The following is a 60,948-nucleotide window of genomic DNA, read 5'->3' on the forward strand; positions in this document are numbered from 1 at the left end:
TGGGAAAATGACTACGTCGCTGAGGTTCATGTGGCTGATGAGGGATGGCGGTTAAATCTAACTTGATTAGAGTGTGTACTTCTTGTGGACTCCTTAGATATCATTAAAAGCTTTGAGTTAATATCCATTAAAAGCATTCAGATTTCCATCACCACTAATGGGCTTTGGTGTAGATTCTACATCATATAGCTTGCCTTGTAAATGTTGTATTAGAGAGAAGACTTGTGGTCTGCTTTTTCTAAAACAAGTTGTTTGTTTTCTTTTTTTAATCTGTTTTTCTTTGTTGAAACAGCATGTAATTTCACCCCCTAAGAAGACTTGTGTGCTTTCATTTTGAGTCCACACATTATTAAGCACAGATTCATTTTAGTTTCATAAAACATTAAATAGCCTTCCAGATAAAACTGGTTTTGTTTCCCACATGTACAGAGCTGTTTGGTTGTCATAACAATGAAAACCAAATAAAATATGTGAAGTATAATGAAATCACTCAATTTATTTGTAGTGCTAATGTCATTATTCAGTTCAAAGGATTTCATTAAATCATAGAAAATTCAGGAACAAATGTTGAATGATCTAGGAAGATCTGTTAAGTAGCAGATGTGGCTGAAAGATTGACACACATGATGTCAATTAATACACAATACCACAGCTCACTGGGGAAAGCTGAGATAATGATACAGCCCAAACCTAGATTTACTCAATTCTACTTTCAGCGTAAATACTTGTTGAGCCAATGTGAGTTTTAACTGTGTTAGGAACATAAGATCCATCCCAGAATGACTTGCATGGTCCCAAGCAAACAACAAACTTGTTGGAAATAAGACCTCTGATCAATACTTTACGCACTGTGACAAACTAATATTTTTCAGTTTATTAGTGTTTTGTCCCACTAAAGTCAATGAGATTTTTGTCATTTGGTTTAATTGTAGCAGGCCAAAGCTCTGTTTCTGCAGCCCATATACTGAGCAGGCTGGTCCCAAATCGCCAAAGGGTATGAGTTTTTGAATAGACCCATTGACTTCATTGACATTGTTCATCTGCCAAAAAAGAAGGGGAACAATTCCTTCTTGAAACCAACTTTGCCCACTCATGCATTTCTCAGCTCCCAGTGAGCTCGCAGCTTATTCTCCAACATGCTCTGGTGCACTCAAGCAAACCAGGCTATTATTTTCTCCTAAACATTCACAACTTAATTGAAAAATAAGTTTTCTTATAAGCTGGAATGAAAATGTGCCTGCTGCCAGGTGCTAATTGTATTCAGTGAAATAACAAGAGGTGCCAGACTGCAGTGGCCCTTCCTGAATGTTAGGCATGGACAGGAGTGGCATGTAAGGAGCCTCCTCAGCTGGTAAACTTACTCAGGGATGCCCTGAAACAAGATTTACATTCTTCTTCCCAAATAAAGTTTGCACTATTTCTACAAAGGGCAGTCTATGACTGGAAATAGAAGACCAAAGACGGAAGTTGCAAGAGAATGTGATAACCAAAGGACTAGCTATTTTATTCGTTATTTAAACCTCAACAAATTTCCACTTGTGTGTTAATGGTCTGATATAAAGCTTAAAGAAATCCATAATAGTCTTTCCATGACTTCTGCAGCTTTGAATGAAGCTTTTCTCACTCTTTTTAAACTCATTTTCCTGTATTCGTTCCTCATCAGCTGTAAGATCACATATATTACAAGTAGCATGAATCCAAAAGTATAATTGCCCTACTGTGGAAAATAGTGAGGAGAGTTTAATTAATATCTTCATACCTCATCTTTTATGTAATGACTTAATCATAACCAAAATTGTTCTTCTCTTATCACATTGCAATTTTCTCCTGGTTTTAACTGTGTGTTACACTAGAAAAGGTCAATTATGGTAAGTTTAAAAAAATACAAGTTCGAAGATGAACAACTGACATCTAACCTAAGTGATGATGCTCTGCTTTTTAACTGTGAGTCTGATTAATTTAAAACCAATTTGGATCTATTCTTTGCTTCACCTCCTGTGCAGTAAAAATCCAAAAATTTGACCCAAGAGAGTATAATTCAAGATGGAATAGATGCTTAGTAGATATATATGTCTCACTCTCATAAATTCTCTGAAGTGCTAGAGCAAATGCAATTACATTAAGGGAGTCTTTTTTTAAAAGTTAGTTCTTTTGCTATTCTGTGATACTTATAGGTAGAAAGCAAAACCGAGGTCTGTCTCCTGGAGAGCATCTCCCTTTGATTTAATGCCTCTCTTTAGTCAGGTTTTTTTGTTTGTTTGTTTGTTTGTTTTTTTGTGACAATTCACTGTTGTAAGTGCTAGTACTAAATAAACTCCTTCTAGTAAAACTATAACATGTTCTAATTGGGTCTTATCTGGAATGATAGCACTATCACACAGTTTTATCTATGGATGATCTATTTAAGGTTTTACTCTGACATCATTGACTGGAAATAGTATCCTTGCTGAAGTCAACAGAGTTATTTGCAAAATAAGGGAGTATTTGGATTGAGGGGACACTGTGGGATCCATTGCTTAAGTATTTGTTTCTTTCTCACCTACCTTCCTGTAAAGTACAACAATCTGTACTTTGTTAACTGTAAACATTTGGAAAATAAGTGGGAAAAACAAACAATGTTTTTTGTTTGTTTTTGTTTTCAGTGTTGGCTGGTTTTATGCAATGTACATGTCATATGCATCATGGTCATATAGGCCTCCAGTTATTATTCTTCTTAACTCTCTGGACCTACTTAGCTGCCTCCTCACTGGCTGCTAGTCCTACACCTGCAAATGAAATTCCTTCCAGCTTCTCTTCAGTGTCTTCCTGCATCTTTCTCAAATGCAATGGTTCTCTTCCAGATAATATGCATCCACAATCAGCTTGAACCAGCACAATTTCTCTTTGGGTCTCTCCTCCTCCAGCTACGGAGCACTCAGTCATGACCGCTGGTCAGGGAACCTGCTCTGGTAGTCTCACCAGCTAGCTTCAGCCTGTCCTCTTTCCTGTTTATAGCATGATAAGGCATAGCACACACACCTATCAGCAGCAAACTGATAGCTTTGAACACTAGCCTGTGTCAGGTGACAGCACAGCTGAATACTGGGTTATAACACAGTACTATACTGAATAACACAACTTGAGATGTGTGAATTTTCTTAATAACAAATTTATTACCTGCAATTTACAAACAGACAGGATATCCAGCCATGTTTTCACAGGGGAAAACAAAACAAAACAAAACAAAACAAACAAACAAACAAAACACAAACAAAAAAAACTTCTTTTTACATAAATACAAAAAGACCAACATGATATTCAGCTTTTGTTCAGAGAAATGTGCAGGTTCTTCCTGTCTCCCCAGCTCCCTTAGTCATTCCCCTCAATGTGAAAATGACCAGGGAAAACATAGATAATGGCACACCTCAGTTCAGTTCAGTTCTAGGGTACTACATGGAATGTTTTTATTTATTTGTTTATTCCTTCATCCATGTCTCCTAAATATATCCCAGAAGTGAGCTGCATACATTTCATTTTAAAATTTCTCACAATGGCAAAAAAGTACATATCGCTCAGAACTGTAGGTGTCCCAGCTGTCTTTTACTGAATGACCTGCACTCTCGCCTGTGATAGATTTATGGTGTGCATGCAAGTTCAAGCTCTCTATCACATGAAAATTATGTAGAAAATCTGACTTGGATGAAGTTGCTCCAGCTCCTCTGTGCAGCGTTTCTGTCCAGATATTTTTGAAGAATTTCAAGCTTACTCTCTTTTCCCAGCATATTTTTTTTTTTCAGTGTCCCATTTTCCTTTCTGTTTATCTGTGTACTAATGTACTCCAGGATCCCAGACCCAACTCATATCTGTCTCAAAGGACCACTATTTAAGTCTACAGTGTCACAGAGCAGCTGGTAGTATTTAGTGACCTCCTGCTCTATTAGATGGAAATTGATTTTCCTCTTCCAGGCAAGTGAAAAATCCATAATGTGCTTCATCAACTTCGTTTGTGCGTCAGCACTAGTAACTGAAGCGACAGAAGTTCTCTAGCAGGAAAAAAAAAAAAAAAAACTGTCAGAGATTTCTTTAGTTTGTTGAATTCCCCTGATAATATTTTGGCATTGTGAGGCCATATATAATTAGTTATATCATGTGGACACAAATAATATAAATCTGCAAGTACTTGCAATCCATAGCCCCCAAACTTAACTGGAGAAATACTACCCAGATAACAGTGCATAGGTGTGCTTCTCTGGGTAGAAAGCACAGTTAGAGATTTTTCTTTTGGTTGAAGCAATTTACCTATTCTGCTAAACAGGAAAATCATTGAAATAGGAAAATCATAGAAAACTCAGTATTTATGGCAAATATTTGTGCAAATAATCTTCCAATGCAATAACATCAGGAAGTGCCGCATCTTTCCAGACTTCCAATTACTATCATTCTGGACATCAGTACTTCTTGAGCACTTTCTCACCCCAAAGGTGTTGTTCATGCTCTCAGGATGCATATTTTAATCTCTGTTTTCATCTCTGGATCCAAAATTTTGAAATTAATTCCTGTTAGATATAGGAATGACCAAAGATATCTTCAAATCTCCAGCAAATCTTGTTTCCTTGACCTTACTTTTCCCCACAGCAGCTCAAAACCAATTAGCAGCTGAGGAATATGTGCTCCAAAATCCAATATAACATACTTTGATGTGAGGAGAGGAAATGGAGAGGAAACTTGGTCAACATAGCTCATCTTGATGGGTGCTTAGCTGTTGTCCTTTTTGTTTCTATAGTAAGCTGGGTGGAAATTTCCAGGTAGATACACTCATTGAAAAAGAAATTAAAACAGACATTCACGTAATAACTGCTGAGGACAATCACAAGATAGCCAGACTGCAGACATAAAACAGTTAGGAGTATTGTTTAAGCATAAGCAGTTCCTTATTTTATCATAATTGCCAGAGAAAACACCACACACCAGGGGACAGAAAAGAATAGGGAACTGGTAAACGGAATTCCCAGCTCATACACACACCTCTTGTGCAATCTAGATATATGGTATAGCCTCAAGGCTGTTAGTGGTAGTATATTTGCATGTAAAATGAGAATATGAGTATCCCACTTCTTTATCTCACAGAATAGTTATAAAACATTGCATAAGCTGTAACTTTCAGGAAGGATGATAAGAACAAAATGTTATTAAGGTAGTTATCACTGGCTTTACTGTATTTTCATTTTATCTATTAATGGCAATGTTCTTTTGAAATAGAGACAGATTGTGACATTGTGCAAGTCAGGCTTTCTCTAGAAGCAGGGCACAATAAAAGAGGACTGTAGCCATTGCTTCCTTTAAGTGTTATATCTTTGACACTCAAGTTTTCTGAGGAGGCAGAACCCATGCGGGTACTCTGCAGAGTCAATAGTGCCTACAAGGGAGATCCAGCTCTGCAGTTTTGGAGTTGCACAGAGGTAACTACACAGGCATGAGTGGGGTGTTCAAGACCAGACATAAACAGGGGAGGCAGCTGTGACAGACATGAAATACACAGGCTCTCCTGCTTTTTAGTGCCCGCTGTATCACCTTCAAAGTAACTTTTTAAATATATTTGTGTTTATTAATCTATTCATGTGTATAGAGATGAGTGTGCATATGAGATAAAGTACGCACAGACTAAGTCCTGTGGAGAGGCATATCTACTGTTTTTAAAAAAAAAAAAAAAGTAAAAGTGTGCCCATTACTATCTGAATTAGCTAAAAGATTAGTAATGAAAAATGAAAGATTATTAGGATTTTGAAATAGGTTAACATTTCAAGTTCATGCCTGAAGAAATTACTTGAGTTAGACACCAGTATATCACTAACTTTATAGTCTACCTGTGAAAGACAGAAATAAAATCCATACTGGATGGTACTACAGTGATTCACCTTGCCCAATGTTCTGCCTTCATGGTAGCAAAAAGAGCTGCTAGTCAGCAGGGAGATACATATGAATCTGGTAAGCTTTTTAAAACTGTTTCTCCCTATTCCTCCCAACAATAACAGTCATTGTATTAGACACGTCAGAGAGAACATGCATGCATGTTCCCTTTAATGTGTTTATAGACTTGTTCATGAATTTATTGATTTGCCCCTTTCACAACCACTTGCACTTCTGCCTCCACAGTCTTCTGTGGAAACAATTCCTAAACTTCATCAACTGCTCTTTAAAGACATATTTTATTTATCTGTTTTCAGGTGCAAGTTGGCATGAATAACATCTGCAGTCACCCAGTCCACCACTTTCATCATCTTGCAAACCTCAATCCACTTGCTTACACACCTACTCCTCTAGTAGAAGACCCCTGACTGTTCAACCTCTCCACATATGTTGGCTGCTTCATCCCCTTGTGTTTGTTGCCCTTCTCTGCTTCCACCTCTGCCAAGTCTTTCTTGGGATATGGAGTCCAGAAGTGCCTAAATTATTCAAGACTTGGGTGCCAAAGCTATTTGCAAGTGGCAAAACATGACCCTCTGTCCCATTCTGACAATGCTCAGCATTTTGTTGTCTTCTTTAGGTTGCTGCTGCACATGGACAGGCTTGTCTCAGAGAATAATCCATGATGACTCCTCAATCTCTTTCCTGAGTTGTAAGTCCCAGTTCTAAATTCAGCAGCAAGTAAGCATGTTTTAGATTATTTAGCTCTAGTCTAACATGGACACATTTGTTTTTACAGCTGAGACCAGAACTTCTACTGTGTCTTCTGCTCCTCCCACCTAGCTTAGACCTATGCAGAGAGTTTTCCCTCTCTGCTAGTTTTCTCTGCCTTGCAGTTCATCAATTCCTAGTACTTGCACAGAGGGGGAGAGGATTAAGCCTTATTGTTATCGTTGCATACAGCTGCATTTGGGAGCTAAAACTGACCTTTCTTTTCATTGGCCTTTTCCCCTCTCTATTTACTCCTCTTCCCTTCAAGCACAAATCTGGAGTACGTAGAAGAGAAAATATTGTCTCCTCCAGAGTAAAAGCTGGGGGATAAGTGCTCTCATCTCCCCTCCTGTCATCAAGGCAGAAGTCGTCTGTTATGGTTTGTGTTTTACATTTGCTTGACGTGCACTGAACATTGAACTTCCCTGAAGTGCACTCTCTCTTTCATTCACTCTTGGGAGAGTGATGCTTTCCTAATGGAGGGTGAGACATTAAGGGTCCTCCCTACCCATTTAAAGCTACCTGTATTTTTGTTTTTAATAAGGTCAAACACATTACTTCTGTATTGCAGGAAGGTGATGTGAGGATTCTTTAGAGTTAGCTCCAGGGCCAGTAAAAACAAAAGTTGTGTATTACAGCTCTCTTAAGGTTAAGGTGCGTATTCCAGAAATCTAGTTTTGAAATGTCACAATGTTTTGTTACTTGCAACAGTACAATACAAATCCACATTGCCTTTTAAGGGAGTAAGACAAGTATTATTAAAAAAAATAATAAATCCTGCCCCTTGGGTCACAAGAACCTCATACACTCCACACAATTCATGACACCTAAGTAATGGAATTTTCAGAAAACAAACCTCATTGGGAGGAATTTTAAGTTGCAGACAGTGTTTGACTGTACTTTGTACTTCTCCGTGTGTGTGTGTGTGTGTGTGTGTGTGTTAAAGGTTTGTTCTGTAACAATATTATTTCTTGGAATAGCCCCCCATGCAAATTAGATCAATTGAAGCAATGCGGGAAAGTCTCATATTAAATAGACTTATTTCTACTAATTTATAATGTGTCAATCCAGCCTATCTCCACAGGAGACAAATGGCCATTGCATTTCCTTGTCTAACCGCCACGTCTTTCATTTCAATTTTCTGATTCCTATTCCTTCATTCCCTGCCTCTTCTGAGAATAGTATTAATTTTAATATAGCCTATTATGACTTTGAAGTAAATCATGGTCTCTAATTGAAGAAATCACGGTTTTGTAGCCATATGATGTTTAACAGTTGGAATGGGTACTCATTGCATGAGCTGAAACAAACTTGCAACAGCAACTACACACACTGTAGGTAAATTCACACTTTGTCCCACAAAACCAGTAGTAACTGTAGAAATTAACCATAGTGTTACAACGATTATCCATATATAAATACTTTGTAAAAATGATTATTAAGTTGATCAGGTTATTTAGATAAAATACAGGTGATTCAATGTCACCTGCCATCTGAACTTATGCCTTTTGTTTTCCATTTTGCAAGCTGGGAATGACTGCATCACAACCCCAAAATGCCTGGACTTTTGTAGAGCTGCACAGTCAGGCAATATACTTGCACAATTGTTTTGTAGTGGAAATTGTATCATTTTGTGATATGATCTGCAATGAAATGAACAAAAATCAACTTGGCTTATCATCTGGGATGTGTCATCATGCCCCAGTTAGAAAATATGTGACCAACTTTCTAAATCACTAAGAGTCTTAGCACATGTCTCAAAGTGCTGTTGTCTCTCTCACAGTCAACAGCTACACAGCTCTGTTTTCACACACAGGGTGTTCTGCATCTCTTAGGAGGAAGGGAGAAGTTTCCTAGAATCACAAGAAGTTTATATTGAGTTGCACACCATCTACATAAACAGCTCATTTCTAGAGGTCAGGGCACATCCATGCATTGATATATAGATGTTGTGTTCCAAAAGAAATACCAAACACATTTATGACGTCTGGTAATGACACGTGTAATGATGCATTTCAAGGGAAAGATAGATAGACAGACAGTTAGAGAGACAGACAGAATGAACTAACAAGACCCAGCAAATATATGGAATACTGGAGCACTTGCCATGACTTATTCTGCAAAGTAGAATAGATTAAATAACAAGGGGCATGACCTGGAACAACAGACTGAATTCCTGTACCTGGTAAAATCAGTCTAAGACTACAACAGGGAACATGGCTTCACAGCTCCAAGACTTTTTGAACTAGATTTGAATGTACCTTAATTCTGAAATTCATGAGCTGAACCTATTTCTTTAAATTATTTGATGTGATCAGAAAAAAATCAAACACACTCTTCTTCCTTCCTGCCTTCATAAAGAAATCACAGAATTTTATTTTATTTTAAATAAAAATGTTTTTGTAGATGTACTTGGGAGAGTTGGAAACCTCATCCATCAACCCAAAAGTCATTTCCAAACTGTTTTATTTGGAGAGAAAAAGTATATTTTCACAGTATTCAGCTTCTAATTACTATTTAAGCACCCAAGCTTGATTTTAATACAACATTAGCTTAATGAACAGGATGTTCAAAAACTTACTCTGAAAAAAACTAACACCCACTGTTTCTTTTTATTAATGTTCTAGATGTGCTAATATTCCCATTTAATGTAAATATGATATTTAATGAAATCAATAACTTATTGTTTTTTGTTTATTGGTTTTTACTGTTAAGTACTGTTGTGGCTTATCCCAGCAGGCCACTAAGCACCACACGCCACACAGCCGTTCGTTCACTTCCCCCCACCATCCAGTGAAATGAGGAAGAGAACTGGAAAAAAAGGCAAACCTCGTGGGTTGAGATAAAGGCAGTTTAATAGGACAGAAAAAGAAGGGAAAGTAATGATGATAATGATAATAATGAAAAAAGAATGTACAAAGCAAGTGATGCCCAATGCAATTGCACACCACCTGCTGACTGATGCCCAGCCAGACCCTGAGCAGCGATCCCCCAGTCCCTGGCCAACATGCCATAGTTTTCATTGTTCAGTATGGCATGGGACATCCCTTTGGCCAGTTTAGGTCTACTGTCCTGGATGTGACAGGACAGCATATTTATTGATAAAATGTCACTACAGTGTTACTTGAATTATAAGCAAGATGAAGAGAAGATTAACAAGAAATAAGAACCTAGAACTAATAAATATGCTTGTACCTCCTTTTCAAAACAATTTCATAGTTATAAGATGCAGGTAAACATCTCAGGAGAAAATCCAACATCTTTAAATGAAAACAAATAATGAAGTATGTCAGAGTCTAATGTTTGGTATGAAGTTCTGAAAATACTGGTATTGGAACACATATTTTTTTTCTGTTTCATTCAGTTCATATTTCAGGTTGCTGTATGAGTCTGGGGATTTGCTTATATGGATGTTTAGGTAACAGAAGGATGAAGTGAAAAGTTTAAAATGTTATGTCCACCTTTATTACTAGGAAATGTGAAGTGGAATCCCATTTTCCCACTGAAAAAAAGAATAAATAAATAAAAATTGGACTCATGTAGAAAAATCTTTTTTTTTTATTTTATTTTTTTTCTGAGTACTGTGAATATTCTTACTCCTGTGGGATGAGAGAGTGAGAAAAAGTTTACTAACAAGAATTTAAATAATGTCTTTCAGTGAAAAGCCACCCACACTTCACATTTTTATAGAAACAAAAATTATAATTTGAATGTGGCACACTATTATTTCTTCAGTATCTTTTTTTCCTAGCATTTTCAGTGGAAGAGAGCAGGAGAATCATTTTGCTAATGGAAGAAGATGAGGGCAGTTTAAAAAATGAGAGAAAGTAAGATTTTTTTTTCATTACTTTTTAATGAAAACAGCTTGGCAGCAGGTTTTTATAGCTGTATTAACTAGAATATCTGTATAAAAATATTTTCTCAAGTGATTCTCATCATTTTTAAATCTGTATTGTGCTACTCATGGTGTGTTAACTGTAATGTTCACTGGTATTACAAGAAGGAATCTTAAAATTATTGAAAAAAACTACAGCTAAAATAGATTTATGCACTCAGCTGAAGGCAGTGCTTTTTAGATGCAAAAATGAAATTGGGAAGGGCTAAGTAGTTTCTGAAGGAGAGACACATTTTTTTATGAAGGCTGTGTATGTATTTTGCAATGTTGGTACACAGTCTTTGCCAATCAGATCTCAGAAAGAGTCGTACATGATTTTCTCAGGCACACAGTAATTCCAGCGCATATCAGAAAGAAAAAAAAAAAACCAAACCTTTAAAAAGTCTGTATTGAAAGACTTCTGCTCTGCATAGCAGAGCATACGTTTTTCAGAGCTGCACAAGATTCGCCACACCATTTCCATTCCAGCCAAAGGGGCGTGCATGTCTAACTCCCAGAAAGCTTACAGAAAAAATATTCTAGGGACAGATTGTACACTACATCTTAACAGCACCAATAAAACCATAGTCATTAAAATCTAAACTCATAGTTTCGCATCAGTTTTTCATTTACCACAATACGTGGTATGTCTCTCACTATTTTTGTTGGAAATAATTATCCTTTGGTCATGGTAAAAAGCTTGAGCATGATGTATTTCCTGTCTTCTACAACATGAGCTTGTTAATGCTTGTCACTGCTCTATGTAAGACTTATGAGACTTTTTTTTTTAACTGCTTGGATTCAAAGGCCACAGCTTAACATTGTCATTTTACTTGCTTCTAATGGATTATCTTTACCAGTCCTCCTCCTGCAGGCACTGACAAGCTGTTATTAGCACAGGTGGGTTATGGTCTGTTTGAAAGACTCTAAGGTTCTTTGCAGCTGAGGAAAAGAACAACTTCTCCTTGTATCAGCTATGAATAGGCATTGCGTTAACAGCAAATATCTGCTTGCAAAGTATAGTCTGTTCTCTATAGTCCTCTTTGGCACCTTAATTTATGTAACAAGGCCCTGACAAATAAAAACACTGGTGAGAGGTTTAGGATATTGTAGAGGTAACTGATGTGTTGCTGTTTTCTTGGCTATCCTAGTAAAGATGGGGGGTGCTTGGTGAAAGCAGGTAGGTTGCCTGTGGTAACTGGAATGCTTAATTTTTCACTGTTTTTTTTTTTGGGGGGGGGGGGGGCGGGGGGGAATGCTTTATGTAATGCATTATTCATGGTACTGTCTTTCAGAAGACACATTCTTTCAATTATTTGTGCATTTTTTGGAGAAACAAGTAACACATGGTAGAGTGGGTGCCAGTGTACCATGATCCTTAATGAACAGGATAGCTCACCTTTAGTGGTGTTCATGAGGTGTGGTATTTTTTATTTGTTTTTGTTCTGTTTAAACTCTACTTTCTCTGCATTGACTTTCTCCTTGATTCCATCTTTGTCTCTTTCACGTGTGGATAAGACTTGGTTTCCTGTTTGTTTTTTCTTTTCACCTTAACCTTGTGGCTGTATAGACACCCTATTTCACCCTTTTCCTTGAACACTTTTGACCTCACCCTTCTCCCCCATGCTCTTACTTCTCAGAACTCTTCCTGCCTTTTCTCTTTTTACCATTCTACTGTTTTCCCATATCTTCTGTCCAATCTGAGCTTACTTGCTTATTTACTTATCTATCCCCTTCATATTAACACTATCTCTTTAAATGCAACGAAAACTAATTTTAACGATTTAAAGGACAGAGGCAAAGTAGGGTCCATAGCACACTTTAGATTTAGTGTAATCTCCTTGTAAAATATGTGGGGAAAACTATGGATTAGATTTAGGGGATTTTTAAATTTTTTTTTTTGATATCATACTGTGTGTTTGGTTTGGAAAGTGGACACTGGGGGTTACAACAGCTATTCCAGGCCCAGAACAGAAACATGCCTAAGCATGTTTACAAGCTCTTCAGGAAGATGGAACCCTTTCTTGAAGGCTTTGAAATGGAAGGCCCCAGAGAGCTTCTTCAGCTGCTGGTTCTACAAAGACTGAGCCTCATTCCATCTCCCAGTAGGTTTCCTGAGGAAAAGGCTATGTACTACCTTATACTCCAGAGGAAACATGGAGTCTATTTATTGCACATGAAGCATTTTAGTCAGGTATCACTCCTTCAGCTGATACTAGCTATTTCATTTGTCTTGGTGTTTATGATGTAGCTGTAGTTCAGTTATGTATGCAAAATGGATTATATTGCTAATATTTATAATATATATAGTATAGTGCTTAGGTAAAGCATTCTATAGTAAGTAATTTACTGTGGAATGGTTTCTCTTTCAAAGTTTGCCAGCAGCACCAGAACCATTCTGCTCCCTTGCCCTGCCTAGGGCACTTTGCTCTCCAGCAGCTACAGGACCAGAGGTATAGAGAATGCATAGCTGCTACATGAAGATCGCTGGAGGACTGACAGCTCTCTTGTTCTCGCTGCTGAAGAAATGAGAGGAGAAGGCACAAGTCTGTGTCTTTACAGAAGCAATGCCACAGACTGCTAAAGCACTCATTTACAGCATTGTGGGGTTCTCTGGAATATGTTTTCCATGAACCAGAGAGGTATGGAGAGATAATAAAGGAAAAAAGACAACATGTGTCTCCTTGATCTTGCTTCTGCCACTGTCAGAAAATCCCCCTGCCAACTTCAAACATGACAGAAAAAGGGAGTGCAGAAATGCAAGTGAGAGGAGGCAGTTTACTTATTGAAATAAAGAGAGTAGGGAAAGCAGGAAAATGTTAAAAAGCATAGAATGAACTAGAGAATTCTTAGTTTATTTAAGATTTCTTAATGGAAAAGACATAATTTTTGTCACTATTTCTGTAAGGTTTTCTGGATTCTCTGAGGGAAATACTGTTATTCAGTTAAACAAGTAAAACTGGGTTTTCATGCATATGGTCTTTGAATTATTATTAGCAGACCTGACGTGTGTAAGGATTAGAGAATGAAACTAAAAAAGAGCCCAATCTTGAAAACACTAATTTATTTAGTTACTTACAAGGATTCTTCTTAAAATACTGAATTTACAAAGCAACTGGTGATTTCTGTGTAACCAGCTTCATAACCTTTCTGAAACCATTGAGTACCTATAGTGAAAATCAGGCCCACTGGGGGCCTGAACATTGTTTTACACAAAATGATTATTTATCCCTGTAACTTTAAGACTGTTTTCATCCCACAATCACAGCATGCTGAGTGTATTAACTTGCTTCTGAATCTGCGCTTGATGGGAGGGGTCATATCTTGTTTGACCTTCCTTTGAATGGTTGAACCACCAGTCCTGATAGAGTAGTAACTAAAAAAACACAAAAATGAATTTAGATGCTGTTTTCAGAGATCTGAATCTCCAGTCTTATCATTTCTTCCCTGAAGAAGGCAACATTTGGTGGCTTAGGGTGTTAAAACATGGTCTGTTTTCGATGAGCCCATTGTCAGATCATGAGAGGCTTACAGATTTCTGGGAATCACTTCTTCAGTATTTTGTGTGTGTCATTCCTGCTTCATTGTTCTTTCAGTGTAAAGTTATAGCTAGAGGGGAAGGAGGAGGTTGCACTCTACTTGTAAAAAAATGATGACACTTTAAAGGACACAAAACTTTTTTTTTTTTAAAAACAAATGACCCTGATTTCTCCACTGTTTCATGATTGTATCTGTTGCCTAAAGTGTGTTCTAATTTACTCTGTACAAGAAATGCTTTCCATGCAGCTCAGAACATGTGGTCTCTACTCCAAGTGATTGTACTCTGCATAGGCAATGAGCTCAATGTATCCTGTAAATTTGATTAACGGTACCCACAGTGGTTCTCCTAGGAGCCAGGGAGAAAAGCAACCAATAAGAGTGGTGAACAGGAGTAGAATGATAGGTAGCATCTGGTAGGAAGACAATTAAATGATCACAGCTAATAGTGTTGTTTTAAATCATCAATCAGTGTTTCAGGTAGTTCCATGTGAGTCTGTTGGACACCATCAGCAAGCTGTTAGCTACTCTAAGATGGAGATCCTATTTCTTACTCTGAGTTGAAGCTCCTGAAAGCTGATTGCCACTGGTCTACTTCCATGAAGAAAGCTAGGTTCATAGTAGTCAAGTCTTAACTCTTAACAAAACCTTTTTTTTTTTTTCTCTCCAAACTCCACAATTAAATAAGTTGTGGCATATATCACTCTACTATGTGGCAGATAATAAAACTGACTATTGTAGTGAAAATATGTATATGGGGATTGACTAAACACAGAAATGTTAGTGAGAGTTGGGTTTAGTACTACAAAATTACATGACTTATGGAAAATTGATAATCTCAACTCAGAAGCCAAACAAACAGCTTTTGGGTTTGGTATGTTTCACCTCTGCCCAGACCCGCAGCATGTCCAGTATAACTCTGCTACACCTGAAAATCTAACTTCTAATAAGTCTAAACTTACTTCAGTCCATACGGGATATTCACTCTGGCTCTGTGTTTTTTTCCTTTTTGTACACTTTCATGTCATTATGCTAACAACATTACACAACAAAACAGTTGTAGGTTCTCAATACATCCTGTATTAGTTACAAAATACTTTGAATTTCCAAAGTCTTGAATGTACGTGGAATTTCACAGGATAAAGGGTCCAGTGAAATGGAGCAAATAGAGGTAAATCTATTTTTATACAAGTTGAGCTACCTAAAAAGCACAGCTGCCTGAAACTTTCATAGTGTGGCTCAGTAAATACTGAGCTACGGTTTTCTCTACAACCAATACCACATGATCCAAGTGTTATATGCTGATCTTTGTTCCTTGAGCTGTCCAACCCAGTAATTCCACAGCAGATCTTGGAATGTTACTTCTAGCTAGAGGAAAGAAAGCAACAATAGCAAGTACAGATACCAAAAGGATTGGCAGAACCACATTTCTTAGAATGACACATCTTGCCTGAAGTCTAAAGACTCAGACTTCACAGGATTCACGAGCTACTTTCTTAAGTCTTTGAGCTTTAGGTTCCTCAAGAGGATGAGCAACTCCAAGCAATATCCAACTTCCAAAGCAATAGTACAGTACTCTCCTGGTGGTAGAATTTTATTTTCCTTGCTGTAGGATCTGAAGAAAGGCACTTCCTGCATGCTAGAGTGTTTTTTTTTGTTTGTTTTCAAATGCTATGAGGGACGGTCCTTTTCCCCAAATAACTTAAATCTACCCTTAATATAGTTCCCTCTATACTTTTATTTGCCTAAGGTAGACTAAAAGAATCAACCTAAATAATGTAGTCGATCAATATTTCTGTAGGAAATGACTGAGCTTGACTGAATCTTAATGTATTGACTTATGTGTCTGATTATTGCGATTTAGCTGTAAACACCCCTTTAATGGTGGTGAAGCAGAACATGCAAGCTTAGTTTTCTTTAAGAGACAAGCTTGAAATCATTTTTCAAGTGTTCATAAAATAAATATTTTTGAAAATGGCTGTAACTAATAATATAAAATATATTCACAAATATTTGTGTTCAAGAAAAAAATCTATGAGATGAAAGTGTTTATTTATATATATATATATATATATATAAAAATATATCAAAGCCCTAAAGAAACCAAACTCTTCTTTCAATTTCATCTGTCGTTGCTTAGTTATACTGTCATTATTCAGTCTGGGGCATTTTTGACCTAAAAAGGAGAAGATTGAAAGACACATACACTTTTGAAAGGTTGCTGCACAGAGGAAAAATCAGCATCTTTTTTGTACATTTTGGATAAAACGAGAATTAATGGGCTTTGGCCACATGGGGGATGAATGTTAGACAATGGGTGGGGTGAGTTCCTTTAATGAGTGGATGGTGAAGCACTGGGATTGATTCCCTGGGAGGTTAGACACCTTCAGTGGCAGAGCTTCTGCTGTTGAAGGTCTCTAACAACAGGTTGTGCAAAAGTCTCTCAGAAATGCTGCAGCCCTAGAATGGACTTGCTGACCGGTTGAGATACCTTGAACCTGATTTTTCTTTCCTCCCTATCCTTTTTTTTACACTTGTCTTTGTACATGGTAGACACTATTGCAAGCTACAACCTTACCTCTGCCTTACAGAAGAAGCCAATCTTCTAAGTTTTGTGTAAAAAATCTGGGACGTTACGGATCACAATTGTCCCTTAAGTGTTTTATTTCATGACTACAATGAAGCAACTTCAAAAGTTATTACTTATGTGTTAAGAACATACTGATTCTCCATTCTCATAGTTATCAACTCCCGATCAGCAGGTCCCTGATACTTACCTAATAACTTCTTTTTTTTTTTCCTTTACTGTTTCAGTAGCACGTTTAGATATATTTCCCATTCCCTGAAACCTGCCAAACAAGTTAATGACCACTGAAGAACAAAGTTAACCAGAATTTATCCCGATCTGGTCTACTGAATTGAACAGATCCCATTTTTCAGAACCAAGGCACGAGACAGGTAAGTGAAAATGCTATTTCCACACTAATGTGTGTCCTGTATTCCTGCACAATTGCATGAGATTCCTGTTGAGGAGAGGTTGGGGGGATATTATCTTTTATTTCACAGACCCCTTGAAATTCAGTCATACGGAACATCTTTTTTATTTCTGGAAATAAGTTAAAATCCTCACCTAAACCCTTCTAAAAGTAAAGATTATAGAACTACAGCCCACAGCCATTCTGGCAGGCATTGAAAGCTAATGGAATTGGCAATGCTTTTATCCAAAGAATATAAAAAATTGTCTTTAAAAGGTCATAAGTGTTTGTCAAGGGCACCCTGTGTTTGAAAAACATTTCCTTTGTCTAGTGTGAACAAATCTGGCGGCTTGGAAGGCTTGAAAACACATGGGTCAAAACAAACCCTTCGCTAGGGGCTCAGCTATTATCGTGAGGGACATAGTATTAAGTTGCAGGTGCAATAAAACACTGACGCAAAGCAAGTAGAATTTGGTCACTAAGAAAGTAGCTGGTCTTGCACTGGATGTATTTTTCTGAAAAGTAAGAGAATTTTTATCACTTTGTTTCATCATGGAACGGGGTTAACGTTTCATGAAGGAGATAGTGAAAATCACCCAGAGACTCATTAAACAAAGAAACTTCTAGAAGCTGCATTACAAAAAATTTCCTTCTCTGCTTGCCTCTTAAACATCTGAGTCACATTTTAACCACATCTTTTTGGAGAAATGACAGATTCAATATGTGCTTGATCTAAACAACTGAGGTGTATGTAATGCAGAAAAGTGTGGGGAGGATTTCTTTGAAATAAAACTGCTCTGTAGAACAAAACTATTTGAACATAAATTTCAAAGGAAATTTTGCAGATAATGGTGTCAGACTTTGCAGGTACAGCCTACTAGTAATCCTTATTGTTAACTGACATGATATGATGTAGGTATATGGAACAGAAAATAGATACATTTACAGTTCAGACACTGATTCAGTAAAAGTAGGCTAAGATTCTCCTTTACATCATTCTCTTCTTGAAGTTGCACAGATATTGGTAGATTGTTTTAAATACTGTTGGAATCTGAGAAATGCAAAAGTTGGTTCCCAAATAATATCTAACATTTCTAAATGAAAAGCATAACTTTTTAAGACAACCAAATTTACTAAATTTTGCAAGTTTCTGTATCCGCAAAAATTTTAATGTTCTAGCCTCTAACTTCTAGTATCTCTGAAATAATAAATGCTGATATTAAACTCTAATCATCAGCCTAATAAACCACATTATTTCAAACTTCATCTCCAGTTTTCAGGCTAAGTGTCTACTATAGGCAAACAACTAGTCAGTTTTTGATTTAATGAGAAAGACACTTAGCATGCCTGATGTTACAGTTCCTAAAGCAAGTATTTGGATTTAGAAGCCTGAAATTGTGGGAAACTGAACAGAAGTGTTCAGTGTTCCAGGTATGTTAAAGTATGCACCAAGCTTGCTGTAATTGATATGACAGTGCTATTTCTACAGCAATCTTAATTTGCAAAATAAAAAATTTCACATGCTACAAAGGTTGAGGCCTGAACTGTCTTCCCTAGAAGAAAAGTTAGGAAGCTATAGGAAAATTCACAGTGGAGAAACTGTTATCTAACATAAGTTTTCAAACCGAAGTAGAGCGGTCACACAAATAATGTTGCTATTCACTTCTGAAATGTTTAACTGCAACTCTAGTCTATTAAGGAGCTTTTTTCCTCCCCTAAATTTAAATGGTAGGTGTAGCTAATCCATTTGGGATCAAATAATGCTTTGATTTCATATATTATCCAGTTACCTCAAAGAACAAATTTCAAAGTTGAAAAGAGGGGAACAGTCACATTTCTTGTGAAGCCTTTTCTTTAGAAAGCTTGTAATGAGTAAGGCTTAAGCAAATCCACCGTAGAGTTATGGCCAGCACAGAAGCCTGTCATAACTACAAAACTCAATACAGTTTTATGAAGAGATAAGGGTTTGGTGACTTTCATACTTTAGGGGAGTGTGTTTGACTTGGATAACAACTTGTGTTCCTACTTCACAAAATTACATAGCTTACACTGGTGTCTATATATCACTGTGGGCAGGATACTTCCAGCTTGATCAGTATAATGTGGATTCATACATATTTGCAGTCCTCTTCTAAACAGATACTGTACATTTTGCCCATGCCTACACAGATGAAGCCTAAAAATAGTATCTATTTTCAGGATGTTGAGAAGGCTTTTTTTACCTCTCAAATCTGCCTAAGGTTTGCGGATGAAAATACGCTGTTTTCTGTTATAATGCCTAGAGTTATGAATCACATGAAGCCGCACAGTGTTGAACGTTGGAGTAAAGTTTACTTGACGGTCAGCTGCAAGGGAAAACACTGCTTTCCAAACACTATACTGGCAAACACAAGGATGTTTGCATTGTGTTTACTTTTACTTTGGGGGAGGGGGGGGGGGGGAGTTTTTTTGTTTTGTTTTCCTCTAACAATCAATGATACCCACTCTTTAGGGTCTTATTCACCAGAACTAACATTTAATTGAAACCACCCACTTGCACTGTGGGTACTCTTAGTTCTCTGTGTATTCATGTGGTAAAGAATAAAACAGTTCATCAATTCAGTCTTGTTATTGCTCATTATGCCACTTCCCTTTGAAACTGTACCTGTAGAATGCTGCATTTCAAATTAATGTTCAGAATTTTCCACAGAGATCCCCCAAAGCGTTTCTCTAATCTGCATGTGTCTGGAGATGAATTATTTTTCTTGCTGTACAGATAATTGTCCATGACAAGCACTGAAAGTACTTTAATTATATTTAAGCCTAATTCCTATAATTCTTCCCTCTATACTGCAATATACACCCTGTTGCTTTTGGTGCCATTTACAAACCATATAGACCTCTATACCATATAGATATAGAGGAAGTACCAGTCAGTGCTGTGGTCTCTGCATTGCTTTGTATAATCAAGTTCCTGCAAATACATCTCAACTCATGCAGTAAACTGAGAAGAAGGGTGTTCCTGGACACTAGGATGACTGCATCTTCATCTAAGCAGATGTTCTTCCATGGGTATCCTGGAGTGGCATCACTTATAAACTGCTGTTTTGGTGCTCTACCAAACAGCATCTATTGGAGGGGGCTAAAAGCATTGCAGGTCTGACAGCAGAGACAGTCATAAAGCCACTTGCCTAGTCCTCTCCTCCAACATTTGCCAGTGGACCTACCCTGAATAAGGAGACAGGCACTGCCAGCTCTGTCCAGGAGATTGTTACCAGCTGTGGTTAGTAGTTACTACTGCTGAAACACAGAACAGCTTAGGTTAGCAAGCACTCCTAGAAATCTAGTGTATGTACAGCTTTGGCTAGAGCACCCAGGGCCATGTCCAGTTAAGTGTCTGTCTATCTCTAAGGGTGGAAATGTCACAACATCCCTTGCTAACCTGTTCCAACATTTGACTACCCCTGTTATACAGAAACATTTTCTTATGTTCGGATGGAAAATAGTTGTTTTTTTTTTCTTTGTTTTAAATCCATGCCTTTTGTTCTGTCACTGGACATGACTGAGATGACTCTGACTCCCCCTTCTTCTCTCCCAACCATCAGATATTTGTATACATCAATAAGATCCCTACTGAATCTGCTCTTCTTCAGGCCAAACAATCCCAACTCTCTCAGCCTTTCCTAACGTGAAAGATGCTCCAGTCCCTAAGTCTACTTTGTGGTTCTTTACTGGACTTGCTCCACATCTTTCTTGTACTGGGGAGCTCAGAACTGGACCCAGCGTTCCAGGTCTCCAGCTGAGAGTTCAACGTAGGTATCAGCTCCCTTGACCTACTAGTAATGTGTTTACTAATGCAACCCAGGATGCTGTTGGCCTTCTTTGCTATAAGGATCAGACCCAGTTTGAGACTAACAGACTGAATGTAATGAATGTGCTGGAGATCAGAGGTTCCACAAAAATGCTAATTTTCACAGTTACAAAGCTAGATTAAATTACCAGAACATGTATCGTTAAAAGCCCACTTGCATCTATGTTTTCCTGCCTCTTCCCTGCATACCTTAGGCTTTCAGATGGAGCATAAAGTGTGATGCGCTGTGGTGTTGAAAACCCTCACTGCTTAGAATGGAATATTCCCTCTTGTGGGTTGCTACAGTTTCCTTGAACTGGGTGGGAAGGAGTTAAAAATTTCACTGGCTTTCTGGCTAGATGGGCTCTTGTAGTGGGTTTATGTGGCAAGGTTTTGGTAGCAGGGGGCCATAGGAGTGGCTTCTGTGAGAAGGATCTAGAAGCTGCCCCATGTTTGGTAAGGGCCCCACTGCTGACCAGAGCTGAGCCAGTAAGTGATGTTGTTTGCGCCTCTGTGAGAGCATATTTAAGACGGGGAAAAAAAAAAAACGCTGCGCCACACAGCAGCTGGGAGAGGGAGAGGAGTGAGGAACAGCCTTGCAGGCGCCAAGGTCAGTGAAGAAGGAGGGGGAGAGGTGCTCCAGGCGCCGGAGCAGAAGTCCCCTGCGGCCTGTGGTGAGGACCATGGTGAAGCAGGCTGTCGCCCTGCAGCCCATGGAGTACCACGGTGGAGCAGGGTTCCACGCTGCAGCCCGTGGAGGAGACCACAGTGGAGCAGGTGGACCTGCACCGACGGAGGCTGCAGCCTGTGGAAGACCCCTGCCGGAGCAGATTCCGGGCCGGACCTGTAGCCCGTGGAGAGGAGACCACGCAGGAGCAGGTGACCTGGCAGGAGCTGCTGCCCGTGGGGGATCCAGGTTGGAGCAGTTTGCTCCTGGGGGATGGACCCCGTGGTATGGACCCATATCTGGAGTAGTTCTTGAAGAGCTGCTGCCTGTGGGAAGCCCACGCCGGATCAGTTCAGCAAGGACTGCATCCTGTAGGAGGGACCCCACAGCACAGGGGACGAGAGTGACCAAGAAGGAGCGCTGGAGACGAAGCGCTATAGACTGACCATAACCCCCATTCCCCTGTTCCCCTGCGCCACTTGGGGGGGAGGAGGTGGAAGAGGGTGGATGGGCGGGAAGGTGCTTTTGGTTTCTTTCCTTTGTTTCTCGCTTCTCCAGCTTGTTAGTAATAGGTAATAAATCTTACTGTCTCCCTATACTGAGTCTGTTTTGCCCGTCACAATAATTACTGCGTGATCTCCCTGTCCTTATCTCAACCCTTGAGCCCTTTTCATTGTATTTTCTCACCGTTCCTCTTTGAACGAGGGGGAGTGAGAGAGTGGTTGTGGTGGAACTCGGCTGCCCACCTGAGTAAAACCACCACAGCTCTCAAGAAACATCAGGTCCTCTCTTCTGCTGTTCTTCATAGCTGTGTCATTCCTGCTGTGCTTTTCTAAACTTTTGTAAAGAGCTCCAGGGATGGGGACAGGAACATTTCCACAGGCAAACTTTGGTGCTTCAAAACTGTTACTGTTTCTAAGGTCCAACCTCTAATGAAAATCTTCTTTGGCACCTCTTGGGTCCATTATCATCTGTCATACCAATACACCTACCCTGACACCAGACATGGTAATGTGTTTGTTTATTTGGAGTCCATATGTTTGACATTTTCTCCTTTGGTCCTTCGTTTAATCAAAACCAGCAGGCAGAATCATAACTGGCATTGAACTGATAGCCCCAGACCTCCACCAAGCTCATAGTACTCACTAAGGCAATTGCATTTGTTTTCTAATAACATACAGTCCTTCCATCTGATAGACATGTCAAAGCATGTTTCCATGTAAAGTAAGTAAGAATAAAGTTGCCTGTAGTCTGTGAAAAAGGAAACAAAGGTAAAAGAATGCATAGTGTTTCAAATAAAACATTGAATGAAAACATGAATGAAGAGCTGAAATAAATGAGGTATAGACTTGAATGTGAAGGTTTGTAGATAAGACTACTATGTGACTTATGGAAATGAGAAATGGCATGGAAAACGTGAACTATCAGCTGAGCATTCCAAAGTACTACAAAGAACATGGGGGCAAGAGACTTCAGGCTACAGAAGCTGGAAGAAAAACCATGCAATGGGAAGGAACAGAAGAGAAAAGGCAAGCAAGAAGTGAAAATATATGTGTCATAACAGGGAATGATAATATTGGAAGGTTCTCCAGTTTTAAACGGTATTTATTTCTAAAGGGAGGGATGGTGAGATAGAAGAGGTTGTCTGAGCCTGTGGGGAGGGAGTCAAGGTCAACATTGGTATCACTCAGGATGTTTAAACTATCTTTTAGCTTAAGATGAGACCAGTCAAACAATGTAGGGAAATATCTGAAAATTTGATAGAGATATTAAACACTTTTTTTTTTCTTTTTACCTATTTGCAAATACTGCATTTGCTCTAGGCTGAGCTATACATGAATGTATACTTAATTTTATTATCCAGATTTCTAAATGGCAACTACTGTAAGGAAGGGTTGCCTTTCTGCAGAGTTGCTATTGGTATGATGACTGTATTTCCATATTTGTAAATATCTACGTGTGTTCTGTAGGATATATCATATGGGAAATGGTCTTGTAGATTTACAAATGTACCTAATTCTATTTCAAGAGAAGTTATGCTGAAGTAAAGACTGCAGCTTATTTTGTGACTATTAGTTTTAAAGTCCAGACTAAAGTGTCAGTATTATTTCAAATACTCAGAAAGTCTCCTTTGTATGAAAGCTTGTATTTGTGGGAATTTGCCTCGAGAGAAGCAAAGAGAACAGATGTGTAGAATGAATGTAAACAGAGTGTAAATTTAAGGGAAAAGACTGTATCCCAAATTCTGAAACTAAAGCAACCCTCAAATACTTCTAATTCCATGAATTACTCTTACCTTAGAAGTTTCCGCGTCTCAAAACTAGTGCTTTATCTATCATGAAGTACATTTTGTAAAGGAAAAATCACTTGTGCTAAACCATATATAATAAAAAGGAAAGTTCTGATCCTTATGAAGAGATGCAGAAGGACTCAACTAGGCAGTATGAGAACGGCACTAACAGGGCAGGTATTGCTATTTGCAGATACCAGCCCCTAACGTTACTGTTGCCTCTGTTGATTTTGTACTTGACAGCAGAAGAACAGCATGTGATGAGCAAAATTGCTCCTGGCTTTTTGAAACCTGTGTTTGGAAAGCAGGAACATCACAAAAGAAGTAGAACTGTTTCACATTATGCATACATGAATTCAGATAATGCAACTAGAGCAATTACAAGACATAATCCAGCCAGCTGAAAAGCTATATCTTAACTATGCAGTTCTAGCTGAGATGTTCCAGTCAACAAGCGTTTAGCTAGAGGCAACTGTGCCTCAAAACAAAACATTTTCCAAAATTAGTTTTTAAAAATAGGCCCTTGGGAACTACTTTTTTTAGATACTTGGTGATAAGGCAGTTTGTAAAGGAACATCTATTGCCCTAAGTTTTGCCTATACTTGCAAAAAGACAGAGCTGCCCTATTTAGAAGATCGGAGCCTTTGGCATATTATATGGGTTATACATAATTTAATCTTTTAACAGAATATTTTAAATCATCCCCAGAAAAAAATCTGTAGAGTCATTGCAGAGCAATCATATTACTTCTAAAGTCATCTTCAGACCTGTTTTCCTTTTATCCTGTTTTCTGTAGACACTAATCTTGGTTTAAATTAGTTTCAAAACACCCCATTTAAAATCTCTGGGAACATTGTTTTTGCTGAATCACTTAACCTTTCTTAGTAATTTTTGTTTTCCATAAGATAGAAAGGTTTCAACCTTATTTCTGATACATTTAGCAGAGACCTCAATAAGAAGCATGGAAGACAGGTGTAAACAAAGAGAAGAGAAAAATAATCTCTTATCTATTTTAAAATTCCATGAAATGTTGACCTTGGTAAATTTTTATACCTAGTGAAATGCTGGGAGTACAGACCATCCTCTACTTGCTCTCTGTCTGTGGGTCATAATCTGCTTTATATGTTCTGACAGTTTGGTGATTTTTTCTTCTTTGCTTACAGTTGGTTCCTGCAAGCCACAGGATATATTAACATTTTGGTTCAGATGAGGAGCTTACTTTTTCCAACAGTTTGCCAACTATCCCTTCTTGCTGTGCTTTGCTACAACATACACTGTATTCCTTTAAAACGTGTCTAAAAGAGAAGATTCACACCTAATTCATACCAACTACTAAGACTAGTCCACATCTGTACCATACTAGAGCCAGTCTAAAATAAAATCCCTTGACATGACACACTTTATATGTAACATATGAAGTAGATGTTTGCACTGTCTGCTTTGCTCTACAGATCTGCTCTCATTGGGCTACAATGATCAGACCACGTAGTTACTGCAGATATAGACAGAGTTTGTCTAAATAAATAAATTCCTTCCCATGGAATGTCTATACCTGTGAGCACTTAACCTTTATATCACTATGAAATTTTTACTTGCTCTAGGAAGAATTTACTTGATAGGGATATAAAGCAATTCTTCTCCATGAAAGAAAAACATAAGCACAGATAATACTATTTTGCTTTTAAACGAGCTTCACACACAAAATAACACCAGCCTGTACTAGGCTTAAAGATAGGAGCTGAAAGTGTTCTCAATGGTGTTTATTGAAGATAAAAGTAATAGTACTATGTTTTCTTCTCAAAATTCAAAGAAAGAAAGAAATTTAAGGAATGAAAAATATGAGTGATCCAGTCACTTCTTGATGTGTGTTTTTTGTTGGTTTTTGTTGGTTTTGTTGTTGTTGTTTTTTACATCCCTCATTGACCACAGAACTCTCTGATTTCATTTCAAATTCCATACACATTTCTATGGTTTTGTCCTGTATAACAGTGGATGGTAAAATTTGTAGTTCTCTATAAAAGAGTTAACTCACCAGCAAAAGCATTTAGAATTCATTAAATGATATAGTGTTTTAGCTTAAAAGAGAAAGTGGATTAGGTATTAATTTGCAGAAGTCAGTCTCTGCCTTAGTCATGATCTAATTACTTATGCAACTTGTATGATCTTGTCTGAGTTAACCTAACTTTACATGTTTTTACCTCTTCCAGATGAAATATGAAAATTGATTAGTTAATGCCTTACAGCACCTTGAAAAATATGTGAGATTTACTATCTTACATTATTAGAAATTGTAACTACTGAAGATTGTGTGATTCTGTGGGTTTTGTATGTATCTAATGAAACTGAAGGGCTTAATTCTTATTACTATTCTGTCATACCCCCCAGATCTACTAGCAATATTGGATTGCAATAACATCTCAACCATATGAAAAGATCTTTACTAAAGGTGTAAAGTAGTTTTCTCCTTAATGCTTGAGTCTTCCTCAAAGATCCTGCTTCAGGTTCACTGTCATTGCTGGCTGATCACTGCATGGATCAAGCTTCTCTGGCTGCTCCAGCTGGCAGTGTGCAGGGGGTCAGCAGCTGTTCCCCTCATTTGATGCTCTGGGCTGGGTGTTTACTGAAGCAGTAATGACCAGTTTTAGAAAAAAAATCATTGCTGAGGGGGAGCTTCCCCAGCATATCATGATGAAATGTGGTCAGAAGGAAACTGAAGTACCTGATAGAATGAAGTCAAGAATTTTGGATAGAGAACAGAACTGCAGAGCACCAGGTGGCTTTTGGAGCAAAAGTTGACCCAGGTATTAAAGAAATGACTGAAATCAATCATATTGCACTACATGTAAAACACACTGGATGTGTTAGAGAAAATTATAACTTTGACCCAAGAGGTAGAAAAACATTAGAAAGCAGGATTTAGACAGAGCTTTTCACTTGGATTTGGTCTCTTTCAGTACTGTTTATGTCATAAAGCTTGTCGGTAAGTGCACGAAGTGACAATGGCAGGAGGGAGAGCCCAAAGCAAAACCTGGCAACAGCCCCTCACCACAAGCCCAGAGGGACACAGAAGAGCAGGTGGGAACCCAAATGAAGGACTCTTGAGGAACAGCCACCTTGTCCCAGCTGAGCCATCAGCCCCAGTGTCCAGGCATGGAACGGGTCCCAGTGAGCCACAGGGAGCAGCTCTCCAGACCGCCTTTCAGACTAAGGGCGTTGCTGCCTGGGTGTGGGACATATTATGGGGTTCAGGGGAAAGCAGTTTACGGTCACATAGGACTTATTGTGGGATGTTTAGGGGAGAAAAAAAAAAGTGGGACAAAGGAGGGATCCAGGTGATTTAAGGAGGAACAAGAGGGAGAAGATGGAGAGATAAGGGGATAAAAAGGACCAGTGATATGTAACTATTTGGCTGGTCAGTATGCCTGTCTAGTGAGAATATATGTATATACACACATGTATAAGGCAGGGCGTATCACCACAGCAGCTGGGCTCAGACACACAGTCTACCCAGTTGCTGGAATCTGAACATGAGCCCCCAGCGCTAGAGATCATGAATATAGTTAGACTGTACTTTAAATTATTGTTGATGCAAAATATTCATTACAAGTTAAATTCTGATACCTTTAGTTAATCTTAGATAATTTTTCAATTGAAAAATTATCTAAGATTGAAAATGGCCAGGGGAAGGAGATACTGGGTAAAGATTGAAGGTGTTAAAATTCATTTAAGTAAATCAATATTTAGCAGATAGTTTTTAAACATCACAATGCTTGTTTGTTTATTTGTTTTAACAGCCTAATATCAAATTCATTAAATGACCTATATGCTCTAGTGGTGAAATCACATCTCTGTCATAGACAAGGAGAGTCTGTAAGGAAGTAATAGATTTTAAGATATTAAAGTTTACTTTCTTTCCGTCATCCTATTAGCAGAGGAGATAAAGTAGAGGCATCATGAGTGTGTTAAGAAAACAGCCATTCATATTTGGAAGTTTATTTTAGCTTGAACTTCATCAATAAATTCACTTCTCGAGCTTTGCTGGTTTTATTTTTAATCATCAAAAAAAAATTCTCTGCACTTACAGAAATTAAGCATAATTTTGTGGTAAAGGTTAAACATGGGTTTACATGGGGATAACAAGTGTTATCAGGAGAGGCACCCAAGTCACTTCTGAACTCCTTAGCATGGCTCCACTGTTTACAAGAGTCTATAATAACACGATCTTAAAGTAATTTTACCGTTTGGAATCAGACAACTAAGCAGAGGCCTGGGGCATGGTATTTTATCAGTGCTGCAAGGAACAGATCCCTCACTTCAAGCTGGCAATAACATTTAGCTACAACTAATTACCCATATTAAGAGATTTCCAGTTTTTTAAAAAGTGCAACCAGGGAAAAATAAGCCCTGAGGATTTTACCTTTACTGAAGTATATAATGTGTGAATATGCTGATATAAAAGAGCTCCTTCCCAACAGTAACTTTGTATTTAACATGGGAAGAGAGAATGTGATAGTTCTTTAAGCTACTAGGTGGAAACTGTATACTAACTTTTTTTCAAAATTTGATTTCTGCAAGGTAGCAATTATATTTTTATTACAGTGTAACCTACGATTGATTTCACTTAAGTCAAATGAATAATATGATTGATGTAAAATATGATGGTAATCTAAATGTGTGCACAATTATTACTAAATACACTTGATAAAATGCATGGAAGATGAGTATGTAAAGGAGGAAGATATATTTAAGCATACTTCCCCCAAATATTTTTTCACAGGCTGGTGTTCACTAGGTCTGCTTACTGTGTTCTGCTTAACCAAAGCAGTAGACAGTCTAGGAAAATGGAAACCGTTAAAATCTACTGGTTGTTCTGGTATGGTTTTCTGTGCTTTTCTCCTGTGCTGTTAACAGCGGAATGCTAAGCCATGGTTTGGCTTGACAGGGTTCTCCTGGTTATCTCTACTGCAATTCACGTGCTCCACAGAGCTAGAAAGGAAAGGGTAATAATACAACTATAAAAAGTAAATATATAAAATAGAAGCAAAATGAATGCTATAGTGAAGTGGTCTGGAGATGGAGGAACAGAAGAAATTCTGCTATTAGTCCTCAAAGAGACTAAACAGCATTTTTATATTGCATACATACATGCCCATTCATAGTCTTACCTGTTTTCCATGTGTGGTTTCAAATTCCTTCTATGCATAGGTTTGCATCCTAATTCCTAACAGAAATTTCATGATAAGAAAGTGTATAGTTGACTCATCCCCTATGACCTGCATTTTGACAGAAAAGGGAGATGTTATTAACTGGGAGGTTAAGGAGTAAATGAAAAGAGAAGGAATGAGATGGTAGGTTTGAAACTTGAAAAGGCAGGAAAAGAGGATCAGAACTGAAGGCTTCAGTTTTTCTTTATGGTCTCACTTCAGCATCTCTTGTAGAACAAAGCATTTTAGGATTCCCATCATACCACGTCTCAACATCATGATTTTCAGTAAGAATAGGATCACTCCACTTTTGCATGATGAAAATCTATCTTGCGTCCCATGAAACACCAATTGAAATGTGGAAAATGAAAAGTATTCTTCTCTCAGATCTTAGAAACATTTTTCCCAGTCTCAGTTGCTATGGAGAGATGCAAATGAACAGTCTGACTCCCAAGAACCGAGGGAAAAAATGTGTTGCAGGCCACCAGACTTGTTCCCATATAACAAGCTTGGATTTCAGTGAGCAGGGAGTATTTCTGAGATGCAAACTTGCAGACTGAGAGAAGGGAAAGAAGGTTCCAGCTACCTTCCTCTTGTCACAATTCTGCTTCTCAACCACTATTTGCAGCAGTGTTCTTTTCGATAATGTGTACTGTAAAAGCAAGGCAAAAAGGGATCTAAGAAAACATTTATTTCTAATCTCTCAAGCACTGCTAACCCCTAATTTTTAGATAATTTAAGCCAGCATTACTGTCCAAATAGAAAATGATTGATAGGACATTTTAAGGTGTATTAACTTCAAGTATGAATGCTTTAAAAGAACAGTTACCTTTTCAAATTTAGTCCTGGAATGATATATTAATTATATAAAGAAACTTGGAGAACCATTACAGGAAAAACAGTGATTTTAAGAGAAAAGTCTGTGCATGATTATAATTAAACATGGAAGCATCCGTAAAATTCCAACCCAAAAATGTGAGAGACCAGAATAGAAAATGTCTTCAACGGATACTGTAATTTATGGTCATCTTGTTTTGCAGTCCTTCTTAGCTGTTCTGCTGAAAGTAAGAAAGAATGGTGATTAGACTTAGTTAAGGAAGCAGACTGACGGAGCTCCAACTGAAGCCATTTCTTCAGGCAGGATAGCAAGTTGCAATATTTCTGGATAAGAATCAATGATATCATGTTGTGTAGGAGAGTAGTGTATGTCATCATCCATTTGATGACCTGTGCCCTTCCTTCAATAATTTTGATCAGCTGAGGACTGCGGACGATCTCAAAAATTTTCCAGGTGTTGTCATGAATCTTGTGCATTATGAGGCATTCTCACGGTTCTGTCATCTCCAGTGTCGTTTTTTGCTCTAGTGGTTATTCCTAGGAGCATGCCTTTCAGAAATGGCACAGTAACATCATTGTTTTTATTGTTTATTCTGTAACCTTTACATTTCTAAATATGTGTACTGGTATTGTTTACCAGTCCTTTTATACCTAGGAAAATATCTTGTAGAAGTTTTATTTCATGTGAATTATTTCACCTTGCAGACAGAATCTTTTTTATGGCTGGAATGTCTTTTGTGTTAGAATGAGCCCCCTGGTGTTTTGTTTTTGTTTTTGTTTTTTTGGTTGGTTGGTTGGTTGGTTTGTTTGTTTTTTAATTGTTTATTTTTGGCTAATATTGGGAAAATAGTAATAAAAATTGAAGCATTTTCTTATAATGCCTTCTAAAACTCCTCCATATTCCCTTGTGTTAAATCCATTTGGCCCATTGCTTATGACATGCATAGTTATATAAATCCATATTTGATTCCACAGAGGCTATTAACACACTTCACTGAATTACCCAGCCTAGATATCTGAGATTTTTCATATATGTGAATTATTGAGTCCCTAATAAAAGTCTGTATCTTTTCTTTTTTATAAGTGTTTAATTACACTACTGTTCTAGAGGATTTAATTTTTCAATAGCCCTATCTCACCAGAAATACTGCATAATATCATGCACTGCATAATGTCATGCATTACCCCAGTGTATTTTAGGCAAAGTCACTATCTCTTTTTTGCTGTGTCTAAATGAAAGCTCCACACATTCTTTTAATCTGTATCTTCTCCAAACACTTTAATCTGAAAAGATCCCTTCAGATCTGCAGAAGCTCATGCACCTGTCACATCAAATGATTTTCGCCTGTGTTTTTTTTAATAACGTGAATCCCCCTGACACATGCATTGCAAAAATGAATGCAGGAAGGGCTATTCTTCTTTCATTCAGCAATTTCCATTCCTACCTCCCAGGGAGATAAAGTACTTGCATACTAAACTTTAATTCTTTGGGTTTGGTGTTTTTTTCTTCCTACCAAATGTTTTCATATTAATGAAGGTGATACATTTATACTTTGGGACACCAAAAGACTTGCTAATCCTGTTGATGCTTTATTTCTTGCGACTTGAAAGGCTTTTAAGTGCCACCTGAAACATAGTATTATCCTGTTCGGTTTAATCTAGTGTAAGTAAAATAGTTTTTAATGTTGTGGTTTAATAATGGACAAGAGCTAAATGATTTGGTTCAATTTGCATAAGCCACTAAAAGCTTTTGGACACTCATTCAAGTTTAAATTCTATCATTACAAAATAGGAGTTTCTTACAAGAAAAGATCTTGGTACGTGCCTGAAGCCATTCTTCTTTAAGCTAAACCACTTCCATCAAGAAACAGTGTCTAATGGGCATTTCTGTTGCTGAAACCAGACTCCATAATGTTCTGTTATTCCTGCATGGTACGAGGTTGCTACATCTGTGGAAATTAGGGCCTAAATTCTCAGCACAAATTCAGAAAGATAGAATTGTGAAGAGTCATAATACTGTACAAATTCACCAAAATTCACTAAACATCTTCTCAAAGGTAGGTAGGAATTTCCTTTTTGTTTCAGTTAATGAGGCTATGAGAGGTTTTCTGTGTATTCAAGCTCTGTTTATTTTGTCTTTGTCCTTCACTACATCTGTAGCTTCCTTGGGAGACATGGGCATCTTTGAGGAATTCTTGAATCTTCTTCCAAATTTCTCTGCTCTTTCCTTTATATTGATGTTACATTATATCAATCCCTATGCCCATTCTTTGGCTTCAGATATTTAAGCATTAAATACGAGTTATTTGACTCACATTTTAACAAAAGCACGCTCTAAAATTCCCCTTTTCCACTCAAATAAAAATAGAATGTATATTGGGGGTGCTTGAAGGAAGGAAGCAAAACAAACAAACAAAAAGATAAGACATAATAATTGACTTAAGAGTTTCTGTCAAACCAGAAACCTTATTTATTACTCTAGCCCAGAAAGGAGGTAACACAATCTGGCAAGAAAAAGATGTTGACTTCTAGTTGTTGCCAAATATGTGGTGTATGGAGCCACTGAAAACCCAGTTTACCAGGTTACCCAGGAATTCCCCACATGCAGGAGTAATTCCCTGAGAAACAGGACTAACATACAGCCACTAATGTAACATCTATCCACACAGTGAAGGCTACTTTATCTTGCATGAGCTGCTTTACTATGGAGCAAAGGGACTTTTTTTCAAGGTATGACATTTTCTGATAGAAAAAATTACCATGAAATTTTGCTCAGGGCCATGCTGTCTTTAACAGAGAAATTTAGTGAGCCTCCCAAGAAAAAGCAGATAGAGGAAGCCTTATGCAGGGAATAATGTCGACCATCCCCTCACATTAGTGGTGGGATTTGTGTCATCCTTCTTTGGCATACCATTAGGACAGTGAAGCTGTTCCTTCATTGGTAAATGATAATATAATATAAAAACTACAAATACCATAGCAAAATACTATAATACATAAAGACACAAAACTCCCCAAATCCCTCAAAACTAGAAGATCAGCCATTTTTTATCCTTAATATGAAGAGTTCATGCACTCATACGGTTTATGCACATTTTATTTCCTGCATCTTCTAGTTTGGGAGGCGAGATTCTCCTCACTTGTTCCTTTGAAAATGACTGTGTCCAGTCAGTAAACACTAAGAAATTTTAATTTCTTTGACTAAATTCTGTATGCTAAGGCATTCACATTATTTTCTCTTAAATATTTTATTTTATTGAGCATTCTACTAGTCTTGTTACTTCCAGGAGGTTTCTTCAAAATAAGTTCAGATCAGAAGCTTCTGTGTTTAACTGTTCTTTGATGGCCTCTGCTGTCCAGGTGCAGAAATAGGCAAATTTGAAATGACATTAGTGAGAGCCAGCATAGGAATGTATTGTATACATGTATGCTTATCTTCTATGTACTGCAGAGTACAGGCAACAGTCAGTAAAGCTACTGGCAGTAATGCCATAGTAATGGAGGGAAAAGTTCTATTTGAATTAATCCCACCAACCACTTGACTGGGCTGGATTAGATCCAAACATGAATGCAGGGTTTATGCAAAGCCAAACCAACCAATTGACCTTTGAAGCTTGATTTATTCCTGTAAGCCAGTTTCTGTCTTGCTTTCCACCAGCAACAGAAGTGGTGAAGAGGATTATAGTCATTCTCAGGAACATCAGCTGTTGCGCAGATTTTTATTTGATGGTATACTGGTGTAGTTTATTTCTGGGTAATATTCACATACATCGAGATTCCACAGAAGTTGAAGGACTGCTCCTACACTTGGTGCTCCTGCACAGCTTCCTGGACTGGGGTCCTTTCCCTTCTAGCTTGGTACACATAACATCTTATTTAACTTCATTCAAAGTGTCTTGCTCTTGTCTGGCCTTTGCACGCTCTCAAAGCTCTTTCCTTCAGTTTGGAATCAAAAGAGGGAGTAAAAGAACATTGATAAAGTTTCCAAAATCTAGACTTTCAGGGCAGTGTAATGACATAACGTGCTGTAACTCAGGGATGAGAAAAAAATACATTTCAGTTATATGTCTTCAAACCATACAAAGGTTTGTGCATACACAAAGCTTTTAATGCTAAAATAAAAGTAAAAACATTTTGTTTTTCCTAGCATAGTTATTTTCTGTTTCTTTTTAGCTCAGCTAAGAGACTACTAATGAATGGATTTGTCAGAAACTACAGAGAGATTTTCTGTTCACTGAAGTGCCCCACTGAAATTGCTTATAGCCCAGTTCCTTTGCTTGCAAGAAGAATGTTGGACTCTAGAGAATATTAAAATAATAAAAAAGGAAGAAAATAGAAAAAAAAAAGCTATTTTATATTAAAATATTAGCCCTGTTGTTTGTTCTTCCAAATCTTTTTTTTTTTTTTTTTCTCACTAGAGGTCCCTGATCAACATATGCCTTAATAGATATGTTTCAATTAATATTTAAAGGTTTTTGTGGATACGAACTGAAATTAATTAAAAATAAAAATAAATAAATAAAAAAGAAAGGATGCACAAAGTAAACCAAATCTTAATCTTGCACCCTATGTCCTTGATTGATTCTGGTATTAAAATGCACCCTCAGTCCTTGACTGTGTCTGTTCCTGGAGTCCATGCTTACACTGATATTGTTATTTGTTCATCTAAGGAACAGCAAGGCACTAAGGATTACTTGACTCTTTGCTACTGGGAGAAGTATGTCATCTGAGGAAGGACTTTTCAATCCTTCACTCACTCAGAACTGAATTTTTCAGGTTTAATAATTTTGATGGGATTAGTGGTTTAGGTTTTCAGATCAATGGTTTAAAAGAAGTCAATTTTTCAGAAAGTGCTAAAAACGTGAACTCTGGAAATGGGGGAGGAGAGTTATATTTAAAGGTCACAATCCCTTTTGTGACCCTGATGGCAAGTGGAATCTCTGCTTACTTGTATTTAAGAAAACAAAACAAAACAAAACAAAAAAAATCACCATCATTTCTTCCAGCAGGCTCTGTGAAGTGCATGGAACACAGGAGAAAGTAATGTCCTAGTAAGGAAGTTGTGCTTTTTTGTTTTTATGTGTTTATCCAGCCTAATTCCCTCGAATTGCAACTAATACTACTAGCAGTGGTTTTAATTCTGTCATTGTCTTTCAGCTCAATGTTTCATGCAGCAGCATTGGGCTGTCAGGAGAGTCAAATCATCTGCACAACTGTTAGGTTTATTTTGTTCTTTGTCTTACTGGGTTTCTGATTCCTATAAAACTTGTTTACAAAAATCTGTTAAATATAATATAGGTCTGCAAATTTTGAAAGAAAGGGATTTTGAGTGGGTTGGATATGACATAGTCCAAGTCCTTTCTCTACCCTCCAGTATATCAAAAAACATGAAGTTTGTCAACTGTTTTTAACCCTTCTCTGCCCCCAGTTAAAAAAGACACTATTTCCACATCGAGCATGAATAATTTCTTCCCTGATCTTTCAGTTACTCCAGATTGTTTTATGAGCTTAATAAATGCATTGTTCATTTTATATTCTCTCCAAAAAGAGCTAGCCATGATGCCTGTGAGCTTGAATCCCTCAAAGGGAGTTTCTTTCATGTTCCCAGTTAATTAAGAGATCTAGTAAATTTGACAAGTTTCACTCATTTGGCAGGAGAAGCTTTTATTTTGCCTGAATTTGAAGTTGTTTCTTAAACATCTTCTCACTTTTCTGTGTCCCAGAGACATTTTTCCACATTCCTGTTTGTTTCAAATCTTTCATTCAAACTGTCATTGCTTGACAGCCCTGTATCCTTTTCTATGCTGCATCCACAAACACAAGCAACAGTGTCCCTGATGAGAAAGAAGCTTATTTTTTCTTGCAATGTTTTATTAACAATAAAATAAAATAAAATAAAATAAAAAGACTAATCATCTGAAATTCTGATACATTTAATTTGAGAAAGTTATAATGTAAAAATAAAGAGCTTTAGTAGCACAGGTTTTATATTTATTTAAGCTGGTACAAATGAGCAGTAACTTCATTAAAACTAGCATTATTGCTGGTTTAACCCTGATGGAGCTCTGATATAACTCTGCCACAACATTGCCTTCATGTCTGAACAGACCAGTAATAATGCACAATGTACTCAGTGAATTGAGTCCTTTCTTAAAAACATTTGGATATTTCATTGTGCCAATATACTATGCCTGCTGTTCTGCATTTTGTACTAGGAGGAGAAATCCTGGTCTTGTATGACAATGTTCATATTGGTAAAGTATTTCTAGATCTGGACCAGAAACTGTTTAGTTAGAATAGTTGTAATTATCTGTTCATTAAGCATATTGCATCATCTATAGGCTTCACGTAATCAGAAGCTGACCTTGTTTGGATTACTCACAAATCTTTCAAAGGGCTTTGGAAATACTCCTAAGGGACTACTCCCCAATATTCATGTGTTCACGTTTCTCACCATGGGAAAGAAAATATCATCATCACTCCCCATCGTTTTCCTATTGTCAGTGGAATGATGTATCGAGCGTATTTAGAAAATACACTTCTAGGGCCATCTACAAACTGAATTTTATAAACAGCTTTTCTCAGTGATTTCATGACACCATAGAAGATGCCAGGCTCTGAAGACTATTTTCTTGCTGGCCCTACATTCACTGATTTTCTTGGAGGAAACAATGTTGATCCATTCTGCTTGTGTATCATTTGCTGTATTCTCAGGGAAAAATATCAAGTGGCTTGGATAGCACAGAGTCTGATTTAAATATCTTATGCTGCATCTGTGTTTATTCTGGTTTGGTGCTGCAAAATCAGACCTCATGTGGGGAGGCTGGAGCAGAAAGAACATATGTGCAACCATACATACCACTTCTTAAAATTCTGATATACTTTACCAAGACTCAGCAATGAGCTTGGAGGTATTTATTTTCTAAATGGCTTAAGTTAGGCAAGGTCGATCTTATGACTGGCACTTTACTGGGGGACTACTTGGTTTGCATAGAGTCTGACAAAACATTGTTTTTTCTTTGCACATTCCTGTAATTCTACAACATTAATTCCCCAGAAGTCTATATTCTGGAAACTACAGCCATCCTAGGAACATGACAGATTTGTCTGAGAAGGAGATTATTTCTTATGTCACTGTATTCCAACAATTCTAGGTTATTTTGCTCATTTTTAATTTCTTGAAATCAACAGACAGTACTTTTTATGTTTGTTAGTTCTGGCTGTTTTGTAATCCTTTAATAACATTGCTCTGTTTTATTAACAATTGCTGTGGTATCTTTACAGTCAGGCTACCATTATGAATTGTAGCATTGTTTCAGAAATGCTTTAATATGTGTTGACATTTTTGGAGCAATTTCCATTGTAAAGATAAATTAATACAGTAATGGTTGAGTTTATTCGGAATTAATTAAAGAGATGCCTAGAACTGTATTCACCAAGTACATTTACAACTTACAAAAGGCCTGTGTTTCATTCATTTTGATTTCTCAAGTTGTTGCCTTCCCCAATGAGATAAATTATAAATTTGCATCATTAAATAGTTCTCCACATACAATACACTTGTCCATACATGCCATTGTTGAATGCTTTTGCATCTGAGAAACAATGTGTATTTATATGAATCCTGTACTTTCACATCTGACTCCTTTATAAAGTTTCATAAAATACTAGTGATTTGCTTCATAAAACATTTCTTCACAGTCCATGTGAAAGCAGTTTAGTTTTGTCTACTTTATGTGCCGAGGGAGACCTTGAAAACGGTTTTAATGTTTTTTCAAGGACCATCACAAGTGCACTCTCCATCCAGGTGTTCACCAATGTCTTATCTACTCATAAAAGACAGTATTTTTTTGTTATACAAAAACAGGGTCCAATTTTATTGCTTTTTTTTTTAAATTATTACAATGGTACTGTTACTAATTCTTAAAAGAATAGCTTCAATTAATTTTTTATTAAAATGCTAAACAGTTAGAATGTTTTAAATGACATGATGAGAGTTCATATAGAGGTTAAAACACCCTTATCTATCCATCCAGTTCGTTTTACTACTTGCATAAACCATACACCTTGTAATATCTCATATTCTCTTAAAAATGTTTATCACATTTTGTTGCTGGATCTTCTTCACCAAGAAATCTGTAACAATAAATACCCACAGAGCCATCAAGTCAGTTTCCAAATGGTCTTGTATATCAAAAATAGAAGAAAATTAAGAGCCTGCATAGTCGTATCTGCAGGAGTACTGAATGTAGATGGAGATAATCACAGAGCACCCAAGCTACGCATAAAAGTTAGTGAAAGTAGACATGCATCTTGTCACGTAACCTTTTATTCTTTATGACCTGAGAAAATCTTGGGATAAAAAGGAGAGCTACCTTTTAAATGTACATTGAATACACAGTGTAGTGAGCAAGAACTGAGAAAGGTCTGAGCAGCCCTTAAGGTACTGACAATAATGGTCAGTCAGTCTTGGTTATAGAAGTATCTTACCATGCAAATCTCTTCAGGCATCCCATGTTTTAGGAGAGGTTATGTTTATGCTCCACTGAAAGGAATATTGTCAGAACATAGTTCATTCTTCCTGTGGATTTTTTTTTTAACCAAAGAGCTTTCCAGATTTGGAATGAAACTGGAAGAAAGTAAATTTGAACAAAATAGATACATGTGAACTGCTTCCACATGTCCCAGAAGGAACAGTATAACGGATACTTGCTAGCTGTACAGCTTTTAAATGAAAATTTCTTTAATGAGACCAGGATTTGGTTCTATATTCTATCAGTGAGAGTTTTCCTTGTAATTTGAATGAGAACAGGATTTGAGTCATTTCCTCGGTAAATGGCAATGATGAAAATTAAGTGAATAGTTCTCATAATATCCTATTTGCCGGTATCTGAATACCTAATTGATTCTGATTCCCAATGTGTAATTGTAAGCTTGTTGAATATAGCAGGGTCTATGAAACTGCTAGTCTTAAGTGGCCTAAAGTAAATGTGGCCAGCATCTTCTGGATCCTTAAGGCCAGATGTGCTCTATAGTTGTTACTGATTATGTTTCTCTGTTTGCAGTGTTGGACTAATTGTGTGCCATATGTGAATTCAAATACAAGCAAATGTGGGAGGATTGCAAGGGGAAATTTACAACTGACTTCAGGAAGCACATTTTTCATTTTGTGTTCCTACATGAATGTGTCTTGTTATGCTTCAGCTAGTTCAAGTTCTGATCTTTGTTGCATGGGTACAGCTCAATCAAAATAAATTAGCTAGGATTATTGTCCACTGGAGGTTGTATGTTTTACTGTATTGTAATACTTCACATGTAACCTTGTACACTTCTGTTCCTGATGTGGCAGGAATAGTTTCATACTTAGGTGTTATGATTCAGGAATATGCTCGTGCCAAGGATACCTTTTCCACCAAGATAAATTAGTGCACTCTATTTGCATTATATTTTAGAAGGAAATTATAAACATTGGAAAAAAAAAAAAGAAAAGAAAAGAAAAAAGAAAAAGGGGGAAGGAGGGGAGGAGGGGGGCATTTTTTTCAGGAACCTAAATGTGAGTATAAGCATGTAACTGTGTCTTGCAATTTTGGGTCTTGGCACAATGCTGTTCCTGTTGCAACAGATGGTTTCTCCCTGAAGACATAAAATTCTTAGGTATTGAGTAGCACTGACTGAATACTTTAATAGAGTTACAGGTATAAATTAAAGCATACAAAACAAAACAAAACAAAAAAGCTTCCTTTACACAGTTTAGAAGAAATAGTCTCAGCAAAAGGGTATGAAACAATGGCAGATAAATTTTGTTTACTGAGAAACAGTAACACATGGAAAACCCAGTAACGATGAATTCTGGTCTGTTTTAGCCTCAAGAAAAAATCTTTTTCATAACTGTTATTACGTTTCTGTGATTCCCACCATGCACACAGAAAAAAATATAATATTTTCCTTCTGTCTGTTTTTCTCATTTAAAGTTCCTTGTAAGAATTTTCCCACTCTGGTAATTGAAGAGTGTTGATGCCACATGAAGTTATGTCTTTGTAAATATGAATGCTGAATACCATGTGTATGAATTTCATTTAGCAGCTTTCTGTCTGAATAAGAATAGGTTTGTTTTCTTTCATTTTTCCATTTGATCATGAAAAAAATGTTTGCCTTGATTTTTTGACTTAGTCAACTTACAGTTTCTCAGACTAGGCAGATTGGTCCACTCCCTCCTTCACAAGAAATCCAAACAGAACATAACTTAATCTAGGGTATAAATTTTAGATCAGTGTTGCTGTAGAGCTCAGGCTTTTGTTTAAATTAAAAAAAAAAAAAAAAAAGTGAATGTTGCTGTACATGAGATGAAAAGATTTTGATCTGACAGTATCAAAGAAGCCTTAGATTTTCAGCAAAGCCCTAGAGGCTCATAATAAAATATACTGCTTTTTTTCAGTAATAGGCATATTCTTCATACTAATTATATTTTTAAATGTTCAATAGATCAACTGCTAATGCACAGAGAGTTACGGAATAAACAGGGCTGGAACAGTTTTAAAAGGCTAGATTGTACCCTCTGAAAGGTTTGTTAAAAGCTTCAGCTGTCCTCAGTTAATGCTCAAGGAAAAAAAAAAAATAAAAACAACAAAAAACCCTCAATGATGAAATGGATATACTGTCCATTGTTCATTTAAATATTGAGATACGATTTAGATTTCAATACAAGATAGATTTCAAGCCTGTTTTTTGAAAAGAAACTTGACCTATTTGGAAAATGAACATAATAAGGATGTATTTGAAAATTGAACTTTTTGTTGTTGCTCTGAAATATTTCCCCACCATTTTACAATCAAAATTGCAATGTTTTGTTAATTTATTAGGTTTTGAAAAGTAAAATTGGAAGAGCTACTGCTGGAGGGGAACAGGAGGCCTGCCATGCCCTTCACTAGGGTTTCTATCCTACAAATACCGGGCAACATACAAGTTCATAAGAGGGATGCTTATACATACAGTGGAGTGGGCACATCTAGCTCTGTGCGCCTAGCAGTAGTTTATGCTGTACATGCAACGAATGCATCAGGACATCTTGGACTTAATCCAGATAATTTTTACCTGAGGAGGGTCCATTGTCCTTGGATTTCATGTTGCCACATAGTGTGATCAGAAAAATTCAGACTGAGAAAAAAAATAAAATTAGCATGACTGGTCTTAAAATAAGAAAAACAGAGAATAGCTTTTGTTCCTTCATTTCTCTCCCCACCTCTCTTGCTCTGGTGGGGGAGCAGAGACCAAGCAGCTTGTGGGTGCTCAGCTACTGGCCAGGGCCAGCCGACAACAACAGACTATCTGCATCCCAAGAGCTCCTGAAAGGTACAGGGCAGCTTCACCCAATTGTTGTATATTTACTTGGTATCCCTCTGTTTCAGAAGTGCTTGGGAAGCAAACCAACATTGATTGAACCAATTTATGTCTTTCTAAATTCTTGTTGGATTTGGAAACTGTTACGAGACTCCTTGAAATAGAATCAGTTGTTGATATTTGCAAATTCCAGAGATGTGCCCTATAGGATTTTAGTTTTATGCAACCTGAGACAGAGTTTTGTGTTTTTTCCTGTTTTTGTTTATTCTGATTGTTATAGGACTTTCTTATGAAACATGTATATGCCAATTAAATTCTTACAACACATAGATATTGTGTATCAATATACATGTTTAAAATACAGTGCTTAGAGAACAAGGTTTAAAATATAAAATTAGCATATGCGCTACACATATCTTTAGTGTTCTCACTTTGTCACTATGCCTTAAAATGATAAGACTTTTTTTTTCTTCTGGAAGTCATCTTTTTCTACGTATGTCACTATATTCATTGAACATTTGAGTTATTCTCAGGCAAATGTAACCCTTCATTTACTGGGGTCCCTTAGTCTGGGCAATGTTCACCATTTGCAGAGGCTGTATAGTAGTACTATAGTAGTATACACAGTTTGTAAGTACATAGCTACTATTTACTGGCTAAATACACAGAACAGGTAGATAGGAATAACAATCACTAGACTAAGCATGAGTATGCATAGCTGCACAAGCATCTGATGAGTCTCTGCTGCACAGACAATCATTATTCCGATGGGAAAGTTTCAGACCTGCCTTGGTCCTTGATCTTTTCTAAGTTGTTTTTTGACTCACTGCTTCCTTTCAGTGTCTTATGCCTTTTCATATCAGTATTTTCTCTGAGTCTCTCAGTTGCTACTGCTGTTTCAACAATCCCACTTCTGTCTTCATTTTTATTTTTTTCATCTTTTTGGCTTTATCCTATATCTTCTCTATCATCTCAACAGCAATTTTTCAGTAAAGCCAAGGCCACATAACCATGCCATACAAAACTGGGTCATGGGCTACGGACAACTGAACCTCTTTGCCACAGATTACATCAAGAGCAAACACAGTTTTGCTGAAAAAGCTGTGACTTAAGACTGAGAAGACAGGTATTGCACACATTTTTGAAATAATCTTAAGGTCAGTTATATCACGGATAAAGCTTTCTGTTAACCTACATACTTCTTTTTTTTTTTTTTACTTGACCTAATGAAGTCTGGAAAAAATCTGTAGATGCTTAAGTGCAGTATATATACAGAAGAGAGGAAATGTGTCATCATTCCTGAGAGGAAACTCAGGAATGGACAGTTTGTTTAACTGAAAAATTACAATTTCTTTTTACTTCTTTTTGTTACCCTAGTGGCTGTTCCCTAGCGGCTTTAAAAATAAATAAATAAAATAAACAAACAAATAAATAAATAAATAAACAACTAATATTCTTGACAAGTGGTAGCTGAAGGAACAAAAATGTATTTTACAAATGAACATTGTTATTTTATGATTATTAATGTGAAATTATTTGCTGTCTATATAGAGAGTTGCATGTCTGGAATTGGCTGAATACACATTTTTTGAAGAAAATTCACATTCTCTGAAGATAAACCTCCTCAGTGTATCAGTTCAGTTACTTGTACATCAGTTTGAATTGTCTGTCAACAGCTATTTAAAAGTGTTTCTGAAAGTTGTTTTTTTTTTTTTCCAAAATACAAAGCTAGATAGCAGTCAGATTTGTTAGATTAATCTGAGAGTTTAGATTATACTTTACTGTTTGTTTTGGTTACCCATAACTACCTTTGCATGACTTGAAATCTGTCTTTCCCAAAATCTGAGAGCAATTTTGTATCTTCTGCATCAGCCAGGAATTACCCTACTCCAGTCAGTTCATATTAAAAATATTTACAAAGTAATTACGCTGGGAGCTGGGGCTGTTATCACTGTCTTCATTCAATAATGAAAGGCACAGAAGTAACTAAATTCTGTTTACCTGGAATTTGTGATTCTAATTATCTGTCATTACTAGGTTCGGAATTTGGACTGCCCCAGAAGCTGTAGCAGTATTATTTTCTCTTTCTTTGAGATAATCTTCTACATTAAATAGCTTCTGTTTTCTTATTTTCCAGGTTCTGATTGAAATAAGATGTTATTTCACTGTACTCAGGAAAAGAAAGATGTTATTTCACTGTACTCAGGAAAAGAACAGAGGTAGCCTTTCTGAGTTTGTGCTAAAAAGGAGTGGGAAAGCATTTAGTTCACAGCTTGCAAATGTAAAGAGCAATGTTTTTATTCTCTCCTCTCCTCTTTACTTTGTCATATGGCCAGCATAATTCTTGCATAACAGCAGTGAGACAAGGTAGCTAGAGCTGGTCTCATCTTTTCAGTTAAAGTTTATGTTCTCATTTTTGTTTTTGACAGGCATAGACAGAATCTCCACTGAACAGCTAAAATATACTTTCAAGCAATTTTGTGAAAAGAAAATACAAAGATTATGATAGTGATTTGACAAGATTTTTAATATTAGACCAGTCAATTTTGCTGTATAAATGAGCACAGGATAAGCTGCAAAGTTATTGCTTCAGGAAAGAGCATGATATGTTTTCATTACATGTGTAACGGCAGATCATCCAGGTTTTCCCCAGCTGCTCCTGGCATGGGAAACACTTGGCTCTGCATAGGCACTGAACAAAATACCTTAGTGCGCTTGCTTGAGTGGGCATAATACACTTAAGACAGTCTACTGATAGTGGCTCTCAGTGATTCCTCTTCTCTTCTATCATTAAAAGTTTCCAGGAGGTAAAGCTATTTGCGAAATTCCTGTGTGACTGACATTTATGCTTGTCCTTAAAATTGCATGGGTTATTATTTTTTCTTTCAGAGAGAGAGCTTGAATGTCACGTTATAGGGAGATGCTCATACCACATTCAGGAAAGGGTGTTGCAGATTTTGACATTTTTTAGTAAACAGGGAAAGGGTTCATCTGCTGGGAGAAGACAGAATAGAAAATATTGCATGTCAAATTCAGTTCACTGCTCTGTGATTTTAACACTGACACATCCTAGGGACCTTGGGATCAATAATATTCATAATCTGATTTCCCAGAATAATTTTTTCTCATATGCAAACATCACCAAATCGTTTGTCATTTACAATTCACCACTTCTGCATAATGCCAGAGAAGCTGAGCAATAATTAAGCAAACTCTCTCTCTCTCCTCATTTTTGACCTTGAGGACTGATGTGAGAGAATCTGGAATGGTGGATCTTTGTGGTGACTTCCTGTTTAGCAGCAAAAGAACAAATTGATCTCTGGTCTAAGGCTGTCAATCTCTCTCTTTGTTTACATTAACATTAACGTTATTGGATCAGAACATCAGTGCAAGAGCAAATCTTGGTCTGGGGACATCGCAAAATCTGAATGATGATGCAGAAAAAGAAATAAAAAATCTGAGAAGAATGCAAGTTGATTGAAATAACCAAGGACTAAATCTGAGCACCATTCTCTGCCAAGAATACCTGCATTTTATTAGCTTTAAAAGGTTGTGATAATCTTCACTAGAGTAGTAACTGCATTTCAGACAAGTGCAAGATAGTGACATTGATATGTCTACTTATAAACTGTATAATAATACAAAATCACACTTATAAGTAGGCTAAAATGAATTCTAGACACATGCAAGGAGCAGATACTCTAACCTCTACTTTGACTTGACATTATCATTTTTAGATAATAATGTCATCCAAAGCAGTTTCCACATTTATGGGAAAATAAGGGTTTTCCAGTCTTTTAGAGACTTTTTTACTACCTTATATGTGATGTCCTATCTAGGTAATCTAGACAGAACTCAGAGCCTAACTAGGCTGCTTATTTGAGCTACCTTGACTTGCCAGGGCAGTAAGTTTTTTCAAGATGATGAAATAGTGCCTTCTGAAGATTGCTGCTGCTGCAGCTAAAGCTTCTCTAAACACAGAAGCCAACTTGTCTGCTTCTCTGCTGTTTTTATCTTGTTTTCTTCTGTCTGAAGGCTGTTCCTGAATCTCTTGCTTCTTAGAAAAGCTTTGTACAATTTCCAGAACTCAGAAATGACATCCTATTTAAAGCAAAACAAAACAAACAAGAAAACAACAACAACAAAAAACACTATGATCTAAAGAGTTCTATACCTGTCTTTTTTTGGCTTTAAACTCCATCTGTATCAATCAAAAAATAATAATAATAAAAATAGAACAAATACAGTCATGGAGAGCAGAAGCAGAGGGACAAATGTCTCTTGGCTTGACAAAGCTGAAATTATAAAAAAAATAAAAAAGTTGGATGTCAAATATATAATTGTTGCCCTGACAAAAGGAAGCAAAGAGGGAAAGTACTGTTCATTCAGTTTCATCTTGAGGTACTGCTAAGACATTCAGCAATATCTGGAGGTATGAAATACAAGTTACTTTAACAAGTACTGGGTTCACTACTGTCTATCATCCCATCCTCAAGAAAATGAGTCACTGTAGAATGTAATTGTTACCTTAGTCTGATTTCAGGCTGCAGAAAAGGACATTTGGTAGGGCAGTGGGAATTTTCAGCACCTGGATATCTAAGAAGAAAATACATTTTCTCCTTCTAGATCTTTAATTTGGAAATTAAAGCCAAGCCTGTAGAACAAGACTAAGGCTTAGCTTTCCAAAGCAATGACCTTTCTTGAAGGACAAATACCGTTTGTCTTTAGCGTATGTGTCTACATGGATCCCAACTTCAGACCAGCGAAGTTTTGAATACTTTCAGTCATTTCTTTTGAAGTAGTATGTGCATTCAGTCTGTATGCACCCTTCCAACAAGCATAAATCAGAGAATAATCTCTGTTGCTAATCAATTCATTTTTGTTGCCTCTGATGAGGAATTACTCACGGTCCATTAAATTACAAGACTTAGGTTTTATATGCATTTTTTCTCACTTTTATTTATTTATTTATTTATTTATTTATTTATTTATTTATTTTTACTTCATATTCTATTTAGTTATTTGGTATGTTTTTTTTGTTTGGTTTTGTTTTTTGGTCTGTAACAATGGAGTATAAAATTATTTTTATCTAGGTAGCTACTGTTCAGGAATAATCCTTCAGCAAGTCTCTTGCTATCATGAAATCAAGATTTGTAAAGTGTATCTTATTTCAGAAGACGAGTAAGGAGAAATAAATCTTAAAAGAGCCCTCAGAAGGCAGTTTTCACTAGGAAAGCATACTGAAAAAGCAGGTTCTTGAGAATCTTACATCAGCAACTGATTAGTGACTGATTAATTTGGAAAAAGTTGTCACAGCTTCTTTTTGGGCAATACAGTCAGTTGCCAACTGTTTTCCTCAGCTGTTATCTAAGGAACTACAATAATAAATCCGATCTTATTTCGTCTCAGTCAGTGGAATTAACAGGAGTTTATTCTAGGCTCACAGGTGGCAAAAGCCACAGGAAAATTGTTTCATATCATCTTTCAGCTGAGAACAGAGCTTCAGAATTTGTATCTGGTCATTGGTCAAACTAAGCCTCAGGTTATTTGGACATTTGGTTCACAGATTTTCTCAACACTATTTATTCAAGAGGTCTGTAATGTGTTTACAAGCCCAGCTGGCAAAGGATGAGCCTTGGAGTGAGTTCTGGCATGTATATTTTACCTCTCTTCGGTGGTGCACAGGTTTGTGAAATGCATGCCAAATAGTTCTATTCTCTATCCCAGTATCTAATGCTTCAAAGAACTGGTAGTCAGAGTGTGATTATGTGTGAAGAAAACATTGGATCACCATTAAGTACATACCTACTGATTTCACATGAATGCTGAAAATCACACAAAAGAGATATAGCACAGACTAAGAAAACAATGTTTAACATAAACTTACAGGGAAGAGTAAAATCAGACCATCTTGCCAAAAACTAAGTCTCAGTGTAGCTGCCAGTGATAGTCAAAGAATCAGTAGGCCAGCTAGGTACAAAGTCTGCATCTTTCTCGTCATCTCATTTATGACCTCAAAAGAAGTCAGAGTTAATGCTTTCAGAAGTGGAAAGTTTCTAGGAACTCGCTGCACATGGTAAACACTAGCAAGAGGTTCAAGGACCACTCTGAAGGAGATATCAGTCAGAGCACCAGCACTGAAGTTTACTTAGTGATATACTAATGTTTACCTGCCATGTATTTTCCCACTGTTTTTAGCAATTCCAGTTAATACCAGACACTTCCATACCTAAAAGGATGAGCTATGTGATAAGCTCACAAGCCAATTCTTTCAGCTGAGGCATTTGTCCACCTTTAGCGACATGGTTTAGTTAGGGGCATGGTTTAGTGGTGGACTTGGTAGTGTTAGGTGACAGTTGGACTTCATCAAGATCTTATGGACCTTAAATGACTGTATGATTGTATGATGATTTGATAGCAGCTAGCACTTGTAAAAGAGGCCTATTCGTTACTGTAGTGCAACAGCTAAGAGTGTTTACTGATTCTGTGAAACCTATGCATCTGCATTAATTCCTCCAAAAGGGAAATTTCTTTGTAATAAGCTAAGGATCACAAAATGCTTTGCATGTAAAAACAGAGCTGTCTCTTTCCAAGAAATATTTCTTTGATTATGCTGTATTAATTGCATAATATGTGACAACTAGTACTAAATTAAACTATCAGTGTTACTGAAATCAGACTCCATTAGTCTCATCTGGCTCTGCTAGAACATAGCCCTCACTGTGTTAGAACACAAATGCAAGGAAACAAAGTCAGCTCCTCTTGTCAGTACCAGCAGCCTGATAAGTTGAGAATATAAGATTTTTCATAATGACTTTTAAAGTTGGTCTGAGCCTCGGGGTATGCAGACCAGAGATTTTCAGAAACATTTTCTGTATGACAAAATGAGCTCTGTGAAACTTCAGAAAGATGCTGTATCTGAGCATGTCAGCAGGTAAAGAACCTATAGTTTGTCCAGTTCAGCAGCAAGATAGGCCTCTAATAGGTGTCCTGGAGAAACAGCAGAAAGGCTGGACAGACTTTATTTATTTATTTATTTTCAAAGGAGGGAGGAGCAAGGGACTTATTTCCAACCCCCCTACCTAATGTTCAAAAAAATTCCAAAAGAGATCAATGGTAAAATCAGTGGTGGAATGTGTGGATTAGTCCTTATTAACCGTCTTTTTCTGTATAGGTGTGTACTTTACCTTAGAGAGGAAGTTACATACCCTGTTTTTCCGTTGTATAAATGGAGTTACCTGAGCTGTTTCAAGCCTTTTCCTAAAACAATTTTCAATCAATTTACTTGAAATTTATATCTACAGATGCAAAAGATTATACAGTAACTCTTTCTTATCTATTAGAAATCAGACAAATTTCAGATTAAAGTTAGTATTTCTATAGACAAAAACACCCATACATGCAACATAATACATTTTGGTAGAGTTGTCGTTCAGTATCTGCATCAGTCTGGATCCCTGGAGAATCTGAACTACCTTTTGAAAGAAACAGGCTCATCAGTTCTGGAAGCACAGGATGAAAGTAATTGTCTGTTTGACAGTAAAGAGAATACCTTAGCTCTACACTACACCCTGAGAGCTGTCCTTGGAGAGAATTTAGATATTTGTTTCATCCAGAATTAAGAAGTCCCACCAGCAAGAATAAAAACTCTTATCTTTACAATCAACTGAATTATCACCAAGAAAATTAACAAGGAAAGTCTTACACCTGACTCATTAACTTCCTTTGTAGAATAATACAAAGCTTTTATTTACAACCTCATTGTGACTCTCAAAATATGCTTGTGTCTGCTTGGGAAAAGATGGTGTACTGTGTTGACATGAAAAGGTGTTGGCAGAGGGGCCATGAGGCGAGACAAAGCTCATCCGTCTAGGAGCATCGGTAATGTGAACAGAATTATTTCTTGCACTTGCTATGTGAAACACGGGAAAAGTTTTCTGTGATCTCTCACGACCTAGATTCATCCTTACTTAACATGAAGCACCTAATTGAGGTATCCAACTTAGAAACTTAGTCATCCTAGTCAATGAAAAGAAACAGGTGCCTTCAGAGGATGATTCAAATCTTAATTGGACGAAATGTCACTCTGGAGGTGTTGAGCTCTCACCATGGATTATAAAAGAAGCCAAGGACAAGTGCATGCTTAACAAGGTGGTTCCATTAAGTGTCTAAAGTTAAGTTGGATGGATCAGAGTATCTGTGGCTGAGGACTTAAAGCATTTGATCTTTCCTTTACAAAAGAACCTGGTAATAACATTTTATAATCTGTTTTTAATGTATTTCTGTGATTAGCCATGCAGTTTATTCTAACCTTTCATACATGATTGAAATGTCCCTTTCTCCTTAGTATATGACACTATTTTAACATTTGATATTTTTGCAGTCATGGTCTAATGTAGATACATATTTTATCGTTGCAGCTCTTTTTTACATGTGTGCCATGTTCTCCAAAATAATATTTCTTGCAGAAAAACATATTAACAAAGTGAACAAACGATCATTAAAAATGAACAGAAGATTTTCAGAGAATTAAGTGTAGGTGTGCATGGTAATAATAATAATAACAGTGTTCAAAATAAATAGTATACTACTGTGCAAGTATGTTACACTTAAAATCATCCATTTTGAATTTAACATTTATGTAAAATACCGATTTCATTTGTTTCCATGCCCTTTCTAGTAATTATTCCATAACACTAATCCAAAACTCAAAATTGATGGCAGAAAGTTGATTAATTTGTTTTTACAGTGATGTTAATCAAACTACAGATTTAATTATTTGTGAGTTCATAGAATCGTTAAGGTTGAAAAAGACCTCCAAGAACATCTGGTCCAGCCATCATCCTACTAACAATGTCACCCACTAAACCATGTCCCTAAGCACCAGTCCAACCTTTCCTTAAGCACCCCCAGGGATGGTGAGTCCACCACCTTCCTGGGCAACCCCTTCCAGTGTCTAACTACTACTAATATCCTAATATCTTTCAAGAGTTTTCCTTCTGCCTTCCTAAACTGGTTGTTTCTGAGCTAACACTCTCCTTCTTGAGTGTACAACAAAGGAACACAATCAATTCCTGTTAGATAAAACTCTCCCTTCGGTTATTTTAGTGAATTGGTAAGTTGGTGAATTGTTAATTTGGTAATTTGTCTACCAATAAAAAATTGGTAGTTCTGATGAAGCTTAGCCATCATGCATGTTAGAGTCACTGCATAAATACAGTAATTGACATAATTGAGAAGAGAAATCTGGACAGCTGGAAAAATTTCTACAGGTCTCCAGTTAATTTGTAATGACATAGTTAACTGTATATGGGGTTTGGGTGGTCTAACACCCCCTCCCCCGCCCCCCCCCAGCTATGTTTTTCATAAGCATTTTTTGGCTTTCTGTCTCCTGTTGCAAACTTCATTTCTCTACTTCTTGTTGAATTTCTCAGACACTTTATTTAGTTCTATTCCTGTGCATTCATACATTTTCTCCATCTTTGCCTGTTCTCAGTGTCATGCTAGAAGATGTTGCCTCAAGGTGCTGCATTTTCTGCATTTTCTTTAGTAGTAATATGTATTTTGAATTATCTTCATGCTATTTCAGTGTGCTAAGTTGATTTAACTGCTTAAATCTTCACATACAATCAATTTCTGCAGCAAATTATCTTGTGTGTGTTATTTTTATTAATGGTGAAAACTGTATAAGAATATGTTAGAGGAAACAGTACAGTCTTTGTGACAGCTTGACCTCTTTCCAGTGGATGCTGTCTGTGGACTTGTCTCTAATTCATCTAAGATCTTTACAGGTTTTTCTCTAACCTAAACATTGGAATGGGAGATTTGCAACGGATATGCATAAGACAGACTTTGTACAAATACTGAAGAATCATCCCCTACCTGTCCTTCTCCAGAAAAAAAGAAATAAGGCTAGGTTGTCTGCTGGTAACTTTGTCAATATCTTTGACATATCAAAACTTCTACATGCAGCAAAGATAAAACCAAAAGATAGGATATCCAGAATGGTATTTCAAATTCAGTCTTACCGGGACCCATCTTTGTGCATGCCTATCAAGTGAAGAAAAGGATGTACTCAAAAAGAATCTGTAGTTATTAGTGCAGATAAATTTCTCAGTATGAGAAATATGAACTAAGACCTTTTTTGACACACAATCCTACCAAAAGTGCTCACATATTGTGGTTATATCTATCTGTTAATTGTGGGATTTACTTATATTTTGGCAACTTGGAAAACAATAGTGCTTATGAGCAGTCTCATTCTAATACAGTGAAGGAACAGATGGTAACTATCATTGCATTTTGTTTTACACTCTCACCAGGTGCTCACTTTGGACCATAAGTTCTTGAAAAAACTCCCTGTTCTGCTACCTGTGTTTAGTTCTAGTTGATAAAAAGAGGCAAATGGAATTGAGCTTATAAAGAAAGACATAATCACCTATTAGAAACATGCAAGTGTGTATGTTTGGCCTGCAAAATTCCTGTTCTCTGTTCTGTGTAACATAGTTTTTTAATACCATTAAAGAACATAAAACCTGGTGACTTTTTTTACTTATTGACCTTTATGGAACTAAGATTTTTACACCATGCTTTGAGGATTATTTCTTTTGGCATCTTTACTGAATTGAGCTCCCCTGATTCTCTGATTCCATCCTTGATTAGCTGATATCTTGCAAAAAAGACCTTGGCTACATATTAAAGACAGGAGCCACAACTTGAAAAGAGCCACTTAATTCAGTTTGTGTCCCAGTTGTATACTCTGATAAAGTAATTTGCAATATGGATGATATTAAAATGAGTCAAATCAGCCCACTGAATCTGACAAACCAATATGTTGTTGAGAGCTGGTTGTGCCTCCAAAATTAGGTGCTAATCAGTTTTTCAGCAAATGTGCAAATGACGGTGGAATCCTGAGACCATTGAATCATTCTGATAGGTAAACAGTTGTGCAAGCAATTCTATACGAAGTTGCTCCAAACCATCAAAAGCTATAAACATGTCATGACAATGCCAAGACATTTCTGTCCTCTTGTTGCACAGGTACAAGACATTCATAATACTGCAGTGTGATCAGGCACATCTTATGAATGCTGCAGGTTGTTTGAAAAATGTATGTTTTCTTTTCCATGTTTTTTCTGATGTAGCTGTCTGCACCAGGCAACATTGTGTTTTTACTCTACAGCTCACCTCTCAGTGAGGCTAATCAGCCACACACAATCTTCCAGCTGGCTGAAAACCCTTTCCTTCAGTATGTACTTGACTTATGCTGTTTACAGTTATTTTTTTTTTTAAACATTCATAAAATAAGAAGCAAAAATGAAAAAAAAAAAAGGCAAATTACAGCAGGAACAAGTTGTACCAGTACTAAAGCTTCATTGTAATATAATGAAATTCTATCATCAGACAAAGAAAAGCACAGGGCTGACATGAAAAGCAGTTTAAAACTCATGTACCATCACTGCCCTTCCTCAAGTGATCACAGCATGAAAAGAGGTGTAAGAATAAATTTGCATTTTTTTGTGTGTTCTTATAACCAATTTCTGTTCTAAGAATGGCCTGATGAGGAACTAATAATTGACTTGGGGGCTTAAAGTAGCAAAACTTCTCTGCAGCTTCTCTCTCATCTTTAGATGAGGTTAAGGGTTAAGAATATCAATTACCTAATAAGGAGCAAAATTGTTACTGCTAAACTAGTTTCCTCCCTTCTGACACAAAGGAAGCTGAAAATGTTTAGGATCCTGTTAAGAGAAAATTCTCAACTATTTTAAAACACATTACTAACTCATGAAAATATCATGCGGTTTTCAACTTCTCATTGCACAGAACTGAGTTGTTCATGTTCATTTCATGCTGTACCTTCCCTCCTGGATGAGACCAACAGTCTACTTCTATCACTATGTTTCCTTTAACAGTGAAGAACAGATGTTTGGGGAGAAGTTTAAGATTCAGGCCTTTCCCCAGTGTAATATATTTCTAGCTTCTATGATGCAATGATATGAAGATCTCCTGAACCAGAGAATGTTACTGGATCACTGTGTTTAAAAGCATCAGTGACTTCACGTAATAATTTTCCAGCCTCGCTCTTTGAACCTTTTTGTATGTTTTCCCTCTAAAAAATTCTATGGCACAGTATATGTTGTATGAAAATATATGTCCCTCTGCCATAAATGCATAGTTTAAACCTGATAAGGTCACCATGTGCTTCCAACTGTCATATTATGTGTAATACTGAGTTACGAATATCGTAGGTAATCCCAGACTGTATAGACCTGTATTGTGTCCTTGCTCAGTTTATTTATTTCCAGAAAGAGGTATCTTAATGTTTAGCTTCCCCTCATGTAAAGTGATTCCCTATAGGGGTCAAAGATGATCCCCTTCTATGCTTCTACCTTCATAGTGGAACAAAAGCAGCTAAAAAGAAAGACAATTCTGATATGACATTTACTTTAGTTTTCTGCTTACTTAAATAAAACAATGTTAACAAACAGTTATCAGCAATGACACTTCATCTTGAAATAGTAAAAAAAAATAATAAAATAAATAAAATAAATTAAAAGATGAGCTTCTACTTGAAGCTGGTTCAATACTCCCAAAAATGTTTGCTACAAGCTTGACAGTAGGAGAACTTCATGTTCATGCTGTTGAAAGCAAGGTAAATAATGCAAGATGTTTGCTGTGAATATTCAGTAAAAATTCAAAGAAACTGCCCTCAACTTCATTTCGCCACCCATTGCTTCTTTGGTAGTCATTTAGCACAGTTATGCTAATTAATGTATTTGTTTCCTAAATCTTGTTAAAACAGGATGTGCCTAAGAAGAATTTGTGAAGTTTTGGAATGAAAATTTTGAATTCACATTTAAGAATTAACAACTGGATACATCGTGAAATAATTTCTGTCTGCTGACAGGTGGGATGATTTACTGAGGTTGGCTAATGTAATGTAATTCAACTATTTCATGTTCTTGGCAGGAATAAAGGAAGAAACCTTTTATTATTAATATCTCACACCTGCTAACTTAAAAGTGATATTGGATTTTTTTCTTGGTGTTGGTGTTTCATTTTTGGCTCCTGTAAGCATGTGAGACTAGACTTAGCCAACAGGGAGAAGAGATTGTTACTGACTGAGTTGGTGCTATGCTATTCGTCTGTTCTTAAACGAAATTATGACATTTCATTAGAAGTATGGAAAATGTGAGAGTTGTGTATGAAGTTGCTCTTGTTTTGGCACATCAGCTACAACAAATGCAAAATTTTATTGAATGCTCTAAATTCACAATCACAGAGAAAGTAAATATCAGTGTTCAGCGAATATTAGCATCAAAATGTGAAGTACAGAGACAGGAGTCTGCAGAACGTCCTTTTGCAGAGGACAGGATGTTAATACCAATATATTCTTGCCATGGAAGGTTTTCTTGTTGCTGTCTCCCATCTGCTCCTTCTAATAACAATTCCGCAAGAAAACATTGTAGAAGCCATCCAGAAAGTGGTTATTGTGAGTATACTGATCACTCACGCAGGATCAATTGTAGGATGTATCAGACTTGCTGCTCGGGAACAATTGATGTGTTTTTGAATCCCTTTTTTTTTCTAGGTGTCTAAACAATGACAAAGCAAGAATGATACTTAAAAAACAAAACAAAACAAAAAAACAGTAACAAAGGCTACTCAAATAGATAGCCTAGCTGCCTCTGTTATCTGTTGGAGAGCAAATATTTGATCCTTTTATATAAGGATCCTACTCATTCGTTTCTTTTGTAGCTCTACAGTTCCTTCACTCTTTTTTCAAGTAAACATGATAAAGGAAAATGCACTTTGCTTCAGGGTACCTAAGTGGATGGATGAAAACCTTCATAGAAGCCAAGTTCTAAAAAAGATGTCAAAATTGGCTTTGTCCTGGCATGAAATGGGTCTTGTTTCTTTTGAAAGGATGTAAAATGTGATATGACATTTAATAAAATACTTGTGTCCTGTTGCATCTTTTTGTGTCTGAGACTAGCACCACCAATATAACTTAAAGGATTGTGGATATGTGAGCATCTCATGAAAGACTAAATCAGCATTCAAAGGAAATACAGCATTTGCTTTCCAGTCAGACATATAGCTTTGAGGATCGGACAGTCATGAGTCCAGAAGCTTGAGGAGCAGGAATAGCCATAAGACTATGACAAAGCAGAGTATAGAAATACTGCACGTCTTGAAATAATGTCTGAGAAGGGAGTTCTAAGCTAAAGATTTCCATAAGAGAATTTCAACTTTGAAAAAAAGCGAGATGAATATGAAGGTTAAGAGCTTTTGCTTGTTGAGAATGTTTTGTTTGTTTATTATTTTTTTTTCCCTTGGGTATGTTTTGGTTGTGGTTTCTGAAGTGAGACATAATCAAATACAGCTTAGAGCATTGCTGAGTTTGTTCATCCTTGTTGGCTGGGAGGTAAAAATACATTTAGGAGTCTAAAATGCCTCCCTAACTAAAAAGCAGAAGTCCTGTTAAAGTTTTTAGGGCTAATGCCCTGTTTTGAGTTGTTATTGAGTTGTTTGTTATTAAATAAACAAAATAATTCTATCAGAGACCTTGGGAAGATTTGTCCTTTTAAGAAAAACCGAAGTGTCTAGCTCATGATGCTTTACCAGCGCTGCAGTGGTTCCAGCTTCTTTGCAAGACGTGCACTATAACTTCCCACAGTTTTTTTACCAACAATTTCTCACTTGAAAAGCAGATTTCATTTTATTTTCCAGTAACCTGTCTTCTGTTTTTAGCTCTTCTTGTACCTACTTCTGTAGATCTCAAGAAAGACTGAAGCACATTTTGGCTGAATCTGAGGTCTATATACCAAGTGAGGTTGAGACCCTTTCTGTACTTTGAGGACAGATTAAATTCTGGTCATATTTTGGCAACACTTAGCTTATCAAAGAAATTGACATACAATTCATAAGTCCAAATGGCTAAAAAAAATCATGATTGCTATAGACCAGACCCCAAGATGAGGGGTCTGTTAATTGAAAGACTCTAATCTGCTTAGGATATGAGGTCTTAGATGCAGAACCATATATATTAAAAAAAAAAAAAAAAAAAAAAAGCTCAATGTTTTCTGAGCCAGTAAAACAGATTCTATATTTAAAAAAAAAAAAAAAAAAAAAAACAACCCTGTCATTTCTCTTTCATCATTTACTACATTCAAATCTCTTTCCAAATTGTGGAGCATATGAGCAAATAAAGGGCAAGAAAAAGCAAAAAATTCATTTGCCCAGTCTAGTATGTATGGTAGCTCAGGTCAGAGGGAGCATGTCTGCATTTGCTGATACATTTTTAAAATGCTTCAAAATCAACTAGAACAGCAATATAGCATTCCAAAATGGTTTTTACGGAAGGTTCAAACACCATGTGTATTTTGTCAGAATTGCCTTGTTTTGTAGTCCCTCATATTACTGGGTTACTAGTTTAAAAATTGTCAAAGAAATGAAAACTGGAAGAGCTGTCAAAATTCACAAAAATGCCTTGAGCAGAACTCTTTGTTTATCTGAAATACTATAACATAAAAAGTAGGAACTGCCAAAGAACTGCCAGCTTTTAAAGAAATTAAGGTGTCAGCAGAAATAAATGTTATCAATAAAATTTCCATACTAAAAACACAGAATATGTTTTCAAACAGTGTCACCTTAGATATTAATAAATTCAAGATAGTTCCTTCCTGAAAATATTGCCTGCTGTGGCTCATTTCATTGTCATAAACTCATTGATGTGCAGTCACTTCATTGTAGTTCTTGTCAGAAAGTTCAGCAGCTTACTGCTGCTCAGGTACCTGCTTGCCTGGCATCAGTGACAATTTCCACAGCCTCCTAAAAGTCCAATTAATAGCAGATAACTCAGCATCTTTGGCCCTAAACCAGAGGTTTACACCTCCGTAGTCAACAGAGAATTACAATTATGTGCAAAGATATTAGTTTAGTTTATCCAAAACTCTATATTTAACAATATGGTCACAAAAGACAAGCACTCATTAACTAAGTCGAAATCCTGGAAATAGGCAGTGATAGAATTAAGGTTGTTAGAGCAATAGAAATCTGTCTGCTTTTACATGGGCAATAAAAAGCTCTCTCTAATTGCATGATCGAGTCAACCTTCAGCTCATTCTGAAGGTTCTTCCAACAGGCTCCTAATCCAGCTTCCACATCCAGTCTTTTCCTGTGTAGGAAAGTTTTTTCAATGTCTAATATTCATGTGGCTTTTGCATTTCATTTCAGGGACTTCTTCCTCATTAACACTCAAACCAGGAAGAAAAATAGAGATTGAAAGAGGTACCTGATATGCCCACCACCAAACTCAGGAGCTGGAAGAAAAATCCTGATCTTCAGCAAAAGATGAGGCTTTCTTAATACAGATTTCATCTTCGATGAACTTGCCTGCCGAGTTTTGCTTCACTCCTGAGCTCTGGACAATCAAACATATTCCATGTTTATTTCTTGCAGGACATTTCTGTACCTGCATGTGATTTACATTTCTTTCCCTATTTCCCTTTCAGATCTACCAATTTTACAGCTTTCTGTCATATTATCCTGTGAACTGAACACTAAAGTCGTTTTAATGCTTAAGACTGGTGTTTTGTGGTAGAGCACTACTCTGAAGAGCAAGATTTGGATGTTTTTTCCACATGTGGTATTTTTACTGACTCCAAAAACTTTCTTATTGAAATAAATATGCTATTCATGAGGTAAGCTATGATTCAGCAGCAGCTTTATAAACTAGCCTGTGTTTAAAAACCGTCACTTGTGCAGGTGCTAGTCTACCGCTTTTTCCTAGAGATCTGGCAACAGAGCACTCGAACAAGAGATATTTCTTACCAGTCCTACAAAGAAAGGCCAGCCTTAAACTTTGCCACCCTGAGGCAAAGGCTTCCATGAAGAAAGAGTGGAGCAGGTGATTAAGTCTAGTCTCATTCTGGGACCTGCATAACCAGGCTCTCATATACATGGAGCTGTCAGAGGGTGGACTAAAAGTGTGCCAAGGAAACCTAACATAATAATGAAGTCAAGCGGACTGATAAGTTCTCATAAGCACAAAATTCCTTATAACTAAATATTTTCTGTTGAAATACCTGCTTCTTTTTTTCGTAACTTTTGTAATTTCCATTTTCATGCATTGAAATGTATGAATTATTCAAAAAAGAAAGAAAGAAGGAAAGAAATAGGAGGGAATTTATGATTTATATGATTATATCCACCTAGAAGATTATATTCAATCTCATAATCCTCAAAGGTAGTGTTCCCCCAAATGTACGCACACACTCAAAATACATAAAATATATAGAATAATCTGACGATCACCTTAGATGCTTTTTGGCAAATGATTCTATCAGCACATATGCAGCACTCCAAAGTTAGGAAAATGGCATTTTGGATTCTAGAAATAATTTCCGGAAATGTTTTGACGTGCAATACATAAATTTGATTAGAAAAGCAGATATTTTAGCAATTTCACTAACAGTCTATATTGAATATATTTCATCCATGCTGTGGAAAGTGATTTTTTTTGCCTTTTTGGGGGAGGTTTTACTTTTTTTTTTTTTTGCATAATTTTTGTTATGATACCAAAATGTTTTTTAATATGCCTTTTTTTAAAGGTCCAATGCATTTTGTCTTATTTATGAACAGTTTTTCTGTATGTATTACACTCAGGGAAGTTTGGAAAGTTTACTGTACACCAGGTGCTCTTGAGAGTAGATAAGTCATTTCAGACTTATTTAAAATGTATCAAATAAGATGATTGCTTACCAACTGGAAATATTACAATTTCACTTCTAGGGCGCTGTACTTTTGTCAGGCCTGTCTGCCTGTCAACACTATACATCCTGATCACCACTTTCATTTTATCTTTGTAAGCACAACCAGCACTATCAGGTACTATGGCAGGGTCACGTAAAGAAAATTGGGAGAAAGTAAAAAGACCTGTCTTAAAAGCAGTAAAAGGCCTGTCTTAAAACCAGTATTTGATGTCACTTCAACAATAAATAAATAAGCAAACAAACAAACAAATGAATCTAGCTACTATCCTCATTTAACATTGTATTAGCAAGTTATTACTTGGTATAAAATCTATAGTGATTTTTACATCTTGCAATTTCCTCACTGTGAGTCCTCCAATAATATCTAGTTTTTCCTCTAGTTTAGTGTTAGTTACAGCCTTTCTGCTTTTTGCCAGTGATCATTACTAACTGAAGCAGGAAAAGAGAAGTGAATGCATAATGGTATGCTGTCCTAAACACTAAATATTCTGCATATTCCTTACTCTTTAAGTAATAAACAAAGTGTGCTATCAGTTCTTCTTGGTGTCTGTAATGGAAATGAATGGTTAAAGGAAAAATAAGGAACAACGATAGAAGGATGTTACACATGAGGTCTTGGATGTATCATAGAATCATAGAATGGCTCAGGTTGGAAGGGACCTTAAAGAACATCTAGTTCCAACCCCCCTGACATGGGCAGGGATACCATCCACTAGATCAGGTTGCCCGTGGCCTCATGTAACCTGGTCTTGAACACTTCCAGGGGTGGGGCATCCACAACTTCCAGTGCCTCACGGCACAGTTAAGTGAAGAATTTCCTCCTAACCTCTAATCTAAATCTCCCCTCTTTTGGTTTAAAACTATTTCCCCTTGTCCTGTCATTATCTGAATTAGCAAAAAGTCACTCTCCATCGTTTTTATAAGCCTTCTTTAAGTATTGAAAAGCTGCAATAAAGTCCTGAGCCTTCTCTTCTCCAGGCTGAACAGCCCCAGTTCTTTCAGCCTTTCTTCATAGGAGAGGTGCTCCAGCCCTCTGATCAACTTTGTGGCCCTCCTCTGGACGTGTTCTAACAGATTCACATCTGTTCTTCTTTAAGATACTAGAGAAATTTATTGCCTAACAAGCTAGAGAAATGAGAAACAAAGAAAACAAACTGAAAACACCTTCCCCCCATCCACCTGCTTCCACCTCCTCCCCCTGCACAGTGCAGGGGAATGGGGAATGGAGGCTGCAGTCAGTCCATGGTGTTTCGTCTCCACTGCTCCTTCAGGGTCACTCCCTGCCCCTGCTCCACGTGGGGTCCCCCCCCCCAGGATGCCGTCCTTCCTGAACTGAGCCTGCGGGGGCTGCCCACAGGCAGCAGCTCTTCCAGAACTGCTCCCACATGGCTCCGTACCACAGGGTCCATCCCCCAGGAGCAAACTGCTCCAGCACAGGTCCCCCATGCGTGGCAGCTCCCCCCAGCCCCCCTGCTCCTGCGTGGGCTCCTCTCCACCGGCTGCAGCTCCGGCCCGGGGCCTGCTCCTGCGGGGGCTCTCCATGGGCCGCAGCCTCCTCCAGGCCACATCCACCTGCTCCACCGTGGTCTCCTCCACGGGCTGCAGCGTGGAGATCTGCTCCGTGTGGGACCCATGGGCTGCAGGGGGACAGCCTGCTCCGCCAGGGGCCTCTGCACAGGCCGCAGGGGAACTTCTGCTGCCTGCCTGGAGCACCTCCTGCCCTCCTGCTGCACTCACCTTGGGTTCTGCAGAGGTGTTTCTCCCTCCTCTCTCCCAGCTGCTGTTGCCCAGCATTATTTTTTCCCTTTCTAAAATATGCTCTCACAGAGGAGCAAACAACATTGTTTATTGGCTCAGCTCTGGCCAGTGGTGGCTCCCTTTGGAGCTGGCTGAAACTGGCCCTTATCTAACATGGGGCAGCTGCTGGATTCTTCTCAAAGAAGCCACCCCTGCAACTCTCCCACTAC

General features: G+C 37.2%; 2 long non-coding RNA genes across 2 annotated transcripts; both read left to right on the plus strand.

The window, feature by feature from the left end:
• Positions 1-10,681: 10,681 nt before the first annotated feature.
• Positions 10,682-15,184, plus strand: LOC308191349. Its single transcript, XR_013947905.1, has 2 exons — positions 10,682-11,708; positions 12,903-15,184. It is a non-coding gene; the product is annotated as an uncharacterized lncRNA (long non-coding RNA).
• Positions 15,185-21,250: 6,066 nt separating this feature from the next.
• Positions 21,251-60,405, plus strand: LOC308189910. Its single transcript, XR_013946717.1, has 3 exons — positions 21,251-21,748; positions 54,007-54,111; positions 57,444-60,405. It is a non-coding gene; the product is annotated as an uncharacterized lncRNA (long non-coding RNA).
• The last annotated feature ends 543 nt before the right edge of the window (positions 60,406-60,948 follow it).

This window comes from Anser brachyrhynchus, assembly GCF_964034855.1.
Source record: "Anser brachyrhynchus genome assembly, chromosome: 2".
Classification (NCBI taxonomy): domain Eukaryota; kingdom Metazoa; phylum Chordata; class Aves; order Anseriformes; family Anatidae; genus Anser; species Anser brachyrhynchus.